This window comes from Sorghum bicolor, chromosome 6, assembly GCF_000003195.3.
Source record: "Sorghum bicolor cultivar BTx623 chromosome 6, Sorghum_bicolor_NCBIv3, whole genome shotgun sequence".
Taxonomy (NCBI): Eukaryota; Viridiplantae; Streptophyta; class Magnoliopsida; order Poales; family Poaceae; genus Sorghum; species Sorghum bicolor.
In genome coordinates this window covers 29326608-29398696 of record NC_012875.2, presented here as the reverse complement: position 1 = coordinate 29398696, position 72089 = coordinate 29326608, and the positions used below count along the sequence as shown (strand labels likewise).

At 45.5% G+C, this 72089-nt stretch overlaps 1 long non-coding RNA gene across 1 annotated transcript; it reads right to left on the bottom strand.

Annotated features, from left to right (window-relative positions):
* Positions 48852 to 50154, bottom strand: LOC110436226. The gene is made up of 3 exons (XR_002454031.1): positions 50096 to 50154; positions 49534 to 49679; positions 48852 to 49030 (listed from the first exon to the last, which is right to left on the bottom strand). It is a non-coding gene; the product is annotated as an uncharacterized LOC110436226 (long non-coding RNA).

The following is a 72089-nucleotide window of genomic DNA, read 5'->3' as shown; positions in this document are numbered from 1 at the left end:
TGGGTACAATCGCAGATAAATACGGTATAAGCACCACTCCTACACAATATCTATCATTTACCCATGGATCCGATGGATAAACGCTATACGATCCTAAGCATGTATATAGATCCAATCTAACTAAGCCAAGTACATAACTATGATAAACTAAGAATAATATAATCTTGAATATAAGCAAGTAGAGCAAAGTCATAAGCAATATATTGAAGTAGAACAAAGTCATATTCATAATATTGAAGAACAAAAATAATTAGAAGAACAATTAGAAGCACAATTAGAGAATTACCAAGAATCCTCTTGACAGATCCGGAAACCAAACGAAGATTGACTCATTCTAGTTCCAATCCTATGTAGCTATGCTAATCTAGATATCTAATTGATGTGGTGGCTCTAATCTTGATCAGAGGCTTCTTCTCCCTTGAGGAACAATGAATTAGGGTTGAGAGGCTCTCTCCTCCAGGGGCCAGGGGGTCTGGTTTTATAGTCCCTTCAAGTTAATATGGGCCGTTGGATCAAACCGACATAGATTGTATGGTTTAGATTCATCCTTTAGGTCAGTGGAGATCTCCCACGAAGCAGAGTCCTGATTGGACTCAGGGAGGGGGCGGGCGCCTAGGGGAGCAGGGCGGGCGCCCTGCCTCTGGCCCCGTTTTGTCTCCGCATCGGTCTCGTGGCTTCTGGAGTCTTCTAGATATAAGATAATTGCATGGCACGTTAATATCTCTGTGTAATCCCGACGTGTGGGCCTTTCTTCCGTATTTCCTGATAACCCCCTGCAGAAATAGACAAACACCAAAACTCGTGGAATTCTGTCAGATAAAACCCTAAGTCTAGATGTTGATTTCATTTGGATCCTTTTCTTTGTTTATTTGATAATTAAATTTGATACTTAAGGACCGTCAACAAACTCCCCCAAGCTTACCTCTTGCTCGTCCCTGAGCAAGGATAGACTCAGCGATGGATCATAAGTTGTTGCAATATCTTTTTAAAAATTTGGCAGTACACATGCTTTTTAAATAAGATCTCATCTCTGAGTTAGAGTAAACTGTCAAGACTTTAAAACTTACTTACTTTACCTTTCACCATGGGACTTGTAACCGTCACTTCTGTCTTGAGTAGTTAAAAGATAGAACAGTCTAGCCAAGTGCCATTTCTCTCATTCTTGATCAGCTATAGCTCTGGAGTTTTTGCAGATTTTCAAATAAAACTCAGAGATTCCTTGTATGATTCTCTCATATCTCTCTTTTGTGGTATTTTTGGATCCTTACCAAGGCAGTGATGGTATATGCCTTCTCTCAATAAGTATGTGGTATTTGTGGTATAAAGCATAGTGACATTGCCTTCTCTCTCACACTATTCTAATAAGGCTTTAATATCTGGAGCTCATAGGTGGGAGACAAAGTATACATACTTACAAGACATGTATTGCATAGTCAAACCATGGATCCAAAGAAACAAATCAATAAGTCAAATCAAGATGTGCATGTGTGGCGAATGAATGGTGTATGGTGATGATGGTGATACAATGGTGAAAGTCTAATTCTACTTTGCTCTTTTGAGGGGATACATACCTTCCTTGCTTTTTGAAACTTTATGAGGAGAATGAGATGCTCTTCTTTTTCTTTTCTCTCAGGTGGGTATCTTGTACCCCTAATTCTACTGTCGGACACTTGTCCATTTTTACCTCTCGTCTCACTTTTTTCTTTTCTTTCGAGGTTCCGGGCACTTGCCCCTTTTTATTTCCTCGTATTTTTTTCTCTTTTTTTAGAGCACTCATCTCTTGAGAAAATTTAGCAAGTGGTAGTAACAAGATAACTTGAGCATTTATTTCACAAGGGAAAAACAGAAATATTTTTGGTTATTCTCTCCCGGATTAGGAGTAGAATATTTTTAGGTGGTTCTGGAGATGGAATGGGTGGATATATGTGGATGGTACTTCCGGAGTAGAAGTAGCATATATGAGTGAACGTGCAAGTGAATCTTGATTTAACCACATGACAAGCTCCTAAGGGTCTACACAGCTTGACCACACTCAATGCTCATAAACAGTAAATAGTGAATGTGTGACTCAAAGTCTAGCAAGCATGTATATATGGCTATGGTAGGAATTTAAAACTCTCATCATAGAGGAACTCATCATGCAACATTTTAAAGATTTTTAAAGATAAAATTCTCCAGAATTCTAGCATCTCTAGGAACAGATAGACAGCAGCTCAACCTTCCCATATCATATCTGTTAACAACTTAGACTTCAGATCAAGTTTTCATCCCACAAGTTTAGGTCTAGAGCAAGCTTTAAATTATAACAGTTATGTCTAAACTTGAGAGAGAACTTCAAATTTTAAAATTAGGCAGAGCAACTATTCATCATATCCATGCTTGAGTTTTATTTAGATACAGATTAGCATAGCCACTTTATTTATTTATTAAACACACTAAGCAAAAGATATATACATATAAGCATAAAATCATTATTTGGTTTTCCATAGTTATATTTTAATATAGTATAAGTATAAAGATAGATAGATAGATAGAAATACTTATCGGGATAAATGGGGGTGCTCTCCCCCAAGCTGAATTTTGACGTAATTTCCCTTGATGTAGCTAGCAGGTGGCAGAGGTGTATTTGAAAGTCAGCAGCATTCTGACAGTGATTAGAATGTCCTCCGTCTGTGTTGACGGTCCTTAAGTACTAAATTTAATAATCAAATAAACATGAAAAAGGATCAATATGAAACAAACATCTAGAATAGGGGTTTTATCTGACAGAATTCCACGAGCTTTGGTGTTTATCTATTTCTGCAGGAGTTTATCAGAAAATAGGGAGAGAAGGCCCACATGTCATGTTTACAACGAGATAATTACGTGCCGCGCAATTTTCCTCAATCTAGAAGGATCCAGAAGCCACGGGAACGAACGGGACGTGAATCAGGCTCGGGAGCTGGGCGGCCGCCCACCCCCCTTGGGCGCCCGCCCTGGCCAGGAAGCCAAACAGGACTCTGCTTCGGGGCAAGACTCCACTGACCTAAAGGATCAATCTAAACCATACAATCTATGTCGGTTTGATCCAATGGCTCACGTTCACTTGAGGGGACTATAAAACCAGACCCCCTGGCCCCTGGAGGAGGAGAGGAGAAATCATTATTCAGAGGTAGCCATCAAAGTTAGGGTTTAGATCTCTCTCCCACAGAGAATTAGAATTAGCTACTCCCTAATCCTTCAAGTTTAGAGGTTGATTAGATAGCAATTAGAGAAGTAGAGCACTACGCTCTGGATTCGGATCTTCGGTAATAAAGATTGGTATTATTCATATCTTTCTCTAATTCTATTGTTCTAATTGCATTATGTCTTTAATTATTATGTTCTTAGTTTGGTCTAGTTCTATATTTGATATAGTTCTAATTGATAATGAGTTTATGTATAAGTTTGCAAAGCGCTTAGCTCTTGTCGCGAGGGAGTTAGGTGATAGATCACATGTGAGCGTGGTGCTTAGATGTTATTTATCTGCAAATTTATCCTATTGGCCGAGTCGTGTGGTAGTTTGCGATAGTGACAGCTTCGTTGATTCTTATATAGTCCACCCTCCGTTGATAGGACAGGCAGAACCGGTATTGTGGAGTAAGTCATGCGATGTTCTGATTTACTTTATCAATGTTCCTTATACATGAATGAAGAGTCTTTTATGCTATATATGATCTTGTAGATAACTAGAGTAGATTATGACTTAGTAGTTAGTAGATAACTTAGAATCCATTCTCTAGCTAATCCGACATCACCTACATGTATGAGGGGTAGTCTATTTTCTGATCGCTGTGCTATCTACCCATGAACTTATACTTTATTATCATTATCTTTATGGTTTACCCCCTGCTAAAGTATGTGACTGTGTGACGAGTTTCTTATTAGTAATCATGTTCTTGCAAGTTTATCTCTACTCTATGCCTTGATAGATTTTGCCCCTTGACTTAATTCCATCTTCTTGAGATCCCCTAAGCAAAATTATAAATAACGATACCTGGAATACTTATCCTGGTGAAATGCTACAATGAGGTGTTTTATCTGTGCGCTTGCGGATAGAATAGATTATTTTCTAGAGAGCCTTTACATTTATAAATACCTTTGTACACTCTGGCGCCATGCTAGGGATGACAACCTAGTATCTAAGTGGTGTTAGCTAGTGTCAACAAGCATTTCTGGCGCCGTTGCCGGGGAACTTATGGAACTTATAGGAATTATAGGAATTATACGAGTCTCAGGAATAAGTCATAAAAGGGAACAAAAGGGTAATATTAAGGAAAGCCAGAAAATCAATCAAGGTTATTCATATAAAATTTTAGACTAGACTATAGAGAAATAATTGCATAAAAACAGCTACTAAGTGAGAAATCATAACAAGGCACCTCTGCTTTGGCAGGTTCACCCTGTTGTTTTTCTATGTTTATATTTTTATACAGGGTATAACAGGATTGACTTTAGGTGCATTCAACTCTTCATCATCAGAACCAAAGCAATCAAGAGAAGAAGAAACTAGCTACCAATTGCTGAAGCTATGGCACAAAAGACCTTGCAAGAATTCTCTGCTCCAAGTCTTGACAACATTCCAACCAGTCCAAGATTTGCAGTAGAAGAAGGAATACCTGAGTTTGAGCTCAAGTCAAGCCTCATTAATTTGGTACAAGCTACACAATTCAGTGGAAAGGCACATGAAGATGCCAGTGCACACTTACAGAATTTCTTAGAGATTGGAAGCACAATCCACATCAACGGAGTTGACAAAGACGTCATACTGCTTCGCCTTTTTCCATTCTCACTAGAAGGAAAAGCGAGGAAGTGGTTCTACACTCATCAAAATAACATCAACAACTGGACGAACTTGTCAGATGCCTTTCTATCAAAGTTTTTCCCTATAGACAAAACAACTGCCTTAAGAGGAAATATTGTCAGTTTCCAACAGCAGAAGACAGAAGCCATTTCAGAAGCATGGGAGCGTTTTCAAGGAAACATATCAGATTGTCCTCACCATGGAATGGCCACATGGTTACTTATGCAGACCTTCTACCATGGATTAACCCAGAAGGCTCGTGAGTGCCTAGATGCATCTGCTAAAGGATCATTCTTGGAGCTTACAACTGGAAAAGCAGAGATACTTTTGGATAAGATAGCAGAAAACCAAAGTTGGTTCCAAGATAAAGCTCAACAATGTCATCAAGCTGAAGAAATACCAGAAGAAGTAAAAGCATTATCAACTAAGATGGAAAATTTGCTCCATTGGATTGACCAGAGGGCCAAGTTCAAAGAAGATCAAAGGGCCATTGAGACAGCATACAAATATCAACCAACTTCAAGTCAACCCAATAGCAAAGGTATGAATTCAGGTAATACTTGCAAGCAACTTTCATTAAATGAGATAATTGCTCAACAAACCAAAATTAATGATGAAGTTAAACAAAGGCTAGATACAAATGAATCATTTCTAAAAGATATACACAATAAAATGGATTTTCTACTAACTGCCTTTGATGAGCAAAACACTCTTAATAAAAGGGTAGAGCTTAAATTAATAAAGATAGCTGCTGCACTGCCTGTTGCTACTAACCTTGAGCAGGTAAAGAATATAACTACTAGAGGAGGCAAAGCTACCAGAGATCCACCATACCCAAAAGAGAAACAAAGATCATCAGCACCAGTGCAACCAGCAGTGATAGAAGAAGAAAGCCCAGTTGAAGCAGAAGATCTACTCCAACCACCAAGAACTGGAGAAATGAGGAAAGATTTTTACGACACCAACTATTTGCCATTTCCCAGAAGAAATAGAGGACTGCAGTCGGATGAGCAGTTTGGTAAGTTTGTAGAGGTCATTCAGAAATTATATGTCAACATACCTCTGCTCGATGCCATACAGGTACCTACATATGCAAAGTACATCAGAGATATTCTTAACAAGAAGAGACCACTGCCCACCACTGAGGTTATCAAGCTGACGGAAGAATGTAGTGCGGCCATCCTCAATAAGCCACCAAAGAAGAAGGAAGATCCCGAATGTCCCACTATTGACTGCTCGATCGGAAACCAACACTTCAACAATGCACTTTGTGATCTCGGAGCAAGTGTCAGTGTGATGCCAGCATCAGTCTACAAAAAGCTTGAGCATGCAACCTTAGAACCAACATCAATGTGCCTACAACTAGCGGATCAATCGGTTCGACACCCGTTGGGCATCGCCGAGAACATTCCAGTCAAGATCAGAGATTTCCTGGTGCCAGTAGATTTCATAGTACTGGACATGAGTCCTGACTCGAAAGTGTCCATCATCCTTGGAAGACCATTTCTAAGCACTGCTAATGCCCACATTGATGTCGGGAAAGGAGAAATCAAGTTCAACATAAATGGTCAAGAAGAACACTTCACATTCAAACCCAGACCAGAGAGAGACTCTACAGTGAAGGAAGTTCATGAAGAACCACTGGAGACACCATCTCCAGAGGAAGGTAACTCAGAAGATTAAAAGCTTTGGAGGTCTAGCTTGGGGGACCTAAAAATCCCAAACCCTCACCGGGAGGTAAATCGGTATTTATCCGCATTATCAATTTTCTCATTCTTGCATAATTAATTCTTGCATTAGTCATACATTCATAGCATAATTATAATAATCAAAAAGCCCCATATAAATAATATTCGTGGTGTGTAACAACCCATATTTATTAATTATTGTGGAGGCACAAAAATATTTCCCATTATCATTTTAATTAAGTTTCAATTCTCATAGATTTTTCCTGTATTATATTTAATTATATTAACCTTCTAGAAGCATGACCCACACTCCTTGGGTCCCACATGTCATACACTTCACCTCACATACATCCCATCACATAATTTCATCCACCAATATGTTTCCACTTACTTGACATCTTTCCACCGTCCAACCACTACCAACACAATATTATTCTGCGTGAGATCAAAGCAAGGAAGCAAGTGGAGGAGGCACACCCAGGATGGGCATCACAAGTGGGCGCCCGCCCACCTACCAAGGGCGCCCGCCCTGTCCCCTTTTCCTTCTATAAAAGGCCACCTCCAGCTCTCCTTCTCTTCACACAAACACTCCAGAAAACCACACAAATCTCAGTTTCCCGAGAAGGAGCTTTTGTAGTGAAGAGAAGAGAGTAGAGAGAAAGGGGAGAGTGGAAGGGAAGGTTGGAGTTCTTTCGAGAGAGTGATTATCACCTAGCAAGTAGTGATCCCGTTGTCTAAACAGAAGTAAAAGTTGTTTAGGGGGGAGGCTCTACCGAAATAGAAACTTGTCTTGAACGATTAATCCCTAGACTACTGATACTCCGGACAGCTGACCACTAACATTTTATCTCACATTTTCCACCAGTTGGGTTTTTGCCAACTTTTGTTTGCAGGATGTTTAAGAAGGTAAAGAATGCAGGGAAGGCTATCAAGAACATTGGTACGAGGAGTTCATCCCGACACTCCTCACAACCATCAGAGATGAGCGTCGACCCGACACCCACACAAGCTCCGTCATCTTCATCAGGTCAGCAAGTTAAGGTCCTTCTCAAGATAGGAGACCTAGGACTGAAGGCCTGAAGAGAGAAGGAAGTCTATCAGCAATTGAAGAACAAAGATTTCATTCACACCCCTACTATCGATCCAATCCTACTACGAGAAACAGGTATGGACACTGAATTTGACTTAATTTTTCAGATGATGGGTTGGACAAATTTTTGGAATATAACTGAGCTGGGTTCTCGTCTTCTCACCCTCGAATTTCTTTGCACCTTACAATACTATGAGGGGGGAATTGTTTTTCGGATGTTTAAACAGGAAATTATGTTATCCTGGAGAGAGCTAAGCGACCATCTTGGTTTCTCTTCAAGATGCATCCTGAACATTGACTCTGATTTACCCAATTTTGAGAGACACCAGTTTTGGAGAGAAATATCTAGAGATAATTTTTACAGTCAAGCCCGAACCAGTGACATGGAACACCCCACTCTTAGGATGTTTCACAAATTGCTTGGGTACAATCTTTTCTATCGTGATGATATTAGGAAAGTAAGAGTAGGAGATTTACATCTTTTATATGCTGCTATTAGTAAAGTACCTACTTCACCTGTTACATTATTAGTTTCACATTGGTTTAGTATACCTAGTCTTCAGGGACCAGTAGGATGTACTTCACTTATCACTCGTCTAGCCACTAATCTTCACTTACTAGAAAACTCGTCATTGGATTTCATAGAAGAATTAAGAATTTATCATAGCTGTGATACATTTAGACAAGCTCGGATGTTAAAGAAAGAGGGGAATATAATGTATATGCTATATGATAATAAAGGCAAGATTCGGTTACCTAACCCGAACCTTGGACTCTACTCTGTGCAAAACTTTTTGATTGAGATTCCGGCAACACCAGTGAACCAGAGAACTCCACAACAAGTGGAATCTGAAAGGATAACCACTCACCGAGAACGCACTTGGTATGGAGCTGACCCTGGACCAGAAGAAGCAGCGCACCTGCATTATTGTGATTACAATCCACGAGTCCTTCGAGACCCATGGGCTCGTCATGCGCAACCACAAGAGCCAACAGAGGAGACATGGCCGGAGAGCCAAGATCACCAGTGGACAAACCCGCCTTTTCATACGGGCAGGTACTCCACTGATCCATATGGAGCTTCAGGATCTAGACCTCCGCCTCAATTTGATGCAGGACGAGACTCCGACGCCTCCTACGCCTTCACGAATGACTACTATCAAGAGGCCGGTGCTTTCTTCTCTCGTACCGACAACACCCTCCTCGACATCCAGAACACGCAAGCAGAACATGGAAGACTCCTGGAAGAACAACAAAAATGGAACCAGGACCATGCCGCTGCAGTACAAGAATTGAGACAAGATACAACAACAATGAACGACAATATCACAACCATGATTCGGTTCTGGAACATCGGGTAAGACCGACGTCAACATCCAGCTTGGGGGAGTTTCTCCCAAAATTATCAAGTAAGTTTTTATTTGCTCTTCTTATTTATTTTATTCTGTCTTAGTATTTTATTTATCTTAAAAGAAAGAAAAAAACTTAGAAAACCAAATAAATAATTTCTTGCTTTAATTTACTGCACTTTATAAACATGAAAACAAAATAAAAAGAATGTGTAGATAAGTGTGCTTTATTTTTCTGCTAAGTTTAATCTCTAGAAAAAAATAAAAAGACCAAAAATATGCATGATGGAAATGATGAACAGTTGCTCTGTTTGCTTACTTACAAGTACCTAGCTTTTATATTAGAGTTCTTCCAGAAATTACTAAAACTAAAATTACTATCTTTGAGAAGCATAACACTAAAGTCTAGGTAAGAGAAAGGCATGATATAAAGTTGAGCTACTGTTTATCTTGTTCCTACTACACTAAGTTCTGGAGATTTACTTTGAAAACTTACAAATCACATGATGAGTTCCTAGCGTAACAAACTACCTACCACAGCCATACTTGCTATAACATCTTTTACTATATTTACATTGAGTTTGATCGAGCTGTGTTGACCCTTAGGAGCTTTTCATGTGGTTAAATTAAGATATTCACTTGCACACATCTACCACAGCATTCATCACCAATCATTAAAATTGCTAAAAATATTATCACTCACTGTCCCAAGTATTGTTATTCTCTCTCTCTAAAAAGATTCAATGCAGAAGAGGCATGGGTTATGCAAAAATATACGAGGAAATAAAAAGGGGCAAGTGCCCGGGAACCTCGGAAAAGAAAGAAAAAGAGTGAGACGAGAGGTAAAAATGGACAAGTGTCCGAAGTAGAATTAGGGGTACAAAGATACCCACTTGAGCGGAAAAAATAGACAAGTGTCCGACAGTAGAATTAGGGGTATCTACTACCCACCTGAAAAAAAAGCCCATGTTCTCCCAAGGCAAAGATCAAAGAGGAGGAGAGATAGCAATATGAAGAGCAATGAGAACTAAGATTTATTAACACTATCGCATTTTCATCATCACTATCATTTACTCCACCACACATGCACATCTTAATTTAATTATATGCTGAGTTCCTTTGGATCCATGGCTCGATTAGACAACATATGTATGAGCTGTTTTCCACTCCTATGAGCTCCACTTAAATATTCCATTAGCTATAGGTAAGTGACATTATGGTAAGCATCCACAAATACCACATATAGAGAGACCTGAGAGAATCATTGCTGGGAAATTTGAGTTTTATTTTGAAAACTTATGAAAAACTCTAGAACAATGGTGAAGTATAGGCAGGAGGGATAGTTCTTGACTTAACTATTTTGTCTTTCGATTACTTAAGATTTAAGTACAGGTACTAAACTCCATAACACTTCACTCTAATCTAGAAGAATTTTTTATGTAAAAGCATGTGTGTCTGTCAGGAAAGAAAACATCGAAGCAACTCCTGATCCGTCTGAGTTTAGCTATTTGCTTAGGGACAAGCAAAGGGTAAGCTTGGGGGAGTTTGTTGACGGTCCTTAAGTACTAAAATTAATAATCAAATAAACATGAAAAAGGATCAATATGAAACAAACATCTAGAATAGGGGTTTTATCTGACAGAATTCCATGAGCTTTGGTGTTTATCTATTTCTACAGGGGTTTATCAGAAAATAGGGAGAGAAGGCCCACATGTCATGTTTACAACGAGATAATTACGTGCCGCACAATTTTCCTCAATCTAGAAGGATCCAGAAGCCACGGGAACGAACGGGACGCGAATCGGGCTCGGGAGCTGGGCGGCCGCCCACCCCCTTGGGCGCCCGCCCTGGCCAGGAAGCCAAACAGGACTCTGCTTCGGGGCAAGACTCCACCGACCTAAAGGATCAATCTAAACCATACAATCTATGTCGGTTTGATCCAATGGCTCACGTTCACTTGAGGGGACTATAAAACCAGACCCCCTGGCCCCTGGAGGAGGAGAGGAGAAATCATTATTCAGAGGTAGCCATCAAATTTAGGGTTTAGATCTCTCTCCCACAGAGAATTAGAATTAGCTACTCCCTAATCCTTCAAGTTTAGAGGTTGATTAGATAGCAATTAGAGAAGTAGAGCACTACGCTCTGGATTCGGATCTTCGGTAATAAAGATTGGTATTATTCATATCTTTCTCTAATTCTATTGTTCTAATTGCATTATGTCTTTAATTATTATGTTCTTAGTTTGCTCTAGTTCTATATTTGATATAGTTCTAATTGATAATGAGTTTATGTATAAGTTTGCAAAGCGCTTAGCTCTTGTCACGAGGGAGTTAGGTGATAGATCACATGTGAGCGTGGTGCTTAGATGTTATTTATCTGCAAATGTATCCTATTGGCCGAGTCGTGTGGTAGTTCGCGATAGTGACAGCTTCGTTGATTCTTATATAGTCCACCCTCCATTGATAGGACAGGCAGAACCGGTATTGTGGAGTAAGTCATGCGATGTTCTGATTTACTTTATCAATGTTCCTTATACATGAATGAAGAGTCTTTTATGCTATATATGATCTTGTAGATAACTAGAGTAGATTATGACTTAGTAGTTAGTAGATAACTTAGAATCCATTCTCTAGCTAATCCGACATCACCTACATATATGAGGAGTAGTCTATTTTCTAATCGCTGTGCTATCTACCCATGAACTTATACTTTATTATCATTATCTTTATGGTTTACCCCCTGCTAAAGTATGTGACTGTGTGACGAGTTTCTTATTAGTAATCATGTTCTTGCAAATTTATCTCTAGTCTATGCCTTGATAGATTTTGCCCCTTGATTTAATTCCATCTTCTTGAGATCCCCTAAGCAAAATTATAAATAACGATACCTGGAATACTTATCCTGGTGAAATGCTACAATGAGGTGTTTTATCTGTGCGCTTGCGGATAGAATAGATTATTTTCTAGAGAGCCTTTACATTTATAAATACCTTTGTACACTCTGGCGCCATGCTAGGGATGACAACCTAGTATCTAAGTGGTGTTAGCTAGTGTCAACAGTCTGCTAGTCTTCTTGATTCTTAAATTCTGTGGAGCTCAAATAGACAACAAAGCTTGTGGAACTGATTAAGTGTTAGCATAAATATCTAGCCTTTATCATGTTGAGACTCCTTAATAAATGTTACTCCCTGTTTTTATATTTTCATTTTTATAAAGCAGAAAAGAAATATTTTTATTTTATTTTTATGCCACCACGGTGAATGTACTTATGGGTTTTATGCCACTCGTATACTCACATGGGGCTTTACTGTTTTTCACATTTTTATTTTCTTTTTAAGATAGTATGAACATGATTAACTAAGCAAACTATTTTAAATAATTGAAAGGAAAAGGATAACTACCAAGTTTATCTCTTGGCAAGGCGTTCGGTGTTTTTAAGTCCTCCGAACAGGACTCTCCATTTCTCAATTGTTCTGGGATTCGTTGGGTGGCGGAGTCGGTACTTCCGGCGGCGCCTCCTCTTCATGTATAGTTATCTTCTCTTTCCATACCTGACTCGGTGCTACGGTCTCCTCTGGATAATTCTGTTTAAACTCTACGTCTTCTGACCTTACAACTTCTCCTTCATAGTCTGCCCATCCGTCCTTGATGATTTGCCTCCTCAGGTTGCGGTTGCGGCGTTTTCTTACCTGCTTAGATTCTTCAACGATATAGTCAGGGTAAGTAAAATAACGGCGTACCTTCTCTGAGGGGAAGTGCATATGGACTTCTTGGGTTTCAATGTAGATAATTGCTTTAACGGTGCTGAGGAACGGTCTTCCAAGGATGATGGGTGGATCGTATTCATCTTCTCCCATGTCAATAACTTGAAAGTCTGTGTAGACAAAATGATCGTCTATTTTGACTGGGACATCAGTTACTATTCTTTTAACTTCTCGAAATGTCTGATCTACCATCTGGAGCTGAATCTATGTTGGTCTTAGGGGCATGGTTCCGAATAAGAGCTGATAGGTGACTGCGGCCATTATGTTGACGCCCGATCCGGTGTCGCAAAACGTCTTGTAGAAGCTGTATCCATTTATGGAGCAGTAGATGCTTGGCATTCCTGGGTCGTCCTTCTTGGTCAAAAACGGTGACTTAAGTTGATGATCTTGGCCTCCATGAACTACAGTGACCATCCTAGCTGACTCGGTCCACACTTGCTTGTTCCTGTTCCTCCTGTTGGTCCTCTTCCTTTATTCACGTCTGGGTTGATCTGGAATTTGTGTAGTCTTGTTCTTGAAGAAAAACGTCTCCTACCTTCCTTTGATGTAGAAACTGATCTTGGCAGCACTAGCATAGATGATAGCTCCTGTGGTGTTTAAGAATGGCCTCCCTAAGATGATGGGTGCCCTCTCATCATTTCCGGTCACTACCACTACGAAGTCTGCTGGGGCATATAAGGTACCAACTCGGACACAAAGGTTCTTTACTATTCCCTTAGGAAAAGTTATCGTCTGATCTGCAAACTGCAAACACATGGTTGTTTCTAATAAAGGATATGTAAAGAATTTTTCATAGAGTACACTGGGTATAATGTTGACACTGGAGCCAAAGTCACAGAGTGCTTCTGGGACGTCCACCATGCCGATGGAGATCGGGATGACGGGGCGTCCTGGATCACCTCTCTTGACCGGCAGAAGGTCAGTAGTGAATTCAGTGACGGGGTTACTCCAATTATTACCTGCATCAAACATGTCTACAAGATTTGCAGATTCTAATCCTTCCGGTTATGATGGTATACCGGGGTTAGTAGTAGGAACAGCAGCAGCTATTTGATTTAACTGAGATTCAATCATTTTATTAAAGCTAATTTGATTCTTGATGGCAGTAGAGAAATTATCCATTGTATTATTTATATTTTCTAGTATTTTATCATTAGATGCCAATTTCTTAGATAGGTTATACATTAGCTTTCCTTGATTAGACACTAACTCTCTCAGAGGTGGAAAATTGCTAGTATTGTTGTAAGAATTATTACCTTGATAATTACCTGAGTAGTTAGGCCTCTGTTGATTCCAACCTTGATTTTGTTGAGGACGGTTGTAGTAGTAGTAGTTGTTGTTGTTGTTGTTGATGTAGTTCACATCCTCAAGTATCTCAGGGTAGTGGTTGCCTGAGTGTCCAGTGTCTCCACACTCCTCACAAGTCATGTGAGAGTCGTAGATGTGCATAACTTCCTTCTTATCTCCAGCTCTATCATCGAGCTTCTTCATGAGCAGGTCTAGCTTTGCAGATAGCATGTCTACCTCCTTCAGCTGATGCATACCTCCACCTCTCTTGCGTGTCTGGGTCCTCTCTTCATTCCAGCCTTGATTGGACGCCATCTTCTCCACAAGAGCTGTGGCTTGTGGTATGGTAAGTGATAAGAATGCTCCTCCAGCTGCAGCATCCATGGTCTCTCGGGCACTGTTGCCGAGCCCGTGATAAAACGTCTGCATCAATAGCCAACTCTCCATTCCATGATGGGGACATTCTAGGATGTAGTCTTGAAAGCGCTCCCACGCTTCTGGAACAGATTCATCATTTTGTTGCTGAAAACTTGTAATCTTCCCACGGAGAGCATTGGTCTTGCCCATGGGAAAGAACTTAGCGAGGAAGTTTGTTGAGCAGAGTGCCCACGTAGTATTCTTTTCCTTTGTAGCGTAGAACCACTGCTTCACTTTCCCTAACAGTGAGAATGGGAAGAGGCGAAGTAGTATAGCATCTTTGGAAACTCCTGATATGGTAAATGTGTTGCAAATCTCCAGGAAGTGCTGTAGATGAGCACTAGCATCTTCGTGTGCCTTCCCACAGAACTGGTTGGATTGCACCATGTTGATAAGTCCAGGCTTGAGCTCAAAGTTGCCATCGATCTCCGCAGCAGGTCCAGTGTGGATGATGTCCGTAGTGGGAGCTGAGAACTCGCGGATTGATTTGTTCGCCATGGCTTCGAACTCTGAAGACAAATTCCGGTGATCTTCTTGATTGGATGAAGCTTCTTGCTGAAGTGTTGATGATCTCTTCTTGAGCTTGGCTCTTGTCTTCTTGAATAACGCTTCGGGATTGTCAACAAAATTTCCTGGAAGATGTCTTCTATTCATACATTCCCCTGCATAAGATAAAATAGAAAAATATCGGGGTAAAACTATATGAGAGAATAAATAAGCTCAATCATATTAGTGATGCGAATGATAACTCAAAATCCTTTCTTCCATTCCTGATTATTAGTCAACCTTCCCCGGCAACGGCGCCAAAAATGCTTGTTGGGTATTCTTAACATCATTACCAAAAGTAGACTAAGTTCTCTAAATCTAGTAACGGTGCCAAAAATGCCAAACCTATCCCTCACACCACTTAAGCCAAGTTGTCATCCCCAGCATGATATGAGAGACGCGGTATTGAAATATGCAATTGCTCTTCTAAATAAATAATGAATGGGATCTGCAAGCGCACAGATTAATACCGATGTAGCATTTTAACCGGGAAGTATTCCAGGTATCGTTATTTATATTTTTACCACTGGGAAGGGATTAGCAATCATCAATATTGATTACAGAATAGAATATGAGATTGAGTATCTATCATTGCATGTATAATTGAGAACATATATCAAACTCTTTCATACAGGGATAAATGACACATAAAAGATATATGAAATAATGAATAGTGACAAAGATAATTAATCTGATCAGCCATATATAAATATGATAAGCACCTCAATTAGATACTCTAGAAAGTCATTAGCATGGTATTACAACAAACTACAAGAATATTCCCTAAGTTATTCTCAACTATATAGTCTAGCATTATCATAGTTAGTGCAAGCATACTTAGCAATCATTGTGAGACAAGACTACGCCCATATGAGTGATATTAGCAAGGTAAATGAGAAACATAGCAATCACTCCCCTGTAATAATATTGCTCTGCCAGCCCAATACACGAGAGGGAGACTATATAAGAATCAATGAAGCTGTCACTATCACGAACTACCCCACGATCTGGCATATTGGGTATAATCGCAGATAAATACGGTATAAGCACCACGCCTACACAATATCTATCATTTACCCATGGATCCGATGGATAAACGCTATACGATCCTAAGCATGTATATAGATCCAATCTAACTAAGCCAAGTACATAACTATGATAAACTAAGAACAATATAATCTTGAATATAAGCAAATAGAGCAAAGTCATAAGCAATATACTGAAGTAGAACAAAGTCATATTCATAATATTGAAGAACAAAGATAATTAGAAGAACAATTAGAAGCACAATTAGAGAATTACCAAGAATCCTCTTGACAGATCCGGAAACCAATCGAAGATTGACTCCTTCTAGTTCTAATCCTATGTAGCTATGCTAATCTAGATATCTAATTGATGTGGTGGCTCTAATCTTGATCGGAGGCTTCTTCTCCCTTGAGGAACAATGAATTAGGGTTGAGAGGCTCTCTCCTCCAGGGGCCAGGGGGTCTGGTTTTATAGTCCCTTCAAGTGAATATGGGCCGTTGGATCAAATCGACATAGATTGTATGGTTTAGACATCCTTTAGGTCGGTGGAGATCTCCCACGAAGCAGAGTCCTGATTGGACTCAGGGAGGGGGCGGGCGCCCTACCTCTGGCCCCGTTTCGTCTCCACTTCGGTCTCGTGGCTTTTGGAGTCTTCTAGATGTAAGATAATTGCGTGGCACGTTAATATCTCTATGTAATCCCGATGTGTGGGCCTTTCTTCCGTATTTCCTGATAACCCCCTGCAGAAATAGACAAACACCAAAACTCGTGGAATTCTGTCAGATAAAACCCTAACTCTAGATGTTGATTTCATTTGGATCCTTTTCTTTGTTTATTTGATAATTAAATTTGATACTTAAGGACCGTCAACACCGATTATGAAATTCCACCGATCCAAGCAGTCGGTTCTGACGAAGGTTTTTGATGGATAGGTTCGCCGATGATGGACAATTAGGCCAGGGATTCACAGCGGCCGATGATCAAGTAGAGGTAGACATAGGTAGTGGTGATAAACCTAGACCTACTTTTATTAGTGCTAAATTAAGTTCTGAGTGTAAGCAACAGTTAACTGATTTGTTAAAGGAATATAAAGATTGCTTTGCTTGGGATTATACTGAGATGCCTGGTTTGGACCGATCAATTGTTGAACATCAGTTGCCTATCAAGTCTGGATTTCTGCCACATCAACAGCCAGCTCACTGATGTAATCCTAATATTCTTCCTGATATTAAGGCTGAAATAACTAAACTTATTGAAGCTAAGTTTATTCGGCAGTGTCGGTAAGCCGAGTGGATTTCCAATGTTGTTCCGGTCTATAAGAAAAATGGGAAGCTTCGGGTTTGCATTGATTTCAGGAATCTTAACAAGGCTACACTGATGGATGGTTACCCAATGCCAGTTGCCGATCTGCTAGTTGATGCTACGGCTGGGCATCGGATTATCAGCTTTATGGATGGCAATGCAGGATACAATCAAATATTCATGGCTGAAGAAGATATTCCAAAGACTGCATTTAGATGTCCTGGTCATGTTGGGATGTTTGAATGGATAGTCATGACCTTTGGCTTGAAGAATGCTGGTGCTACTTATTAGAGAGCCATGAATTTTATATTTCATGAGTTCATTGGCAAGCTGGTGGAAATTTATATTGATGATGTGGTGGTTAAGTCTGGAGACTTCACAAAGCATCTTGCCGATTTGCGAAAGGTGTTGGAATGCACAAGGAAGCATGGTTTGAAAATGAATCCCAATAAGTATGCATTTGGTGTATCGGCGGGACAATTTCTTGGTTTCATGGTGCATCAAAGGGGGATTGAAATTAGTCGAAGTTCCATTGATGCTATCAACAAAATAGTTGCTCCTACCAACAAGACTGAGCTCCAATCCTTGATCGGCAAGGTAAATTTTATCAGGTGGTTTATATCTAATCTGTCTGGTAAAATTCGTGCTTTCAGTCCTTTACTTAAGTTGAAAGCCGATCAAGAATTCGTTTGGGGGAAAGAACAACAGTTGGCCTTGGACGAAATCAAGAATTATTTGGTGAATCCTCCAATTCTGATTCCACCTCAGCAAGGGAAGCCCTTCAAATTGTATTTGTCTACCGATGGGATGGTCATCGGTTCGGCATTGATTCAAGAATTTGAAGGGAAGGAACGTGTGATTTATTATTTAAGTAGGAGGTTGATTGATGCTGAGACCAGGTATTCAGCTATTGAGAAACTGTGCTTGTGCTTGTACTTCTCCTGTATTAAGCTAAGGCATTATTTGCTATCGGCCGAATGCACGGTTATTTGCAAAGATGATGTGGTCCGATACATGCAATCTATGCCGATCATGAGTGGCAGGATCGGTAAGTGGATTTTGGCACTGTCAGAATTCGATCTGTGTTATGAATCGGCTAAAGCGGTTAAAGGACAGGTTATGGCCGATTTTGTGACTCAACATTGTGGTATAGTGGAGACCTTGGAGATTGTACCTTGGACGCTTTTCTTTGACGGATCCACGTGTGACCGGGGAGCAGGATCGGCATAGTGTTAATTTCCCCTCGGGGAAGGAAATATGAATTCTCCTTGCCGATTGTTGCCACGTCAACAAATAATCAGGCTGAGTATCAAGCTTTGATAAATGGGTTGGAGTTACTAAGAGAAGTTCGTGCTGATGCTGTTGAGATTCTATGCTAGCTATAAATCAATTGGCTGGAAGCTATGAATGCCGAAGTGAGGTCCTCATAACTTATCATGATAGGAGTATGCGACTGTTAAAGGAATTCAAGAATTTCCGATTGGAGCATGTTCCTCGATTGCATAATGAAGAGGCCAATCGGTTGGCTCAGCATGCCTTGGGATATCAGCCCATGATTAATGCAATATCGGCAATCAGTGCCGATGATTGGAGAAAAGAGATCGTTGATTATTTAAAGGATCCATCTAAGAAAGTGGAGATACGTGTTCGGTTTCAAGCCACCAAGTATGTGCTCCTCGAGGATGAGTTATATTACCGAACCATTGATGGGATTCTTCTTAGATGTTTAGGTGATGATGAGGCAAAAAATTTGATGGGAGAAATCCAGGAAGGAGTATGTGGAGCACATCAGTCGGCCTTTAAGATGAAGTGGATGATTAGAAGAAATGGGTATTATTGGCCGACTATACTTGAGGATTGCTTTAAGTACTTCAAAGGGTGTCAAGGATGTCAGAAGTTTGGCAATGTTCAAAGGGCGCCTACATCGGCCATGAATCCTATCATCAAGCCTTGGCCGTTCCGAGGGTGGGCTATTGATTTAATCGGTCAGATTTATCCACCATCTGGCAAAGGACATAAGTTTATCTTGGTTGCCACCAATTATTTCACAAAATGGGTTGAAGCTATTCCTTTAAACAAAGTTACATCGGCTAATATGATTGATTTTGTGAAGGAGCATATCGTCTACAGATTTGGAATTCCTCAAACAATTACTACCGATCAGGGTACTATGTTCACATCGGGGGAGTTTGATGAATTTGCAATCGGTATGGGAATTAAAGTATTAAATTCTTCTCCTTAGTATGCTCAAGCCAATGGGCAGGCTGAGGCATCTAACAAAGGAATTATCAAGCTTATTAAACGGAAGATTGAAGAAAATCCTAGGAGGTGGCATACATTGTTAAATGAAGCTTTATGGTCGTACCGGATGGCTTGTCATGGATCGACCAAGGTTTCACCTTATCAGTTGGTGTATGGGCATGATGTAGTGTTACCTTGGGAAATTAAGACTGGGTCTAGGCGATTATCTTTTCAAGATCAATTGGCTGCCGATGATTATGCTACTTTGATGATTGATGAGTTGGATGATCTAGCAGGACATCGGCTAAGGGCCCTGATGAGTATAGAAGAGAATAAGAAGAGAGTTGCTAGATGGTATGATAAGAAGGTAAAGGCTAAGGAATTTGCCGATGGAGAATTAGTATGAAAATTAATCTTACCGATCGGGACTAAAAGTTCAAAATTCGGGAAGTGGTCTCCCAATTGGGAGGGTCCCTATCGGATAAGTCGATCGGTTCCTGGTAACGCCTATATTTTAGAAACTCTTGAAGGAGTTGAATTTCCCAGAGCATTAAATGGCAAGTATCTAAAGAAGTATTACCCAAGCATATGGGTCGATGCATGAAAGTTTGAATGCCGATAACATCCCTATCGGCTGGGTCAAAATGTATCTGGGACCGGACTTAGTGTTTTAAAAGGTGCTGATAACAGTCCTATTGGCTAGACCAAATATCAGGAAGGTCGGAAAGCAGAAAGGGGCAAGTGTGTTGCCGATGAAGAGCTCACATGTTCAACAGCGCTTGGATCGTTGATATAGCGCGCAGGCGAATTTGGTTGGCTGCTTCTATCTCCTTGGTATCTTCATCGGCAGAGCCTTCCACCGGCTTCAGTTTCTTCTTCATCTGCAGCGCCGTGCGGGCTTGGACATTTCTTTCTTGCTCAAGACGCTTGATCACCTCAGGCAACTCGTTCTCCTCTTGTTGAGCCTGGGACAAGGCTTCTTCCACTTGCTTGAGCTCTGCCAACAGGACTTCTCTTTTTGCTGACAGATCAGAGATCTTACACTTCAGTGCATCTCCTGAGGACTTCAAGGTGCCAATGTTCCTATGCTTCTCGTCGGCAAGAAGCTTCACTTTCATCATTTCCTCAGAAAGCTGAGTTTGAGCAGCTCTGTTGGCAAGACGTTGGGCAGCCCTCTGGTACTGCAACTGACGGCTTTCTAGATGTGCAGCGTGAAAGAGGATTTCTTCAGCATCGGCTGGAATCTGGCCTCTGAGGGTCTTGAACAAAGCCTTGGCCAGGAGAGAGTCATTGACCAGTTGGGCTGTGTCTTGATGAAGGAGGGCTGATAATTCTTCCAACTTCGCCCTGATTTCTGCCGATGTGATTCCAACTGCCTGAGAAGAACTTGCCTCCTCACCTTCATCTTCAGAGATGTCGATGGCGAAGGAGAACAAGCTGTAAGGAGAATTCTGTTCCTGAAAAGGAAATAAAGTGAGTCATTCCATGGTCAAGTATTGACAAATAATATCGATAGAGGTTGGGTAACTTACTTGTTTCAGAGCAATCTCTTGTCTCTGACTGGAAGACGCCGATGGAACTACAGGTTGATCGGCTGGGGTTGCCGATGGGACTATGTCAACTAAAAGAATAACAGAAGCAGTTATGAGACAGGGAAAATAAGTTCATCGGCAATAATTTCATAAAAGGTATGTTACCTTGAGGGGGAGCAGTACTTGTCTGGATGGAGGGGGCTACCGATGCTATGATCGAACTTGTTGGATCGGCAGTCTGCTCATGCACGTCAGCCGATGTGTCTTCTGGCTGAGGTGCTTCTGACTGGGGCTCTTCTGGTTGGGGTTCTTCCACTTGGGGTGTTTCTTGTGGCTGAGAAGGAGATGGTACGTGCTATGACTGTGTTTCTGGAGAAGACGGGGAAGATTCTACCGAGATTGGAGATACTAGGGGAGGAGGCGTTGCTACTCTTTGGCGCTTTGCTTGTGCTCTGGTACTCTTGGCACCCTTTCTCTTCGGCTGACTGGACTGGGGGGCATCTGTACTTGTGCTTCTGGTCCTTGTCGATGCACCGGTGTGCTGGTACAACAATAAGAAGTTGTGAGTGCAGGTGTAATCGGTATAAGAATGGAATCGGTAAAAGAATTTGAGAGTTACCCTGAAGGCTTGTGCCAAAACAGAGGCATCTACCGATGGGGATATCTTTGTCCGCTTGGTGGTGACTTTCTTGAGGCGTACACCTCGGTGCATTATGGCGGCCAGGGAGGGGGCATTGTTGCCGATTGAGGAGATTGGACCTGATGGAAAAAGATCAATCGGTTTGCCACTCCTACTGACTGATGGTGGTATATCGTCGACCTGTAATATAACACAGAAACTAAGTTGCTGATGAGAGTAAGAGGATTGGAACATCGGTTTGGAAATACTTACAGTGTTATCAGGGATTTTCTACTGGGGATCGATCATGCCGCGGTACGTAAGAGCCGATTTGCAGAACAAATGCTCCTTCCGTTCTTCCCACCACTGCTTGTAGGCCTGAGTAATGAAGAGGGCCGGAACCCACTCTGACAAGTCTGCATCGGTATCAGCATTCGGGGGCAGTTGAGCTACCCTGGTCCACTCGAGGAGGCTGGTGATGGTTTCCCTGGGTTTTATCACATCGGCATAACAGAGTGCAATCGGCAGCTGACCGAAAGCTAGTTGACGGGCTAGTGCCGATGGGTTGTAAAACTCATAGGTTTGGTTGGAGGCTTTCCCACTGCCAAAGAAGTTTACTGGTATAGCTCTTGGAGTGATCAGTGCCATCATCACCTCGTGATCCTTGTTGAGAGCATCGTTAAACGGATGAAAGACCAAAGGAAACATGGTGTCTGGGTCTTCATAAGGCATCCAGGCTCGCTGTTCTCTTGACAGACCTTCATACAGGGTTTGGGAGAATCGGCTGACCTGGTCTGTGTTGCCACCTGTACCAGGCAGAACTATGATAGCCTCGCCAAAGTTCAGAGGAGGGCGAGTTGCCGATTTTTCTTCATCCAATTCATAGTCCTCGGCTATGTTTCTAGGGAAGCGCTGTGTGAAGATATCAAACTCAAGGCGCTTGTGCATGTGGAGGCTGAGCCACATGTTGATAAACCACCAGGGACCCCCCAAGTTGCCGATGGACTAGCCGAGCAGGAGTTTCCTGGTTACTTGATGAAGGATGTGGTAAGCCACGCCAAGCAGGTATCGGCCGAGGGGAAATCGACCACCATTGGCTAATCTTTCTGCTGCTGCTAGGTAGACGGAAGTTGGTCCTGCTGATCGACCACAAAATACAAATTTGTCCAACCACATGTTTAGGAAGCTGGTCTGTTCCTTTATGTTAACAGGGCCTGTTCGTTTGTATTTTTGGATGTATCCTGACCAACCGCCGATGGAGCGAGTTTCTACCTTAGCACTGGGTTTGGTATCAAAAAAGTGGGTGCTATCTGCAGAAGATACATCTAGGCCGGTGAGCATAACCACATCGGCGAGTGTAGGGGAAGCAGGGCCGTGGCCAAAGACAAAGGCATTGAGTGTGTCTGACCAGAAATATGATGCAGCTATCAACAATGACTCATTCCTATGCATATCTGCAATGGATAACCTGATGCATTGGTCCAGTTTTCTCTCGCCCCACTGGACTTCATTTGAGTGGCTGACTCTTAAAAACCAATCCTTCCATCCCACGGTAGGACTGGGCTAGGAATGGAAGGTGTCCTTCCACAGATCCAGAGAGAAATTCTTGGCTCTAAAGGGGATTCTGTTTGTTTCTGCATTAATAAGATCGGTGGGATCTAGATACCCTAGCGGACCAAGACATTGAATATGTGGTTGATTGGTAGGGATAGCAATTTTGTTGGACAGATCCTAATGGTTTTGAGGGTAAAAAGAAGAACAAAAATAGGGAGAAGAAGAATGCTCAGTAAAATAAATTGCGGATAAACAGAGATGTGGCCAAAAAGTGCAGGAAGTAGGGTGATGAACTGACCTCAGGGACGGCGAAGTTGATTGCCATCTCTTCGTGAAAAGGATGATTGAAGACTTTGAGGTTGATGAAGAAAGGGTTTTGTTGGAGTTCTTGGAGCTCTCGAACAGCGCCGCCGCTGGGAAAGTGGAGTTGGGGCTGTAGAATGATGTGATGGGGAAGGAGTACCCGAGAAGGAACTATTTATAGGACAAAACGGGCAGGGGCAAATCTGACTTATCTCTTCGCCATAACTGTTCGCACGGTAATCAAGGGATTGTGCAGGTGATTTGACAGGAAGCGGTCATTTCACTGTGCGGGGTCTCCTGGTCGGTCCATCGGCAGCGCCTTGTAACGGTAATATTGCCGATGGGCGAGTAAAGTGGAGATGACCGTTTGGGAAGTTGAGATATTTTGCTGTGCGGGACGTCCTGAATGGTCCATCGGTAGCTCCTTGTAATGATAATGTTGCCGATGGGCGATTAAAATGGAGATGTCCGTTTGGAAAGTTGAGGAATTCGAGGAATCTGCGGAAGAATCGGACCAAGGTTGTTCAAATTTAGGCTGTCGGTTACCAAATTGGGAGAGTTAATTGTGGAAAGGCATCATCACTGCAGAGAATTTCAGAGCATTAATAATTTCATACTCCGAAATTGGGGGGCATGTGTTGATACCGTTTTTGGACACGTATCCAGGATCGGTAGAGTGTGGATCGGCAAGAAAGAGCAACAGTAACTGGTATGCAGGGGAGTTGCCGATGAGGGTAGTTACCGATGAGAAGACAGCTGAATGTGGCTAAGTCCGTGGGTGGTGGTGTGTTTATGTCGATGGTCGGTTTTAACCATTGCCGATGGGGAGTCTGCCGACGACACGGAAGGGAGACTTGAAGGTTGCCGGTTGGTCCGTGGAGGTGTCCCAGTTTGTCACGGAAGGATAGCTTTATGTTTCCTTAGTTATTTAAATCATTTTGTACACGGGTTCTATTTAAATTTGGAATTCGAGTTCTAGCCGTGTCTGGTTGTAGCTCTTTGAGCAGGGTATAAATATAGACCCTAGGGCCTTGGCATCAATCAATCAATCAAACACAAGTTTTTACTCATATTCCAGCATCTACTTTTTTTCGATGACTTCATCATATTTTCATTTTTCATTACGAGTTCTTAGGAATTTGTCGACTTAAGCTCGGCGTATTCTCAAGTTCCGCGTGAATACCTCTTGGCCGTGGCATCCGGGCGCATCGCTGTTGTCGGGACCAAAGTATTCGAGTTATCACCTTTGCCGATAGTAAGGTCAAATCGGCTGATACGCCTTAACGTTTGAGATCGGGTATTAGCCGTTTGTGTTTGCAGATCTAGCTTTTGCATCAACATGCCCATATACCAACTGATAGGGTGAAACTTTGGTTGATCCATGACAAGCCATCCGATATGACCATAAAGCTTCATTTAACAATGTATGCCACCTCCTAGGATTTTCTTCAATCTTCCGTTTAATAAGCTTGATAATTCCTTTGTTAGATGCCTCGGCCTGCCCATTAGCTTGAGCGTAATAAGGATAAGAATTTAATACTTTAATCCCCATACCGATTGCAAATTCATCAAACTCTCCCGATGTGAACATAGTACCCTGATCGGTGGTGATTGTTTGAGGAATTCCAAATCGGTAAATAATATGTTCCTTCACGAAATCGATCATATTGGCCGATGTAACTTTCTTTAAAGGAATAGCTTCAACCCACATAGTAAAATAATTGGTGGCAACCAAGATGAATTTATGTCCTTTGCTAGATGGTGGGTACATCTGGCCGATCAAGTCAATAGCCCATCCTCGGAACGGCCAAGGTTTGAATATAGGATTCATGGCCGATGCGGGTGCCCTTTGAATATTGCCAAACTTCTGACATCATTGACACCCTTTGAAATACCTAAAGAAATCCTCAAGTATAGTCGGCCAATAATACCCATTCATTCTGATCATCCACTTCATCTTGAATGCCGATTGATGCGCTCCACACACTCCCTCATGGATCTCTCCCATCAAAATCTTAGCCACATCATCACCTAAGCACTTGAGAAGAATCCCATCAATAGTTTGGTAATACAACTCATCTTCAAGGAGCACATACTTGGTAGCTTGAAACCGAACACGTCTCTCAACTTTCTTGTACGGATCCTTTAAATAATCAATGATTTCTTTCCTCCAATCATCGGCACCGATTGCCGATATCGCATTAATCATGGGCTGATATCCTGAGGCATGCTGAGCCAACTGATTGGCCTCTTCATTATGCAATCTAGGAACATGCTCTAATCTGAAATCCTTGAATTCCTTTAACAGTTGCATACTCCTTTCATGATAAGTTACGAGGACTTCACTTCGGCATTCATAGCTTCCAGCCAATTGGTTTATAACTATCATAGAATCCCCGAAGATTTCAACAGCATCAGCATGAATTTCCCTTAGTAATTCTAACCCCTTTATCAGAGCTTGATACTCAGCTTGATTATTTGTCGACGTGGCAACAATCGGCAAGTAGAATTCATACTTCTTTCCCCGAGGGGAAATTAACACGATGCCGATTCCGGCCCCCCGGTCACACGTGGATCCATCAAAGAAGAGCTTCCAAGGTACAATTTCCAAAGTCTCCTGAGTTACAAAATCGGCCATAATTTGTCCCTTAACCGCCTTAGTCGATTCATAACGCAGATCGAACTCCGACAGTGCCAAAATCCATTTGCCGATTCTACCACTCATGATTGGCATAGATAGCATGTATCAGACCACATCATCTTTGTAGATAACAGTGCATTCGGCCGATAGCAAACAATGCCTCAACTTAATACAGGAGAAGTACAAGGATAAGCACAATTTCTCAATAGCCAAATACCTGGTCTCAGCATCAATCAACCTTCTGCTTGAATAATAAATTACACGTTCCTTTCCTTCAAATTCTTGAATTAAAGCCGAACCGATGACCATCCCATCGGTAGACAAATACAATCTGAAGGGCTTTCCTTGCTGAGGTGGAATCAGTACTGGAGGATTTACTAAATAATTCTTGATTTCATCTAAGGCCAACTGTTGTTCCTTCCCCCAAACAAATTCTTGATCGGCTTTCAACTTGAGTAAAGGACTGAAAGCACGAATTTTACCAGACAAATTAGATATAAACCTCTTGATAAAATTTACCTTGCCGATCAAGGATTGGAGCTCAGTCTTGTTGGTAGGAGCAACTATTTTGTTGATAGCATCAATAGATCTCCGACTAATTTCAATCCCCCTTTGATGCACCATGAAACCAAGAAATTGTCCTGCCGATCCACCAAACGCACACTTATTGGGATTCATCTTTAATCCATGCTTCCTCGTGCACTCTAATACCTTTCGCAGATCGGCAAGATGCTTTGTGAAGTCTCCAGACTTAACCACCACATCGTCAATGTAAATCTCCACCAGTTTGCCGATGAACTCATGAAATATAAAATTCATAGCCCTCTGATAAGTAGCATAAGCATATTTCAAGCCAAAGGTCATGACTATCCATTCAAATAACCCAACATGACCAGGACATCTAAATGCAGTCTTGGGAATATCTTCTTCAGACATAAATATTTGATTATATCCTGCATTACCATCCATAAAGCTGATGATCCGATGCCCAGCCACAGCATCAACTAGCAGATCGGCAACCGGCATTGGGTATCCATCCGTCGGCGTAGCTTTATTGAGATTCCTGAAATCAATGCAAACTTGAAGCTTCCCATTTTTCTTGTAGACTGGAACCTCATTAGAGATCCACTCGGCATACCGACACTGCCGAATAAATTTAGCTTCAATAAGTTTGGTTATTTCGGCCTTAATATCAGGAAGAATATTAGGGTTACATCGGCGAGCTGGCTGTTGATGTGGCCAAAATCCAGACTTGATGGGTAACCGATGTTCAACAATTGATCGGTCCAAACCAGGCATCTCAGTATAATCCCAAGCAAAGCAATCTTTATATTCCTTTAACAAATCAGTTAACTGTTGCTTACACTCAGAACTTAACTTAGCACTAATAAAAGTAGGTCTAGGCTTTGCACCACTACCTATATCTACTTCTACCAAATCATCGGCTGATGTGAATCCCTGGCCTAATTTTCCATCATCGGCGAACCTATCCATTAAAAACCTTCATCAGAACCGACTGCTTGGATCGATGGAATTTCATAATCGGCAACTTTGAGAAAATCCTTTTCCCAAACTTCTCCTGAAATGCACCTAGTCCTTTCATAGGTGTCTGCTTTTGCCGATGCAATAACATAGGAAGAATCTCCCGGGACAATTTCAATCTTGTCGCCTACCCACTGGACCAAGCATTGGTGCATTGTTGATGGTATGCAGCAATTGGCATGAATCCAATCTCTCCCTAGCAATAGGTTATAAGCACCTTTTCCACTGATCACGAAGAACGTTGTCGGCAAGGTTTTGCTGCCGATGGTCAACTCAACGCATATCGCTCCCTTAACCGGAGATACATTGCCCTCGAAGTCTTTGAGCATCATATCGGTCTTGGTCAAATCCTGATCCCCTTTTCCAAGCTTCCGATACACTGCATATGGCATGATATTGATAGCAGCCCCACCATCAATTAGAATCTTAGTCATCGGCTGACCATCCACTCTTCCTTTGACAAACAAAGCCTTAAGATGTTGCCTTTCATCATCCGCAAGCTTTTCGAAGATGGCTGTCATCGGATCCAAAGCCAACTGAGCTATTTGGTCGGAAAACTCCAACTCGTCATCACTGGACGGCGCAAGGAACTCCATCGGCAACATAAATACCATATTGACATCTGCCGATGGACCTTTCCCCTTAGGATCTGATTGTTGCCGATCCCCAGACTGTCCAGAGTTCTCGCCCTTGTTCAACTCTTCTCGTCTTTCGCGCTGCAACCTCCTTTTCAGCGTCCTAGTCAACCCCTCTTGACACCATGGAGGAAGTTGTTGCTGCCTCACCGACGGACGATGATGTTCCCTTGACTCCATCCGATAAGTATTAGCATCCCTGCAAAATATGAACTCATTGGGAACTCGTGCATTAGCCATCTCTTCAAGTTCTTCCCGGTTCCTAGGAAAATATTCAACACGATCACCAAGTCTGTTGTGCACACTGAGCCTGCCCCCTAGTCGATCATGGACGGACGTTCTCCCTCTAATCGGTCCATCAAACCGGCGGTTATTGTTCTGATACTGCTGATTTGATCTGTCATACCGATCATAACCATTACACTCTGGGCAGTCTCTGACAGTAGGATGCTTGATGTTTTCCTCCCAACAATGAATGAAGAACGGACAATTCCAGTGATCCCTATGCCGATTCCACTATTGTCGGCGTCTTTCTTCCTCCCGATGATAGTCTTCTTGCTGGCGCCGATACCGATCCTCGCGCTGCTGCCAAGTCTCCCGAGGCCTTCTGTGAGTTCTCACAATACTAGATCGGGGAGGCCTTCCTGAGTCAGTTCCCTACAGGATTAAGCCTTCTCCTTTTGCATCGGCAGTAGTGATTTGATGTTGAGGATCTACCGACGCACTTCTTTCAGCTGCTTCTGATGTTAAGACCTTGGCCTTTCCCTTAGCATCCAGCATGTTTGTTGGGAAAGGATGTTGATCAATTTTCATCGGCTTCTGAGCTTTGGAGCTATCAAATTTGATCCTCCCAGATTCTATAGCCGATTGCAGCTGTTGTCTAAAAACTTTGCACACATTGGTGCTGTGAGAAGTTGCATTATGCCACTTGCAGTATTTCACCTTCTTAAACTCTTCAGCCGATGGGATCACATGATTGGGTGACAGCTTGATCTGACCTTCCTGAAGTAGAAAGTCAAATATCCTATCGGCTTTGGTAATGTCAAATGTGAACTTCTCTGGTTCTTTATACCCAAAAGGGCAAGACATCGGCTTCTTATTTTTCATCCATTCTGCCAAGCCGATGACTGGTTCCTCATCAGAGTCTGAGCTTGCTGCTTCATCGACAAATGACACCTTTTTATTCCATGCTCTCTTGGGTTCAAAAGGCTTGATGTCTTGATCAGAGATTCTCTGCACCAAATGACTTAAGCTCTCAAACTCCTGAGAGGCGTACTTGTCCCTGATGTGCGGCAACAATCCTTGGAAAGCCAAATCGGCTAGCTGCCGATCATCCAAAACCAGACTATAGCATTTGTTCTTGACTTCCCGTATTCTCTGCACAAAACTTTCAACTGACTCATCATTGCGTTGCCTCAATTTAACCAAATCGGTAATCTTCTTTTCATGAACTCCAGAAAAGAAGTATTTGTAGAATTGCTTCTCTAGATCAGCCCAAGTAATCACTGAGTTGGGAGGTAATGATATAAACCAAGTGAAAGCCGATCCAGATAATGATGATGAGAACAAGCGAACCCTTAACTCGTCCCTATTAGTAGCTTCTCCACACTGAATGATGAACCTGTTGACGTCCTCCATGGTTGACGTATCATCCTGCCCAGAAAACTTAGTAAAATCCGGCACTTTGTACCGATTTGGAAGCGGGATTAAATCATATGCAGGAGGATACGGTGTCCGATAATAGTAAGTATTGACTTTGGGTTTTATCCCAAATTGGTCTCTCATTACTTCAGCAATTTTATCAGCCCAATAAGCATCGACATCTTGCCGATAAGGCAGTTGTGGATCTGGCATCTGCTGGTAAGCTTCCACGTGTCTGTGCGGTGCACGATCTGCATGGAATATTGGGTTAATCATTTGCCCACCAACCTGCTGATGATTCTACTGAGACATTTGTGGAAAGACTTGCTGCCCATACCATCCACTATTAGCATTCATTGGCATAGGTCCTGCCGATGACTGGAAATTGGGCATCATCACTGAGTTGACATACCCTGGCTGAGTCATAAACCTCTGTTGCGTCGGCATTGAATCTGCCGATGCAGGCCGTAGCAGCCGATGGAGCTGTAACCACTGGCGATCCTGGCTGATGATAGATAGGGCCCACATAATTCAGTGGCAATTATCCTTCTTTGAAAGTTCTAGCCACAGCATTGAAAACCGTATTGGATAGCACACCAGCTTGGTTGATCAAGGCACGGTTAATAGCACTATCGACCATGTCTTGGAGTTTCCCAGGATTGGCGTCAAAGGTAACCTACCGAGGGGCCGGCAGTGCTTCTTTCTGGATCACCTCGCCACTCCTGTTTATGTGGAAGGCCTTGAGACATTGTTGCTTGTAATCCTCCATAACCTTCGCAATAGCTTGCTTCTGCTCATCTTTGAGGCTAGCTTCTGTCACGGGGATGACGTTCTCCAAGTCGAATTCGGTAGTTGACATGTTGATCTTGATCTTGAATCAGTCCCACTGGGCGTGCCAAAAGATGCGTTGATGCAAAAGCTGGATCTGCAAACACAAAGGGCTAATACCCGATTTCAAACGTTAAGGCGTGCCAGCCGATTTGACCTTTCTATCGGCAAAGATGATAACTCGAATACTTTGGTCCGGACAACAGCGATGTGCCCAGATGCCATGGCCAAGAGGTATTCACGCGGAACTTGAGAACACGCCGAGCTTAAGTCGACGAATTCCTAAGATCTTGTAATAAAATAAAAGGAAAATATGACGAAGTCGTCGAAAAAGTAGATACTAGAATATGAGTAAAAACTTGTGTTTGATTGATTGATAGATGGATTACAAAGCCCTAGGGTCTACTTTTATACCCTGCTCAAAGAGCTACAATTAGACACGACTAGAACTCGAATTCCAAATTAAACAGAATCCGTATACAAAACAATGTTAACAACTAAGGAAAACATAAACTATCCTCTCGTGACAAACTGGGACACCACCATAGACCAATCGGCAACCTTCAAGTCTTCCTTCCGCATCATCGGCAGACTCTCCATCGTAGCCATCGGCAAAGGTTAATGCTGACTATCGGCATAAACACATCATCACCCATGGACTTATCCACATTTAGCTGTCTTCTCATCGGCAACCACCCTCATTGGTAATTCTCCTGCAGACCAGTTACTGTTGCCCTACCTTGCCGATCTATACTCTACCGATCCTGGGCACGTGTCTAAAAACGATGTCAACAATAACCTCTCGGGTGAAGTGCTCACCGATATCCGTGCGCTTGCGGATCAATTCCTGATGGCGTTACCAAATATCAACAAGCATTTCTGGTGCCGTTGCCGGGGAGAAAGACGGTTTGCGGAGATGACTTTAAGTCTTGCTATTATCTTGTATTATACTTTTATATTTTTATTCTTTTATCTTTTTATTTTTTCCATCTTTATGGATAACTCAAATTCCACACCTATTATTGAATTTTTTGCACCTTCGGAGACTAGCCATAGACCATGGGAGTCAACAAGTCTTTTCTTTGCCCCTAATTATGATCTGTGTCCGGAGTTGATTGCAATAGGTCAAAACCAACCCTTTTCTATAGCTGAGGTCCTATCTTTTAATCAAAAAGATAATGAACTTTTAGCTACACCTAGGGAATCTGTTACTCTTTCTATAAATTCAAGTTTAAACCTAGCCCTACAAAACCATGTTTTTTCTCGATATTTTCACATTGGTCTTAATCATATAACCTTTGGTAGAGTTTTTCTTTCTTTATCTGTTAGTAAAGCAAGGTATGTCGTCATTCTTGGACATCCTTCTTGCACTAGTTTTCATAGAAAAATCCTAGAGATAGAGAAGGAATCATCTCCCAGACGAGGAAAGGAAGTTTCAATAGCCGATTTCCAAACGTTTCAATCCCATGATTCGGCTATCCCACCCAAACTTATAGTGCTCCAAAATCATCTAAGGGAAGAAGAAATTCTACCTTTGGGAATTCATTTTGGAATGAGCTTAAACTTCCTGCTTCATAATAAGATACCTTTGAGTGCATATAGTCTGAACCTTCCTAAGAAGGGATCTCTTAGAAAGCATCTAAAATCCAATCCCTTTAATGGACATCTAGAAAGACTCAAGGATGGCATCTTAAGTGATGCAATAGAAGGAGAGCGAAGCCATTTAGAAGACAATCTCATCTTCTCCCCTTCTACGCCCACTTTTGATGACTCATTCAAACCTATCTTTAAACCCATCGTTGAGCTTAATAATTTCTACTCTGCTATTTCTCTTGAACCTCCCGATGATCCTATGAATCTCTCTAGACATCCCATGCATAAGAGTCACCAAGACCACAAGGAGGGTCAAGAAGAGCAACATCAATGGCTAGAGGGCACTAAAAATCCATGTGCTATCACCATTGAATGGATGGACAAGGAATAAGCCTTAATGTATTCTGACTTTGGCTAAATTTCAAATGGTGTGTTCTTAACTCCCTTTGAAGATGAGATTCATCCAACTACAGAAGAGGACATAGGCGAGACCAATCTAGGAGAAACTCTGAACATTCAGATTGGAGACGAAGATAACATAAATGAGCATGGAATTTATTTCATAGCCACTTCGTTTACTCCATGCTCATTGTCGAGGGTATCAATAAGGGGTACCCTCACCGATGCACGTAACGGGACTATCCGTACACAGGACGAGGCCCTCGACTCGACGCTCTGGCCGTACATATACGCAGCTATCGACGGCCGCAGCCTCGAAGACGGAAATAGCGTCGAGCGAATCGATCAGGGGTCGAGCGCTAGTTACCGTCGAATACGGAAACGGGCTCGAGCAAATCGGGAAGCGTCGAGCGCAAGGACACTGTCCGCCGCCTGACTCGCGCACGAGAGCCAGAGCATTTAATGCACCTGCCGTTTTCCCACCTAACATACTGGTCACGGGAAGCGTGATAGGAAACAGGCACCCGTCCCATCATTCTTTTTGCAGCCTTCCCCACCAAACGACCCAGGGCGTGTCAGGACGTGGGAAATAAGGATGGAATGTCTAATCGGGACCCCCTCGAGACATCCAAGGTCAGCGCTCCGGATATCGGCACATTACACGGCGTCCGACCCTCGACCGGACAGGGTTCCTTCCTGGGGACGAATTGGGCGTCGACTGACTACATCCCAACCACTCCGTCGGATCTGTCGCCGTACCGTACAGGCGTGCGACCGGTAAACCAGTCCAAGACGGGGCGCAGAGCGGAACGCAGGGGCACGCGTAATCATCACCAGGCTACTAAGACGGGACGTCTCGAGGCCACGCTGGTACGGAGACCTCAAGTAGGTCAGCACTCCATGCTTATATCGACCCCTACTCTGACACCTATACATGTACCCTGGGTCTCTCCTTGGAGCTATAAAAGGGGAGACTCGGGAATCGAGAAGACAACACTACGCCCATACGCAGTAGAACTCCCATACTTCATACCACACTTGTATTCGCCCCTGTACAAGCACTTAGGTGCAAGATAATACAGATTTCCCTCCCCTGCTGGACGTAGGGCTTTCTCTTGCCCGAACCAGGATAAATCTTTGTGTCTTCTTGCATCACCATATGGGAAAGGGAGCACGCATACAAATTTACTCGTTGGTGAGACCCCCCGTGGGGAAAACACCGACAGTTGGCGCGCCAGGTAGGGGTCCTGCGTGTTTTTCATCGATTTCCCACTCCTTTCCAGATGGCAGCTCTCGCCTTGCCGATTCCACGCTCCACGGTGATTTGGTTTGGGAGTCTCGAGTTCATGTCTACGGGCTCCCGCTACGACATGATCTTGCTCTCGGTCAAAGGACCAGGCGGAGCCCGCGTTGCACCAGCACGGTTGAGGGCCCCGAGACGCCCTCGCCACCACGCCTCCCCGCCCAAGAAGAGGCGCGGACAGCACCATAGCCGCCCCTCTGCCTCATCACGACCGGCAACTCGTGCGAGGCAGGAGGTGGGCCACGAGCCGGCAGCACCATGTGCCGGAACCGCGGGCATGACGGCTCAGCGCCGCACGATGACGGGAAGAGACGTGTCTCGCGCACCCTCCCCCACCGCTGCTAAGTTACTTCCACACGGGTTGTTCACTCCAGGAAGGGCACTGCCATTCGGATTGGACAATGCCGCGGCGTCGCTCGCCAGAGCAATATGCCCAAACGCCCAGACATACGTGGAGAGACCAATGGTCCTCCCACGTGACTCTGAAGCACTGCAGCCAACGTCCGAACTGCCGGATTTCTCCCAGGTGCGAGGCCTCCGCCGCCTAGGCCCTGGGCGATACATGATCACCTCACTCAGGCAACGGCTGCTGGAGGAAGGACGTGGATGTTTCTACGCCGCCGAGCCAGACTCCGACTCCGAGACTGATAGCTACGACCCTACAAGGGAATGCTATCATGTCGACGGGGCGGTAGAAACCACCGACGAAACGCAGGATGCTGCTGCGGGCGGTCGAGCCCCTGCAGCACGGGAAGACCCCAGGACACCTGGGAACGACGGACAGGTCGACCCCCCTCCGCAAGAAGATAGGGCTGCGCAGCTTGCGCAGCTACGGGAGCTCAAGATAAAGCTCAACGAAGACCGTGAGCGCCTCGTCCTGCTCGAGCAAATCCTTGAGCAAGACCTGCCCTACCCACCAGGCGGAAGTGTCCGCAGACGCGCTCGAGAAGTACATCGACAGATCGTCGGAGACGCAGAGCCAGAGCAGCCTGTCAGCCGTTTCCCTCGAGCAGGCCAGAATGTAGTGGCGGCGACGATGCTACTGCGCAACATGCCAGAACCATCGAACTCCCAGGCACGGCGCATTCGAGACAGGGTACAGACTCTGCTCCAGGTGGCGGCAGTTCAACAAGCAGAAAGCTCGGCTTCTCGACGACGAGGAGCTGCCACGGAAAAGCACGACGAGCCGCTTCAAAATGAAAAGGAGGTATCAGTCTATCAACAGCCGCCCGCTCGAGGAAGAAAAACCACTCTCGTCCTCCCCGTCGACAATCAGCGTCGACACGACGCGCGGCATGACATCGAAGAGAATCGACGCCGCCGGCATGGAGATGCGGAAGAACGCTGTAATAGAACCGTCCAATTTATAAGAATTCAAGTGAATTAGCGACCACGGAGGCAGTCAAGCCAATGGACTTGAACCCATATAAACCCGGTAGTCCGACGAAATCTCAAAGATCTCGATTCAATCAACATACAACCAAGATCGTACATGATAAAGCATCACCATCACAGATTACAACATTCATCACAGAACATAGTTTTACATCACATTAGAGTTTAACGTGGTTATTACAAACCATAGCGGTAGTGGAAACAAAGTAGTTTTGAAGCAACACCAACTCAGTTTATAATACATGCCAGTTCCATGGTCAAGTCCCAACAAAAGCACAACTGAAGATAAAGGAGGTGATCACGCCCATGATCTATTCATCATCCGCAGCCGGGTGATGACACTTAGCACAGTAGCCGTGGTAAACGACATCATCTGCAACAGGGGTAAATAAAACCCTGAGTACGAGAATGTACTCAGCTAGACTTACCCATCATAAACTAGAAATAAAGTGACACCAAGGAGTATGCAAGGTTGATCTTTGTGGACTGGTTTGACTCACCTTTTGCGTAAAAGCCTTTGTTGTAAGTAACTCATTTATCAAATTTCAGCAGCGAGTTTATTACTTAGCAACTATCCACTAGATTAGAACCTATTCTAAGCATGCACTTGAGTTTTAAGCATTACAATAATAACCATATCCAGATTATCACATAGCCATCATCATTCTCATCATAACCATTAAGTTTATTTAGTGAATTCTACGTTGCCGCTGCCCAAGTCAAGTTCTCACTATCCGGGAGAGACGGCGATTCGAATCGATTCCTATCCAGCTGGAGGGTTATTCCTAACACTCACCCAAGCATACTTCATGACGGCAGCTCGGATCACCTTTAGCACAACTCTGGAACAATTCGCGGGTCCGTCCAGCACCGCACCCCCAGGGACCGCCAATCTGCCAGGGTCAGGACTCTAACCTGACACCTCGGTCTTACGCCATTGACTCCCCGCACATCCTTGCTACCAACCGGGGTGCGCACTCATACAGAACGGGGTATCCGGCCTGAGTTGCACTCGTAGGCTTCGCGGTCGGAATGACTTATCCGGCCAACTAAGTGATAGGCATGCGTTCAACATGACACGGGGACGTACAGCGATTCGGTCCTTAAACGACACAGACGGGGATAGATTCACACCCAAGACCTCCATGCCTTGTTGCTGCACTATCGTCATCCCGCCCGGTCTCAAATTCATTATTAACACATGGTTATTTCCACGATAGCAAATATAGCCAACCGTGATCATCATCCACCTAACTCTCGCAGGTGACAGGAAATCACCCGGCTTCTACCGAGCTAAGCATGGCTAAGCATTACTTCGATCCTGGACCTACTTTGGTAATGTTTAAGGTGGACAAGGTAGTCATTATGCAGCAAGGGTGTCATATCAACACCTACCACTTAATGCAACAATATATAACCATAGTCACTTGATAGCTGAACATGATAATAAAATAGTAGGAGGCTTATAATGCTCCGGGGCTTGCCTTCAACGTAAGTGGATGGACGATGGTCGGGACACTCCGGCAAGTCCTCCTCCTCCTCAGCTCCTTGAGGTAGCTCCCCTTGCTGTCGTTCCGGCTCCGGCAGCTCGAACTCCAGCACCGTTACTCCCTTGGGTACACCTATGGATGCATAACAAGGAGATGAATAAAGAGAATGCACATATGATGTATGATGCCAAGATGAGGAGCCAAAGGGACATAAACAAGGTATAACATGGGCATAAACTTCTAAGATTAAGTAAATCATGGAATAACAAGTAAGTGCATACTTCTTCTCTGGTAGAGAGACTAAATAGACAAGTTAAACAAGTCCTAGCTACTCTTACCCAGTCACTGGTTTAGTAGACAAACCAACCGGTCACAAGTTTCAGCCATAACTTAAGCATCATTTAACCAAATTAAGCAAGTAAGCACTTTCTGGAAAGCTTAGCAAATTATCTACAGTTCACTTTTAGACATCCCAGACTGATTCCCAACTTAAATATGCCAAAATCTACAAAGTTGGCTGGCTGCTCTGGAAAATCCAGAGAGCAAGCACTTTGCAGCAGCCACTTGAAATATGCACAGCTTTCAAACTACTCAACCAAAGGCCATGAAATTTGGACACGAAGTAGATCAGTAAGTTAGTTACAAGTTTGTTGTAGACAAGTTTTCCCAGAAAATAAATCTTTAAATAGTTCTCAATCATTTTCTATCAATGGTACAGAAATGCTCTAGGAAAGGCAATAATAGCGAAAATAATATTTTGCACATATTGAGAATGTATCACAGGGATAAACCAATTGCACCAACAGATATAACATATCTAAGGAACACCAGAAAACATCATGGCAAGGTCTAAAACTATTTCTATCATCACCTTTTCCATTTATTTAATTATTAGGGTAATTTAATGAACATATACTCCAAGTCTTCCAAAAATCCTAAGAAAATTACAGCAAGCTACTTGGGCTAACATAAGATCACTGTAAAATTTTCAGAACATTTGCACATACACATTGTGAAGTATAAAAATAACAAGTTATTATAGGCATGCAAGGCATAAGTGTGAAACCCTATCAAAAAGTGTCAAACAACAGATTTCAGATTTTTCCTTGCTTTGTCTACTGATAAGTACAACCCTCAGCAAGTTTCATCTCAAAAGGGGCTATAATCGATTTATTAAAAATATCACACGAAACTCCTATTTAAGCAAGAATTATTTTTAACTTCTTAACCAGGCTTCCAAAAATCATGAACAATTTATCAGAGCCTATTAACAACATGAGTAACAACTCCCTAAATTTGCATGGCCAGCAGATCAATAGATCTCAAGATATAATTACCCACTGAAAATCCAAGATTAATTTATATCTATTTATTTCTGCAAAAACATGGCATGTTTCATATTTTTATTAAAAACTAGACTTTTGCTGGAACCTAGCAAAATTGGAATCACCACATTTGGATCTCTAAAACTCCAGGTGAAACCGAGAGACTGACATCCGGGACCCACGCGTCAGTGAGACGGGGACAGGGGAGATGCTCGTCGCCGGCGAAGCTCGACGACGACGAGGTCTCGGCCGGATCTAAGGGCACCTACGTGTTCCTCTCATCAAGGCGACTCTGTTGACCTACTTTACGCGCGCTCTACTGGACTCTAGGGTGCTCGCCGTCGGGAATGGCGGAGCGGCGGCACTGCGCGGCGGTACGCCGGCAGATCCAGGCAATGGCGACGCGGTAGAGGTTCACGCCGAGCATCAGTGAACCAAGGGGAAGCGATAGGAACAAGAATGGAGGGAAATGGTGGAGCAGAGAGGCCTGGCCACGTTGCCGGAGAGCTCGGGCGGAACTCCGGCGAGGAAGAACTGCTCGGAGCTCGGCAATGCCGCCTTACCCGTGCTCGACAGTGGCCAAGGAGGTGACGCCGAGGTAGAGGAGGCTCTGGCGAAGCTTTTGGCGGGCTGGCTTGGCCGGAGACGGCGAGAAGAGCTCGGGCGATGCGGCCGTTCCACGGCGGAGCTCGCCGAGGCGAAAAGGAGAAGAGAGAGGGCGCTGGAGAGGCGAAATGAGGACGGCCGAGGCTCGGGGTGGCGTCGTGGCATCCAAGTGAAGGCGCCGGGGCTGACAGGCGGGGTCGCCATCGACGTACAGCCGCCACGGGTCATCCACGCGTCGGCCGGCCGGCGACTGACGAAACTGAATCGCACGATTCAGTCGTCGTCAACTGTGTCTGATACCCAAAGTTCACCGACGTTTTACTCTCAGCTCACTCGATGGTTTGGCTCAAACTTGTTCCTTTGGACAGAGCTACACGAGTTCTACAACTTTGATTACAAGATCAAAGCCTAACTCGGTCTGGATTTCAAACTACAAGGCTCCAAACAACCCTTGGTCGAAACTGCGTGATCCAACACTTAGCCAAATTCGGCTAAGTATGAAATCAGCCCTAATTTTTGGCTTGTGAGCAATTTTTGGAGGTGTTCTAAGCTTTTTCATAAAAAGTCATCAACATAACTTTTGTAGCTTATGAAATTATCTACAACTTTGTTTCAGGTGCCAAAGACATGCTAGGTCTCTAATACCAGTTTCATAAAACATCTTTGAAACGAGGTCTAGGGGGGTCAAAAAGGTCATTCTAGGGTTAACCATGACTTAGGGGTGTTTTTGGACAAAACCTTCAACATGGACTTTGCTCCAAATGATATTCCAAACATGATTGAAGTAATTTGGAAGACAATGTACACTTGTTTGCATTGGTTACCCCTTATAGCCACTCAATTCAAGTCACACAAGCAATTCAATCATACATGGTATACATAAGATGACATGTGAACATGATAGATGCTTATGAATGAGCATGATGATGCTTATGTTAATGCAATGCTCATGGTTAATATGCAAGCTAACACTTCCTACAGCCCTCCCCCCATACAAAAATCTCGTCCCGAGATTTGAAAGACATACCATTTTTCGTAGAATGAGGGATAGGTTACTTGTAAATAGTCTTCCCTTTCCCAAGTGGCATCTCTCTCATTTTGACGGTTCCACAAAACTCTAAAAAGTTTGATCACTCTCCCACGAGTAATTCATTCTTTGACATCAAGAACTTGTACAGGCTTTTCTTCATAGGATAGGTCGGACTGCAACTTGATATCTCTTGTTTCAACTCTCTCTTCGGGCACACGAAGACACTTCTTAAGTTGAGACACGTGGAATACGGGGAAAATAGCTCTTATTTTGGGAGGTAGTTGTACTTTGTAAGCTACCTTGCCACTCTTCTCAATGATTTGGTAGGGACCCACATACCTAGGGGCAAGCTTTCTTTTAACACCAAAGCGATTTACTCCCTTCATAGGTGATACCTTTAGGTACACAAAGTCACCTACTTCAAACTCGATTGGCTTCCTTCTTCGGTCAGCATAACTTTTCTGTCTAGCCTGGGCAGCTCTCATGTGTTGTTGCATTAGGAGAACTTGCTTTTCGGCTTCCTTGACAAAGTCAATTCCGTAGTACCTCCTTTCGCCGGGTTCGACCCAGTTTAGAGGGGTTCTACATTTGCGGCCATATAAAGCTTCGAAAGGAGCCATCTGGATGCTTTCTTGATAACTATTATTGTAAGAGAATTCAGCTAACGGTAGCCATTTCTCCCATGCACCCTTGGAAGATATAACACATGCCCTCAGCATATCCTCTAAAATTTGATTCACACGCTCAGTCTGACCGGAGGTTTGAGGATGATAGGCTGAACTGCGAACCAATTTTGTACCCAGGAGTGAATGCAGATGCTCCCAAAAGCGAGCAGTGAACTGAGGACATCTATCAGAAATAATAGTGCGAGGCACTCCGTGCAATTTAACTATCTGAGAGAAGTACAACTCAGCATAGTTGGATGGTCGGTATGTAGAGTGTACGGGGATAAAATGAGCTGACTTGGTCAAACGGTCAACAACCACCCATATAGAATTGTGTCCTTTTTGAGTAAGGGGAAGTCCAACAATGAAATCCATGCCGATCTCTTCCCACTTCCAACCTGGAACCGACAAGGGTTGCAATAAACCTGCAGGTTTTAGGTGAACTGCTTTTACCCTGCAGCAAGTATCACACCTTGTGACATAAGCTGCTATCTCTTTCTTCATTTTGGTCCACCAGAAACGAGGTCTCAAGTCTTGGTACATTTTGCTACTACCCGGATGAATGGACAACTTGGAAGAATGAGCTTCCTCTAAAATTTTGTTGCGTAGGTCACGGTCTTTAGGTACAACTAGACGATTGTCAAACCACAGTACACCCTTCTCATCTACCCGGAAATGCTTGGTGTCTTGCTCTTGCATTTTTCTCTTGATATGAAAAAAACCAGGATCAGATTTTTGGAGCTCTATGATTTGACTTTCTAATGAGCAACTGACTATGATGTTGTGCAGGACCACAGGATGCAATAAATTAAAGCCTTCCTCTAGGAGAGGTCTAACATGTTGTTTCCGACTCACAGCATCAGCTACAACATTGGCTTTGCCTGGATGATAGTGCACTTCTAGATTGTAGTCTTTTATCAACTCCAACCATCTTCTTTGTCTCATATTCAATTCGGGCTGAGTGAATATATATTTGAGGCTCTTATGGTCAGTGTAAATGTGACATAGATTACCCAACAGATAATGTCTCCAGAGTTTCAGTGCATGTACAACAGCCGCTAACTCTAGATCATGAGTAGGGTAGTTGGCTTCATGTTTCCTCAGCTGCGAGAAGCATAGGCAATAACTCGGCCTTCTTGCATAAGTACACAACCTAGACCAGTGCCAGATGCATCACAAAACACATCAAATGGCTTTTCAATGTCAGGCTGTGCCAGAACAGGAGCGGTGGTCAGCAAATGGCGTAAAGTGGTGAAAGCAACTTCACACTCCTCGGACCACACAAACTTCATGTCTTTTTGTAGTAGCTTGGTCATAGGTTTAGCTATTTTGGAAAAGTCTGGAATGAAGCGCCAATAATAACCAGCTAGACCGAGAAAACTTCGGATTTCGTGCACTGAAGTCGGGGCCTTCCAGTCTAGAACTTCCTGCACCTTTGACGGGTCAACCGAAATACCCTCTTCGGATAAAATATGGCCTAGGAAAGGCACTTTCTTCAGCCAAAACTCACACTTGCTGAACTTGGCATAAAGCTGATGTTCTCGCAATCTAGTGAGTACAATCCGAAGGTGCTCCTCATGTTCTTGTGCATTTTCAGAGTATACCAATATATCATCGATGAACACCACCACAAACTTATCTAGTTCGGGCATGAACACCGAATTCATCAGGTACATGAAATGAGCAGGGGCATTAGTCAGACCAAAGGACATAACTAAATACTCATATAACCCATACCTGGTAGGGAAAGCCGTTTTAGGAATGTCTTCAGGTCGGATCTTGATTTGATGATACCCAGATCGCAGATCAATTTTGGAGAATACTTTGGCCTTGGCTAATTGATCAAACACGATATCAATGCGAGGCAGTGGATACTTGTTTTTGATAGTCACGGCATTCAATGGACGATAGTCTACACACATACATAGAGACTTGTCCTTCTTCTTGACAAAGAGAGCCGGACAACCCCATGGAGAAGAACTAGGCCGAATAAGACCATTCTCAAGCAGTTCTTGCAATTGCTTTTTCAACTCTGCCAACTCGTTGGGTGGCATTCGGTCTGGCCTTCTAGAGATAGGTGCGGTACCCGGAATTAGATCAATTTTAAACTCGATGTCCCTGTCCGGTGGCACCCCGGGCAGATCCTCTGGAAAAACATCCGGAAATTCACACACTACCGGAATTTCTGCTATAGTGAGTGGTCGAATAGAATTGGCCGTGGGACGGGTGTCATTGCTTCTAGGGAGTTGAACTAAGAAAGCTTCCTTACTATCAGGCTCCCTCAACATAATGACCCTAGTTGAAGTGTCTATTAACACTCCATGATCACTCATCCATTTCATTCCTAGGATATCATCTATTCCCAAGCCCGGTAAGATCACAAGATTTGCTGAATAATTACGCCCTTCTATGGCAATTTGTACATCTCTCACTACTTGATTTGTAGCAATTTGGTTACCAGCAGCACTAATGCAAAATTTTCCGCTATCAAGATCGATGACATGTTGCCCATGCTTAGATGCGAATGTTTGACACATAAATGAATGCGAGGCTCCAGAATCAAATAAGACAACGGCAGGGTGTTGATTTACAAGGAACATACCAGCCGTGACCACTTCACCTTTAGGAATTTCTTCCATGGTGGTGTAGTGCACTCGGCCCATACGATTATTGCCTCTAGCCGCAGCATTTCTCTTAGGATAAGGGCAATCTCTCGCCCAGTGACCAACTTGCTTCTAATTGAAGCAGGGACGGTTATCAGGAGGAGTCTTGGGACCTCCTTGACCCGTGGCACCTCTTGGGAGAGCAACTGTGAAGGACTTGAGAACTCCCGTCTTCACATTAGACTTTTTCTACGGCGGCCTATACCTTGTCACAGCATTGGGTGGGCGATAAGCCGGCTTGCTTGCCACTGGAGCCTTGGACTGTGAAGCACCTGCCTCATAGGCCCTCTTGCGGTTCTTGGACGCGGCATACACAGCATTCGAGTTCTCTTGAGTCAATGCATCACTCACAAACTCATTAAAGGTGGTACTCTTGTTACCAGCCATGTTCTTGGACAACTTGGGTCCCAACCCTCTCTTGAAACTAGCGAGCTTCTTGACTTCGGTGTCAACCATCTCAGGAGCATAGCGAGACAAATTATTAAAAGCATGAAGATACTCAGTTAAGCTTTTAGTGCCTTGCATCAGGTTCATGAACTCGGTATGCTTGATAGTCATTAAGCCTTGTGGAATATAAGTGTTCCTGAAAGTAGTTTGAAACTGGTCCCAGGTTACAACAGCATTGGCGGGCAAGCTAGTCCTGTAATGACTCCACCAAACACCTGCATTGCCCTCCAACTGGTGGGCTGCATATTCCGCCTTTAGCTCTTTGGTTAACCTTAGCAAACGGAATTTCTGTTCAAGGGTGTTGATCCACTCATCAGCTTCTAGAGGTTCAACAGCCTCCTTGAAAAGCGGCGGCTTGGTGTCCTGGAAATCCTTGAAACTGCTGTACTGATTTGCCTCTCCGTCTTGGCGGGCATGGCGACCACCCCGGTTCTGCTGCGCTATAGTTTGCATTGCCTCATTGAGCATTCGCTGGCCCTCAACAAGAGCTGCCAATAGCTCAGTAGGTGTAGGCGGGGGAGGAGGTGGTGGTGGCGGCACCTCGTTGTGACCGGAGCGAGTATTGCGAGCCATCTGCACAAGGCATACCAAGCGATTGTTTCAGGGAACAGATATAATTGTCATGAACTTCAATTGCTGCCATACGGAATTTAATGAAGTAAATTCACATAAATTAAGCCGCAATAATCCATGCACAACAAGAGAATATCATCCACAACACTTGGTTATTCTCGCGATCATTCACAGCCACACTCCACAAAATTAACGTCACTGCAGGAATTTATTTAAGCTCAACATAAACATGGAGCATCACAATTGAGTGCATAGGGTTACATAGAGTCACTGCCACAACTTAAGTTTTACAGGAGGGGCACCATGGCCAAATACATATAGTCTCAACTAAAATTCAGATTACATGTCCATTACACAAAGAGATGGAAACTGATACATGATCATGGAATTATTGCTAGGTTACATATCTTCCTCAGATTCTCCATTAGAGATGATGCCATCACCCTGATCCTCCTCACTAAGAGCTTCTTCATGATTAAAAGGGGCTGGTTGTGGGATAGGATTTATGATATTATTTAAGCGATGGACATCCAACTGCAACTCAACAATCCTAGTAATCAGCTCTTCCTCTCTCATTTCAGCATAGAACAAGGCTCTAACTCTAGCAGCTTCTCTATTTTCAGCCAAGCGCATAGCCTCATCTCTCTCTCTAGTCATTTGCATCATGCGGGCTTGTGCTTCATTGCGCTCTCTAACTGCGTTCGCAACTTGATTGCGGCGGGCTTGCAAAGCGGTGTGATAGTTTTGGATTTCAGCTTGTGCATCCATAAAAGCCTTGCGATGTTTGCGCACTCGCTTGCGCAATTTGCGCTGCCCAACTTAAGCTCGTTGGAGCGCTAGCATGGCCTCTATGTAGGTGTTCTGGCGTACATACTGCAGCTTAAGTACCGCTAACATGGCACTCATGGCAGGGCTAGAGCTATATCCTAGCAAGATTTCTCTCATTTCTAAAGACTCATTCCCTATCTGGGACACAAATGTGTCAGCCACACTCACTCTGGGGATGGATTCCGCTGGGCCATTCACTAACTCATCACCAAACTCTTGACATATTTCTAGCAAAACCTCTAGGGCTGCTACTTGGGCACCCTCCCACGGAGTTTGGATCACACTCAACTATCGAACCTAGCCACTGTGGATTATTTGGACAAGGGGGAACTGCAATTTGGACATCTACCCAAGGTAAGGCCCCTGCATGCTCAGACTCGGTCCAAGTGTACTTAGGTGGTTCTTCATATCCAACTGAACTCAGCACCCTCCACAACAAAGTAGGAGTGCCAAACATGTCCAGGAAAGTCTCACTTGCGTGCGGGGCTGCCATCTGTAGAAAGACCACATTTGAGTAACGGAGATTAATTACAAGGAGAGATAAAGAATCATATTTTCAGAATTTAATACCCAAGTATTGCATAAAGAATGTATGAATGATTCATGATGCATGCACGTTCCATACGTCCTTTCCAATCCTAGAAGAAAGTTCTAACGGTATAGTCGGTGGCATACATACGTCCACTCTTGTACGCAACTACACGGTCTACCCGTTTGTTGTTAGTGTACCTGCAGAAAACTTCATTTCAGCCCAACCCCACAATAGTATATGTGCAGGAATGTAAATCCAAACATTAGCAATCAAGCCAGGTACTCCGATATATATATTCCCGAACATATATCGCAGCACACTACCCATTTGGGATACACCCACACATACATCAATTATGTATACATGGCTGCACCTACTACCCACAATTAAGTACCTTCATATATATATGTGTGAAACATGTAAATATTCCAGTAACCACAGCTAACATTCCCGTAGACCGACGGTTGGACGGTCAAGCTCTCACAGCTTACACTTACCGTAGCGTAGACGCATATAGATCCATACATTACCACTCAAGCAAGTGGCATCCATACAATTTCACGCCGTATGGACAACGAAAGAAAACAAACAAGCTTACCATGGCGTAGAGGTGTGTGAACCATTCATTACCACTTAAGTAAGCGGTATCCATATAATTACACGCCATATGGACGACGAAAGGAAAAACCCCCATGTTAGAAATATTAAGCCACCTAGAAGTCCTTATGTGGGCATATTGGGTATGACCACTGGCATGGTATAAGTGATCAAAACATTTTTAAAACAGCCCTACATATAGCCTAATTTTGCCAAATTTAGCTTAGGAAAACCAAATTCATTTGTTTTTAAATACATCTATGATGGTTAAATGCTTAATCTTGCTCTGATACCAGCTGTAACAGAACCGTCCAATTTATAAGAATTCAAGTGAATTAGCGACCACGGAGGCAGTCAAGCCAATGGACTTGAACCCATATAAACCCGGTAGTCTGACAAAATCTCAAAGATCTCGATTCAACCAACATACAACCAAGATCATACATGATCAAGCATCACCATCACAGATTACAACATTCATCACAGAACATAGTTTTACATCACATCAGAGTTTAACGTGGTTATTACAAACCATAGCGGTAGCGGAAACAAAGTAGTTTTGAAGCAACACCAACTCAGTTTATAATACATGCCAGTTCCATGGTCAAGTCCCAACAAAAGCACAACTGAAGATAAAGGAGGTGATCACGCCCATGATCTATTCATCATCCGCAGCTGGGTGATGACACTTAGCACAGTAGCCGTGGTAAATGACATCATCTGCAACAGGGGTAAATAAAACCCTGAGTACGAGAATGTACTCAGCTAGACTTACCCGTCATAAACCAGAAATAAAGTGACACCAAGGAGTATACAAGGTTGATCTTTGTGGACTGGTTTGACTCACCTTTTGCGTAAAAGCCTTTGTTGTAAGTAACTCATTTATCAAATTTCAACAGCAAGTTTATTACTTAGCAACTATCCACTAGATTAGCACCTGTTCTAAGCATGCACTTGAGTTTTAAGCATTACAACTAGGTAGCGTGCCCGTGCGTTGCTACGGGATAACTAAATTTTTATACTATAAAAATACACGGATCACACGATAAGATAACAATATTGTAAAAATAAAATACCAACGTTAAATAATATTTAATCCAAAAACCAAAGTTTGTGAGCGTCGTGCTTTGCAATAGAAACAAAAAATACCCTAATATTTTGAGCATGAACGTGTATTCTACTGTTACAAAAAAAACCACTACTGTGAGCATGATATCCAGCACATCAATATTACATAAGTCTTTGTGAAGGATAGACAATAATTAGAGTATTATAACTCAAGTTTGTTGTGAAACTGTGAAACAATCAAGTTCAACTATAAGAACCTAATTCAATATAAGTATCTTGTTGCATGGTTTTTCTACGATCACAATATCAGAAGAGCTCTTGGGTTTAACAACACCATCCCGCATCCATAGACAATTTAGCGCTGACAACAGCCAATTTCGGCCTAAAATTTATCATATGAACCTGCATGATGATGACATTGTTACTATGTGTAATATATATACCATTAGACATAACCAATTTGTTAGGATAATAAGATGCAATAGAACCTATTTATTAGGATAATAAGGTGGGATCTGTGACAGTTGCAATGGGAACAAAATAATGTCATGATAATTTAACTTTGGTTGCTAATTATGCTTGTATGTTACGATGGGAATAAAAAATAGCACCAAGATAATTGTAGCCGCTAGACCATAGGTTCAAGCAATTGTCATTGCCATTGAACTTAAAATATATCTCATAAAAAATCAACAGGCTCTAATTAACATCTACAAGTTTCACAACATAGAGAACAATTTTAAAAATTAGCAAATCATATTGGCAACCTATCATGTCACAGATCACCGATTCCATTTGCAAATTTATGTACAAATATAATAAAATACGGTCATCACTTACTATTATTACCACTAACTTGTTACTGATGCAATCCATTTGTTAAGAGGATAAAAAGCTTGAAAGTCAAACACAACTGATCTGCCTTCACACGATTCTTAATGAATTCACAATTTCTCATCTATACCAGCCTTCTGATTAGTGTCTCATTGCGCAACAGCATGAGAACGCCTGGTAATTGCAACTATGAATAGGTCCCTCCGATATGATCGAATTAATGAGAAGGTGAACGAGAGCTTAAGCATTCATTCACGCCTATGTATTTGAAGGACAGAACATAAAAAAACATTATATTTAAGTAGCTTGACATAAAATATTTCAGAAATCCTTACCTTTGTTTTCATTATTTTGTCATGTATAACTCTTGTGGTGAATATGTTACCTATTCAACACCATAACCGAATTTCGCAAAGATCAGAAGAATAATCAAATTATGCTTTGAAAATTTCAGATCAACTTTATGATCCTTTGCTTAATCCATCCCAATTAGCATAAATTTATCTTACAAGTTTCAGGCCTCACCATTTTCCTGGCAGCGTTTCTTTCATGCTAGCATCTGTACAACGTTTCTTTCATGCTGGCAGTACAGATAAGAAATATAATATTGCAAACAATGAGACACACACAAACACACACAATTCAAAAGTCATAGTCACTCAAATTCTTCCATTCGCTTTATTTCAACTTCAATCAAAATTTGCCATTCTTATGCTTGCCTGCCTACATCATATTGTTTAAAGAATAAACAGAGATACAAACATTTTATATGCAAAGACCATATTAAGTCTTTCATGCCTCTCTATCGTATAGCCATACATGTTGCTCCTTGCTGTCTCACATTAAATATCATGAGCTGAAAGGAAACATAAAAGCAAATATTTAGTAAGCTAAATGATTATCACAAGGATACTGCTGATGGTTGAGCTTTTCGTATGACTGATCAATATATCAATACTTTGAGACATGCTTATATCATAGTGTGAAGTTTAAATCCACACATGCACAAGCTTTTTCAGAGATTTGTATTTTTGTAGAGTGGTCTGCATAGATTAAAAATTAAATAATAGATTAACTGATATTATCAAGGACTTGTCTTTGCTATACTTGACCATTGCTTTTGTAAAATTAACTACAAAAATAAAAAAAATGGACTGTCCAGACAGGCCGGTTGGTGTGATGGATGTGTTCCTAATGTCAAGATGCTACTATTTCGCAAGCTCATGATAAAAATTCACAGTTAGAAGTACAATGATATTACTTAGCTCTTCTATATATGTAATATATAATGGTAGCTAACTGATCATGGCAATGAACTTAAAGGCCAAGAGTTTTTTATGACATAGGCAGAAATCATACCTATAGAAAGTCACGTCTTTATGAATTCTGACCATCGAAACTGGAGCTCATAAGAAAGAAAAGTTTCTGCATGTGTTTCATGTGCTCAGTCCAATAATTGCAGCAAGCAAATCAACTCTGGTGGATGGTAGCACCCCAAAGCTAAACTACAAACAGAGCAATAAAAAGAGCATAGTTCATGATTAAATAGAAACTTTAGAGGCCTTTATTCAACAAAGATACTATGGAAAGTTAGATTGGATTAAAATAATACGGGCAGAATGAAACTCTTGAAATCTCAGTTTAGAATTGCAGATAGATAACAATCAGATACTGATCATTGAATCAGTCACCATTGCTGACAGTATTGTTGAAGATATTCATGGTTTTGATTGGAAAGTTCAGATTACTTTATTCAGTATCTGCACATAGACACCGGACTATAGGAATAGCAAACCTACGACAAGAGAGGAGCAGCATAGCAGATATATATCAGAACCTCTTTAAAACTGAAAGATGTATGGTTAAAAGTGAACAGTTTAAAACCGGTAGCAAATCCATAGGAGCAGCATTTGACCCTAACCTTTTTTGCAGCATGCCACAAATAAACGAGCAGGTGATCCTTGAGTTGCTCTTCAGGCTGCAAAATGCATCATATGCAAGGTGATAAGATGAGTCTACTGTATGGGGGATTCAGAGGTAAAGCAAAACCAGTAGCAGGTCTTCACATAGGCACGACATGTTGTTAGATACCATGTTCAGTTGACAGAGCTGCAAATTCAAATTTGGCAAATTCTAAACAATTTTGGGAACAAAACCATATAAAATTAATGACTGCAAAATACTTAATGACTGCAAAGTCCTGTACAAACCATATAAGATTAATGATTGCAAAATAGTTTAAAACCAGATCATCTTACGATTATAAAGTGAAGTTGATAATCTTAAACTAAGGCTAAAGATACAGGACATAGGTACACATTTAATCCGTGTTGACAAAAAATGAATCCGAGAAAACCACATATCCTGATCCCAAACCAAGAAAACCACATATCCTGATCCCAAGCCAGAAAACCACATATCCTGATCCCATTTGCATTATCTATCCAAATGCCATCAAGATGGGGAGAATCAAGAGCAGAAGGGCTAGGAACATTCAATGCAAAGCACAGAGAACTGCAGGCGCAGATCCAACAAAAGGACATGTGTATGCACACAGAACTGCAGACGCCGATCAAAGTTAGCAGCATGTACACACAACAGAAACGTGCCAGCGGGCGATCCTAGGTGGTGTCGTCCGGCGGCGTCAGAGAATTAGGGTACTTTTGCGTTCCTGGAAGGGATGAGAAGGGATTGGCACACCTAGCGATCCGGGCAGCGGCGGGCGACCATGGAGGCGGCGGTGTCCAGCAGCGTCTGGTCGGCGGAGCAACTCTAGTGCGATCAAGAGGCGGCGGTGCTAGCGACGACGGAGCGAGGGAGAGGGCAAGGTCTCGCAATCGTGGGGGCTTCAGGCTTGTGCTTGTGTACGGTTCGATGGGAGTCGCGAGGCGGAGCGAGGGAGAGGCGGCGATCGTTGGTCCCACCTGCCCGTGACCTTCCAACTGAAGTCGCGGCGGTATCACACGGAAGGCAGAGCGACAGGACGAACGATTGTCGCACCAAAACGATGTCCCCTCTTTAGTCTTTTTAGTTGTAGGAGATAATAACCATATCCGGATTATCACATAGCCATCATCATTCTCATCATAACCATTAAGTTTATTTAGTGAATTCTATGTTGCCGCTGCCCAAGTCAAGTTCTCACTATCCGGGAGAGACGGCGATTCGAATCGATTCCTATCCAGCTGGAGGGTTATTCCTAACACTCACCCAAGCATACTTCATGACGGCAGCTCGGATCACCTTTAGCACAACTCCGGACCAATTCGCGGGTCCGTCCAGCACCGCACCCCCAGGGACCGCCAATCTGCCAGGGTCAGGACTCTAACCTAACACCTTGGTCTTACGCCATTGACTCCCCGCACATCCTTACTACCAACCGGGGTGCGCACTCATACAGAACGGGGTATCCGGCCTGAGTTGCACTCGTAGGCTTCGCGGTCGGAACGACTTATCCGTCCAACTAAGTGATAGGCATGCGTTCAACATGACACGGGGACGTACAGCGATTCGGTCCTTAAACGACAAAGTACAGCGATTCGGTCCTTAAACGACACAGACGGGGATAGATTCACACCCAAGACCTCCATGCCTTGTTGCTGCACTATCGTCATCCCGCCCGGTCTCAAATTCATTATTAACACATGGTTATTTCCACGATAGCAAATATAGCCAACCGTGATCATCATCCACCTAACTCTCGCAGGTGATAGGAAATCACCCGGCTTCTACCGAGCTAAGCATGGCTAAGCATTACTTCGATCCTGGACCTACTTTGGTAATGTTTAAGGTGGACAAGGTAGTCATTATGCAGCAAGGGTGTCATATCAACGCCTACCACTTAATGCAACAATATATAACCATAGTCACTTGATAGCTGAACATGATAATAAAATAGTAGGAGGCTTATAATGCTCCGGGGCTTGCCTTCAACGTAAGTGGATGGACGATGGTCGGGACACTCCGGCAAGTCGTCCTCCTCCTCAGCTCCTTGAGGTAGCTCCTCTTGCTGTCCTTCCGGCTCCGGCAGCTCGAACTCCAGCACCGTTACTCCCTTGGGTACACCTATGGATGCATGACAAGGAGATGAATAAAGAGAATGCACATATGATGTATGATGCCAAGATGAGGAGCCAAAGGGACGTAAACAAGGTATAACATGGGCATAAACTTCTAAGATTAAGTAAATCATGGAATAACAAGTAAGTGCATACTTCTTCTCTGGTAGAGAGACTAAATAGACAAGTTAAACAAGTCCTAGCTACTCTTACCCAATCACTGGTTTAGTAGACAAACCAACCGGTCACAAGTTTCAGCCATAACTTAAGCATCATTTAACCAAATTAAGCAAGTAAGCACTTTCTGGAAAGCTTAGCAAATTATCTACAGTCCACGTTTAGACATCCCAGACTGATTCCCAACTTAAATATGCCAAAATCTACAAAGTTGGCTGGCTGCTCTGGAAAATCCAGAGAGCAAGCACTTTGCAGCAGCCACTTGAAATATGCACAGCTTTCAAACTACTCAACCAAAGGCCATGAAATTTGGACACGAAGTAGATCAGTAAGTTAGTTACAAGTTTGTTGTAGACAAGTTTTCCCAGAAAATACATCTTTAAATAGTTCTCAATCATTTGCTATCAATGGTACAGAAATGCTCTAGGAAAGGCAATAATAGCGAAAATAATATTTTGCACATATTGAGAATGTATCACAGGGATAAACCAATTGCACCAACAGATATAACATATCTAAGGAACACCAGAAAACATCATGGCAAGGTCTAAAACTATTTCTATCATCACCTTTTCCATTTATTTAATTATTAGGGTAATTTAATGAACATATACTCCAAGTCTTCCAAAAATCCTAAAAAAATTACAGCAAGCTACTTAGGCTAACATAAGATCACTGTAAAATTTTCAGAACATTTGCACATACACATTGTGAAGTATAAAAATAACAAGTTATTATAGGCATGCAAGGCATAAGTGTGAAACCCTATCAAAAAGTGTCAAACAACAGATTTCAGATTTTTCCTTGCTTTGTCTACTCATAAGTACAACCCTCAGCAAGTTTCATCTCAAAAGGGGCTATAATCGATTTATTAAAAATGTCACATGAAACTCCTATTTAAGCAAGAATTATTTTTAACTTCTTAACCAGGCTTCCAAAAATCATGAAAAATTTATCAGAGCCTATTAACAACATGAGTAACAACTCCCTAAATTTGCATGGCCAGCAGATCAATAGATCTCAAGATATAATTACCCACTGAAAATCCAAGATTAATTTATATCTATTTATTTCTGCAAAAACATGGCATGTTTCATATTTTTATTAAAAACTAGACTTATGCTGGAACCTAGCAAAATTGGAATCACCACATTTGGATCTCTAAACCTCCAGATATGAATTTTACAAAAACAGCACAGGATCTGTAACAACAGTGACCCAGGGGGGTGAAACCGAGAGACTGACATCCGGGACCCACACGTCAGTGAGACGGGGACAGGGGAGATGCTCGTCGCCGGCGAAGCTCGACGACGACGAGGTCTCGGCCGGATCTAAGGGCACCTACGTGTTCCTCTCATCAAGGCGACTCTGTTGACCTACTTTACGCGCGCTCTACTGGACTCTAGGGTGCTCGCCGTCGGGAATGGCGGAGAGGCGGCGCTGCGCGGCGGTACGCCAGCGGATCCAGGCAATGGCGACGCGGTAGAGGTTCACGCCGAGCATCAGTGAACCAAGGGGAAGCGATAGGTACAAGAATGGAGGGAAATGGTGGAGCAGAGAGGCCTGGCCACGTTGCCGGAGAGCTCGGGCGGAACTCAGGCGAGGAAGAACTGCTCGGAGCTCGGCAATGCCGCCTTACCCGTGCTCGACAGTGGCCAAGGAGGTGACCGCCGAGGTAGAGGAGGCTCTGGCGAAGCTTTTGGCGGGCTGGCTTGGCCAGAGACGGCGAGAAGAGCTCGGGCGACGCGGCCGTTCCACGGCGGAGCTCGCCGAGGCGAAAAGGAGAAGGGAGAGGGCGCTGGAGAGGCGAAATGAGGACGACCGAGGCTCGAGGTGGCGTCGTGGCGTCCAAGTGAAGGCGCCGAGGCTGACAGGCGGGGTCGCCGTCGACGTACGGCCGCTACGGGTCATCCACGCGTCGGCCGGCCGGCGACTGACGAAACTGAATCGCACGATTCAGTCGTCGTCGACCGTGTCTGAAACCCAAAGTTCACCAACATTTTACTCTCAGCTCACTCGATGGTTTTGGCTCAAACTTGTTCCTTTGGACAGAGCTACACGAGTTCTACAACTATGATTACAAGATCAAAGCCTAACTCGGTCTGGATTTCAAACTACTAGGCTCCAAACAACCCTTGGTCGAAACTGCGTGATCCAACACTTAGCCAAATTCGGCTAAGTATGAAATCAGCCCTAATTTTTGTCTTGTGAGCAATTTTTGGAGGTGTTCTATGCTTTTTCATAAAAAGTCATCAACATAACTTTTGTAGCTTATGAAATTATCTACAACTTTGTTTCAGGTGCCGAAGACATGCAAGGTCTCTAATACCAGTTTCATAAAACATCTTTGAAAAGAGGTCTAGGGGGGTCAAAAAGGTCATTCTAGGGTTAACCATGACTTAGGGGTGTTTTTGGACAAAACCTTCAACATGGACTTTGCTCCAAATGATATTCCAAACATGATTGAAGTAATTTGGAAGACAATGTACACTTGTTTGCATTGGTTACCCCTTATAGCCACTCAATTCAAGTCACACAAGCAATTCAATCATACATGGTATACATAAGATGACATGTGAACATGATAGATGCTTATGAATGAGCATGATGATGCTTATGTTAATGCAATGCTCATGGTTAATATGCAAGCTAACACTAGGAGTGTTACAAACGCGGTTACAGCGCACATCGCGGTGGGAGGTACGACAGCGATGAGGACCGAATGGTCCCCGAGCCACCAGGCCCACGGGTGTTCAGCAAGGCAATCCGCAGCACGCCCCTGCCCAGTCCGTTCCGACCCCCGACCAGCATCGCGAAATACAATGGCGAGACCAAACCAGAGTTGTGGCTGGCCGATTTCAGGCTGGCCTGTCAGCTAGGAGGCGCTCGAGGGGATGATCGAGCCATCATCAGACAGCTACCCCTCTTCCTCTCTGACACCGCCCGTCGATGGCTCGAGGAACTTTCGGCAAATCAGATCCACGACTGGGTCGATTTGGTTAGGGTCTTCGAGGGTAATTTCAAAGGGACTTACATACGGCCCAGGAACTCATGTGACCTCAACAATTGCAAATAGAAGTCAGGAGAAACTCTTCGAGAGTATGCTCGACGCTTCTCGAAGCAGCGCACCGAGCTGCCACACATCCCCGACCACGACGTCATCCTGGCCTTTGTCTCTGGTACCACCAGTCGAGACTTGGTGCGGGAATTGGGTCGGAATCGACCTCAGACCGTCGATGAGCTCATGGACGTAGTGGCAAACTACGTGGCAGGGGAAGAAGCGGTCGGAGCCTTCTTCAGTGGTGAAGGAGGTAAAGGCAAGCGGCCTGCTGATGAAGAAGGGACCCCCAGTCGAGGACTCAAGAAGAACAAGAAGAAGCAGAAAGTGCGGCAGTTCAAGCAGGAGAACTTCGACGACGATCTCGTCGCCGCCATGGAGCGGAAGAAGGCTCGAGGCCCCCAGATGGGGGCATTTTCGACAAGATGCTCGAAGAGCCATGCCCTTACCATAAGGGAGGTGCCAACCACAAGCTCAAGGACTGTCGTATGCTGAAAAGGCATTTCGATGGTCTAGGATTCAAAAGGGATGGGAGTGACGACTCAAAGAAGGAGAAGGGAGGCGACAAAGAGGGCAACAAGGACGACGACGGCTTCCCCGCCGTCCACGACTGCTACATGATCTATGGTGGGCCTTCGACACAGTTGACCACGAGGCAGCGCAAAAGGGAACGTCGTGAGGTCTTCGCGGCAAGATTGGCGGTGCCCCAGTACCTCAGCTGGTCAAGCACCCCCATCACCTTCGATCGAGAGGACCACCCCGACAAGGTGGTTGCCCTAGGTGTCTACCCGCTTGTCGTCAACCCCATCATCGTCAACACCCGGCTCTCGAAGGTGCTGATGGACGGAGGCAGCAGCCTCAACATCATCTACCTCGAGACCCTCGACCTCCTTGGCATCGATAGGGGACGGCTCCAGCCAAGTGCCGGCAGTTTCCACGGCGTCGTACCAGGAAAAAAGGCACTATCGGTAGGTCGAATCGACTTACCGGTCTGCTTCGGCACGGCGGCCAACTTCAGGAAGGAGACCCTCACCTTTGAGGTGGTCGGATTCTGGGGCCCGTACCACGCCATCATCGGGCGCCCGGGCTACGCAAAATTCATGGCTATACCCAACTATACCTACTTGAAGCTGAAGATGCCCGGCCCCAAAGGCGTCATCACCGTCAGCTCCTCTTTCGAGCACGCTTACGAGTGCGACGTCGAGTGCGTCGCGTATGGGGAAGCGGTCGAGAACTCCACCGAGCTCGTCACGAAGCTCGAGGCCCTGGCCGCTGAGGCTCCAGAGCCCAAGCGCCACGCGGGCAGCTTCGAGCCAGCAGAGGGAACCAAGAAGATCCCGCTCGATCCCAACAACTCCGACGGCAAGGTGCTGATGATCAGCGCCGACCTCGACCCCAAATAGGAAGCTGTGCTCGTCGACTTTCTCCGTGTGAACGCCGACATGTTTGCATGGAGTCCCTCGGACATGCCAGGCATACCGAGGGAAGTCGCCGAGCACTCCTTGGAGATTCGGGCCGGTTCCAAGCCAGTGAAGCAGCGGTTGCGCCGATTCGACGAGGAGAAGCGCAAGATCATTGGCGAGGAAATCCGCAAGCTTTTGACGGCTGGATTCATCAAGGAGGTTCATCATCCCGACTGGTTAGCAAACTCTGTATTAGTTAAGAAAAAGAACGGGAAAATGATGATGTGTGTCGATTATACAAGTCTGAATAAAGCATGTCCGAAAGTTCCTTTTCCATTACCACGCATTGATCAGATTGTCGATTCTACTGCGGGATGTGAAACCCTTTCTTTCCTTGATGCATATTCTGGTTACCATCAAATAAAAATGAAAGATTCCGACGAGCTCGCGACCTCTTTCATCACACCATTCGGGATGTATTGCTATGTAACCATGCCGTTTGGGCTTTGAAACGCGGGAGCCACATACCAACGCTGCATGCTCCACGTTTTTGGCAAACATATAGGGTCGACGGTCGAGGCCTATGTCGACGACATTGTCGTCAAATCAAAGCGGCAAGGGGACCTAACCCAGGACCTCGAGATCGCTTTTAGCTGCTTACGCACCAACCAGATCAAGCTCAATCCCGAGAAATGCGTCTTCGGCGTGCCTCGAGGCATGCTCTTGGGTTACATTGTTTCCCAGTGCGGCATCGAGGCCAACCCCAAGAAGGTCTCGGCCATCACAAGAATGGGGCCGATCCGAGACATCAAGGGTGTGCAAAGAGTCACGAGGTGCCTGGCGGCTCTAAGCCGTTTCATCTCGAGACTAGGAGAAAGGGCGTTACCGTTGTATCGACTTTTGAAGAAGGTCGAATGTTTTTCTTGGACCCCCGAGGCCGAGGAAGCTCTCAAAAAGCTAAAGAGAACGCTGACCTCAGCACCAGTCCTGGTCCCACCTCAACCTGCAGAACCACTGCTACTTTACGTTGCATCGACGACCCAGGTCGTTAGCGCCGCGGTGGTGGTCGAATGGCAGGAGGAGGGGCATGCACTGCCAGTTCAGAGGCCAGTTTATTTCGTCAGCGAGGTGCTTTCGGAGACCAAGGCACGTTACCCCCAATCCAGAAGCTGATCTACGCCGTAATCCTCGCCCGCCGCAAGCTGCAGCACTACTTTCTCGGCCACCCCATCACGGTGGTCTCATCTTTCCCCTTGGGCGAGATAATCCAGAGCAAGGAGGCCACGGGAAGAATAGCTAAATGGTCAGTCGAGCTCATGAGTGAGACTCTCACTTACGCGCCTCGCAAGGCCATCAAACCGCAAGCCCTGGTGGACTTCGTCGCTGAATGGACAGACTCCCAGCTTCCCCCGACTTAGGTCCAGGCGGAGCTGTGGACGATGTATTTTGACGGATCACTCATGAAAACGGGGGCCGGGGCCGGCCTGCTGTTCATCTCGCCCTTGGGTGTCCACATGAGGTACGTCATCAGGATTCACTTTTCCGCTTCTAACAACGTCGCAGAATATGAGGCCCTCGTCAACGGTCTCAAGATTGCCATCGAGCTAGGAGTCCGACGCCTCGACATCTGAGGCGACTCCCAACTCGTCATCGACCAAGTAATGAAGACTTCGAGCTGCCACGACCCGAAAATGGAGGCGTACTGCAAAGAAGTCCGTCGACTCGAGGACAAATTCCATGGCCTCGAGCTCGTCCATATCGCCCGACGCTACAACGAGGCAGCCGACGAACTCGCCAAGATCGCATCGACCCGAGGCACGGTAACACCTGACGCATTCTCAAGAGACCTTCACGAGCCATCCGTCGACTTGGGCTTGGGGGCTGGCATCGACGCCGCTCCTGCCCAGATAACCGACACCGTCGACACACTCTTGATGACGATCGAAGTAATGGAGGTAGAACGACGGCCTAGTCGACCGTTCGATTGGCGCACGCCATTCCTCGACTGCCTAATCCGCAGCGAATTGCCAGAAGATCGATCTGAAGCCCGCCACATCGCTCGACGGGCCAAATCATATGTGATCTATGGCGAAGGCAATGAGCTATATCGGCGGAGCCCGACGGGGGTCTTACAGCGTTGCATCACCGTGGAGGAAGGCCGAAAACTCCTCGAAGACCTACACTCGGGAGCTTGCAGTCACCATGCTGCTCCACGAACCCTTGTAGGAAACGCATTCCGACAAGGCTTCTACTGGCCCACGGCCGTAGCGGATGCCATCGAGCTCGTACGCTCATGTCACGGGTGCCAGTTCTACGCAAAACAGACGCATCTTCCCGCCCACGCTCTTCAGATGATCCCCATCACCTGGCCGTTTGTGATGTGGGGGCTCGATTTAGTAGGGCCTCTACAAAAGGCGAAAGGGGGTTACACCCACTTGCTGGTGGCCATCGACAAATTCTCCAAATGGATCGAGGCTCGACCCATCACCAACATCCGCTCCGAACAAGCCGTTCTTTTCTTCACCGACATCATACACCGGTTCGGAATCCCTAACGTGGTCATCACCGACAACGGCACCCAGTTCACCGGCAAAAAGTTCTTGGACTGGTCCGCGGTGGCTCACCCTCGAACTAACGGCCAGGTCGAGCGTGCCAACGGCATGATCTTGCAGGGGCTCAAACCAAGGATCTACAATCGCCTGAAGAAATTCGGCAAGAAGTGGGTCGAGGAGCTTTCCTCGGTCTTATGGAGCTTGAGGACGACGCCAAGTCGGGCCACCAAATACACCCAGTTTTTCCTGGTCTATGGCTCTGAGGCCGTGCTCCCAACGGACCTCGAGTACGGATCTCCTCGACTCAAGGCATACAACGAGCAGTCGAATAAGGAAGCTCAAGAGAATGCAGTCGACCAGCTTGAGGAGGCTCGAGACATGGCCCTCCTCAACTCTGCCAGATACCAGCTGAAGCTTCGACGCTACCACGACAAACATGTACGAAAGAGGGACTTGAACGTAGGCGACCTCGTCCTGCGACGACGGCAAAGCAATCAAGGACGCCACAAGCTGACTCCGCCTTGGGAAGGCCCGTATGTGGTGGCCGAGGTCTTGAAGCCAGGAACGTACAAGTTAGCGGACGAGAAGGGGGCGGTCTTCACCAACGCATGGAACATCGAACAGCTACGTCGATTCTACCCCTAGAAGTTCAAAACTTATGTTCCTACGTACATTTTGTACCGAGACTTTGTAAACAAATGCATGAATAAATGAGGTCTTCCCCTCGAGCAACTTCTTTTTGTACCAAGGATTTACAAGTCATAATCTCGACGTTAGAAGGGGGCGCCGACTATGACCCATCATAGTCAACACCCCCTCGGGGGAAACCAGGGGGACGACCCCCCCCCCCAAGCGTCGAAAAAGCCAAGAAATTTTCTCTTCTTACTTAGTAAACCTTGCACGATTCGAGTAGCTAAGACGCCTCGAGCCCCTCAAAGGCCGAGGGATAACGAGCCTGAGAACTCCTACGCCCCTGGGCTACGGAAACTCTACTCACTTCCTTACCCTTGAGGTGATCGAGGTTGTTTTTAACGAAAGATCGAACAAGGAATACAAACGTAGGCGCAAAGAGAAACAAAAAGCCTCAAGCGGAAAGACAGATAAACATTTAACAAATATTTAAAGACACTGCATCACTTAAAAAGCATGTTAACGAAGTATTATACAAGGGGCCCTAGGCACCCTGAGCAGGCTCGCAGGCCTCAGTCCATGGCACGACCCTCACCACCCTCGCCTGCGCTTGAGCCAGTCTCAGGAGGAAGCACCTCAGGCTCAAAAAGCTTAGCCAGCCTTTCCCCAGGAGCCTCCGTGTCGTCGATCAAGGCGTGGAGCCTCTCTTCGTTCTCCGCGTCGGTCTTGGAGATGTCGGTGACGAAGCCGTGGGACACCACCTCCATGTCGTAGGAGAAGCCCGAGTAGACAACTGCCATCGCCCGCTTCACCCCGATGTGGAGGACGTCCCGCACTCGGTCTCTCAGCGTTGCGCCTAAGTAGCACAGCTGGTCGACCAGTGCGTCGCCTCGAGCTCCCTCCCTCGACTCGTCCATAGGCTCGACCTCCCAAGAGGTCGAGAGGTCGCTTATCACCGTCCGCATGCGACGGTTCAAAGCAACCTCCGCCTCGAGCTGGGCCTTAGCATTACGGGCCTCGACTTGGGCGGCTAGGAGTTCGTCCTTAAGCCCTGTAAACGCCAATACAAGAAACTTTAGGAAAAACCAAGCACACCTCAAAAAAGAAATCCGACAAAGGAAACGTACCACGGACGCTCTCTTCCAGGGCCGTGTTCTCGCCGACTAGTCTGGTGTTGGCCCTCTCGATCTCTCTGTTGGAGCGTGCCAGCTCAGTGTTGGCAACGCGGAGATCCTCGATCGCCTTGCCAGCCTGAGCAATGGCCCCACTCTTCTCCAACAGCTCTCCCTTCAGACGTTCGACGTCGTCAGAGAGCCTGCGGGATTGAGCCCACTCCGCCTCGAGATCTTCGAGGGCCTTCCTCTTGGCTTCCTCCGCGGCGCTCCTGGCGATCTCGCCGTTCACGTGTTCCACCTTCATCTTTTGGAAGGACTCTCGGAGAGAGTCCAAGTCGGTCTTGAGAAGGCTCTTCTCCTTGTCCAGGTCTGCAATGACACTCTTGTGGGACAGGGCCTCCTCCCGGGCTTTGGACGCGGCCTCCTCGACTGTCAGGGCCCGCTCCCGCAGCAGCATCGTCTCCTCCTCCGCCTTCCTTGAGGCCTCTCGAGCCTCGACCAAGGCAGCCTCCCTCGCCTTCTTCTCCTCCTCAAGCGCTATGAGGTCTTTATAAGCCTGGAGGAGTTTCTCCTGCGACTCGAGGAGTTGGTCCTTAAGGACGGGGAGCTGCTCCCAGCCGCCTCTTGTGGCATGGATGAAGCTCGACTTGATGCGCGAGGTCTCTTTCATATCCTGCGAGCCAGCGGTCGAATAGTTAGAATACAAAACAAAAAGGCTCTATGAGGATCAAAGATCGAAAAACACTTACAAAATAAGCCGGCCTGAGCCCGTTGTTGATGATGTCCGACAGGAGCCCCACCACGTGCTTCATCCAAAGGCGGTGCTCCTCGACATGTTCCCACTTCTCGGCCTCCTTCTTATCGTCGAGGAAGATGTTGGGCTCGGACGGATCGGTGGAAGCCCGGATACGAATCCGATTGGGCACCAGTTCTCCATCTCTCGATCAGCCCGCGCCTTGACGCCGTGGATGAGGTTCTCGACGGTCTCAAGGGAGCCCCCGTGGCGCAAGAACAGGTCGACGAGGCATGGGAACCGCCCGTCGTCATCCACCGTCTTCCAGGTACCGTCCTTACTCCCCGACGACCCGATCTCATCCTCCTCAGAGCGAAAGCGATCCTCCCACGCCCGACGCTCCCGGAGGAACCCTGGGGCGATCCCGTCCATGCCGTAGATCGGCCTCTTGATCTCGGACTCGGGGTCGGTGGGGGTGCGCATCATACAGGCGAGTGCCACCACTCTGTCCGCTCGCCCCGACTCTGCCCGGATCGCGGCAGGCGCCCCTGGGAGGAGCCACGCTAGGGTTGGAGGGCCGTACACCGGCAAATCTCCCCCCTGCTCGCCGGGATCTTGCGGCGCCGGTGGTACCGGTTGGGCCAGACCTTGAGGCAGGGACTCGAGCGGCCTTTCCTCTTGGGCCCCCTGCTGCTGCTGCTGTTGCTGCCCCTCGAGCGTTTGCTGCTCCTGCTGCTGATGTTCCTCCTGCTGATGTTGCTGTTGCTGCTGCTGCTCCTGTGGCTGCCGCGTTGCCTCGCGCTCCCGCTCCTCCTCCTCCTCTTTCTCCTTCTGCTCCTCGAAGGCTCGAAGGCCAGCGGGCCAGGGAGTCCGTCCCGAGATGAGAGAGGTCGACGCCTCCTCCTCCATAGGGTGGGCGTCCCCAGACGCCTCGTTACCACCAGACGTGTCGCTGATGGTGATGGGTTCTGCCTCGACCCCCAATCGGGGAGGCTCGGGGGCTCCTTCTTGCCCCTGAGTTTGGGGCGCCTCGTCACGCGTCAACGGCATCGGAGTAGGCTCGGGATGAGACCGAGCGATTTTAGCGTCGGTCGGAGGTTGAGAGTCGGAGGAGCCTGCGAAATAAAGAATAAAGGTCGGTCACTGTAATAACCAACATAAGAACGCCACAAGGCCCAGAAACAAACTACAAACCTGGACCCTTGGAGGCTGCTCCGGCCTTGAGCTTCTTCGCCATTGAGGGCTGGGCCTGCTCGAGCGTCCGCTTTAGCCTAAAAGAGGGGAACGAGCATGAAAAGACCAGAATACAAGGAAACATGAGGGAATGGGAAAACAAAAGTCACAATTTCAAAAAGCTTACCCTACGGGAAGAACAGCTCGCCTACCTGTACCCCGACCGGTGGGCCTCGAGCCACCCCGCGTCGAGGTCCCAGACCCCTCGAAGACAGGCGCCGGCCTTGGCCCGGCAACCTCCGCTTGACGGACACCGGGACTGGCGCTCCTGCGGACGGTCTCGCCTTTCTCGGAGGCCGCGGCGCGACCGCGGGTCAATGGACCCGTCGCCTGGGACCTAGCGTTCCCACCCGTCTTGGGCACGGGAGGAGGGCGCGGGGCGACCTGACCAGCCGCGGGCGTGGGAGGGGTGTCGGCGCGAGGGCGGTGGGATCCGCCTGGAGCCTCCTTCGGAGCCTCCGTCCGGGGAACGTCGACATCACCTCGAGGTGGACCCTCGAGGATCCGGTCAAGATGAGACGCCATCCCCTCGGAATCGTCGCTGTCCTCGTCGTCATCATCGTCTTCGCTGGGGGATTCTTCCTCAGGCTCCCCCCTCTGCCTGGATTTAGCTCGACGCGCATCTAATGCTTGGCGGTCGAGATTCTTCTTTTTCTCCCCCTTCTTTGCAGAGTCCTTGGCGGACTTCAGCTTTTTGGCGGACTGGCGCCGCCTGTCACGATCGACCTCATCGTCCTTTACAGGGGGCTTCGAGGACCGGACATCAATACGTCCCTGCCAGAACAAAGGAAGGTTTAAAAAAGGGTCGAGGAAAATCCAGAATCAGAGCTATGTGCGAGAAAAGAACATACCAGGTCGACCGAGCCCTCGTCGGGCCTCATAGGGAAGCCGTTGACGTGCTTCGACTTAAAGTCACCGGCGATGGCCGCCCTAACCCGGGCAGCGATCTCATCGTCCGCCAGAGCCACGTTGGACATCCGGCAAGCCTCGAGATCCCGGGACGAGACGCCCGGCCCCATCTCGTCCATCCTCAACGGCCGAGACATTAGAGGGAGGACCCTTCGACGATGGACGGCCGGGAGGACGAGAGCGGCGGACAGGCCCTCCAGGCGCAGCTTCTTCATGGCGTCGAGGAGGGGGTCAAGCCGCGACTGGTGCTCTTGGACGACGCCGTATGTCCAGTTGTCCGGGCGCTCTATAATCAGACGGCCCATGTAAGCGGGGAAGAGACCGTCGTCGTTCCTCAAGTAGAACCACTAGGAGTCCCACCCAGCGTGGTTCGACGATAGCCCCACCGGGATATACTCGTGCGGCCTCTCCGTCTTCTTCGTCTTTAGCACCAGGTTGAGGCACCCGGCCCGCACGTGCTTCCTCACGCCAGTGGTTCCGGTGGGGGCGTTGGAAAGCTCGCCCCTGTAGACGTGGAGCCACAGATCCTAGTGGGGCATCATCCCCAGATAGCCCTCACACACCGCGGCGAAGACCGCCGCGACGGTGATGGCGTTCGGGGAAAAATGCTGGAGCTCCACCCCATAGTGGAAGCAGAGGGCCTGCATGAAGCGGCTCGGGGGAGCGCCTAGGCCGTGGCGGTGGAATTTGGCGAACGACACCACATAGCCCTCGGGCGGCTGGGGCTCCCTGTGACTCGTCGGCGGCGCGATCCACTCTGGCGACGACAGCGAGGTGCGGCGGCGCAAGAGTCCCTCACTCTCAAGCTCTAGCAACCGGCGCTCCGTCATCGACGACGGGCGCCAGTCGTCGGCGGCGACGAGTGTCACAAGCATCTTGGATGGAAGGATGGTGGATTCGCTACCGCTCGAGGGGGTGTACGCGCGTGTAAGGCAGCAAGAGAGCAAAGGCAACAAAAGGATGAAGGCAAGAAGGCGGAAGGAAGAAGAAAGAGCGGCGGCGGCGCCACGGCGTATTTATATGCAGCAGTCCGCCAACGGACAGATCCGAGAAATGAGGTAACTCCCCCCATAAATGCGCCACCTAACAGCCTCTTTCCCCTCAAAGGCGGGGTGCTCCGAATTCCACGCCGACGCAGTGTCGTAATGTCGCCCATCTGAAAAGGCGCGCCCAACGGGCAAAAAGGCGAACCGCCACGGCCACTTCCTTTCCTTGTAAGCCAAGGGGCGTATCTGCGAGAGTCTCGAGAGGTCGATGGCTGGCCCGCCGAAAGGGTTCGACAGCCGATCTCGAGCACCAGAGTCAGGGATCCCCAGCGAGCGGTCGAAGATCGAGGCCCACCTCGAAGACTCGCTGGCGATGTCCAAGGTAGGGTCGAGACAGTCGAGAGGAATCCCCCCGACGGGAGGCATCTGTAACACCCTAGGTGTTAAGCATGCATTTAGCCCTATCACCACATGCATAAGCATTTTCATCAAGCATAGCATCATGAGCATGTCATTCATCCCAAAACCTGATTTTATGTGCTTTATTTCATATGTTTTAATTATGATAAAATATGATGCTTGCTTCTAAAAATGTGAAATAGTCAAACTAGGTTGATTTATGTGTAAGAAGGATTTAGAGTATTTTTGTGCAATTTTTGGAGCCATGGAATTTGAGAATTTGAATTTATACAAGATTTCCAAATTGAATTTATTTAAAAACCTAGAACTAAGTTTTAATTTGTAATTCAAATTCTATTTAGAATTTGGTCTTGCTTATTAAAGCAAAGTTGTAGAGTTTTTGTTTTGGAACAACTTTGTTTTTGGGAGCAAGAGGTAAAAATGATTTTAAACTGGTCCAAATGAATTTAGAAAGAATTTGGAGAAAAGAAATTCAAAAAAAAAGGAAAGGGGCAGGCGCTGCTGGGCCAACCCCGCTTCCCTTTCGGCCCAGCGAGCGGCCCGGCATGCCTCCCCTTTCCCCTCTCTCCCGCGCGCACGGCGCCCGCCTCGCTCCACCCGGCGCCGGCCACGTGGCGGCCGTACGCTGGCGTTGGACGCGCCGCGGCCGGCCTCCAACCCCCTCTGGTCTGGACGCCGGCTCGGGCTCCCAGGCCATTTCCTCCGTTCTGTCCCCCGCGCCCTCCTTCTCCTTCCTCCCTCCGCTCGCACCGCGTAGCAGCAGCAGCTCCTCCGCGCGCCATTGCCGGAGAAAGCCCCGCCGCTCGCCGCCGACCGCACCAGAGCCTCAAGCTCACCGCCGAGAGCACCAGCGCCTTCGCCATCGTTAGGGTAAGCTTGTGCGCGCGTTCTACCGAGGTGAGAGTCCGTCGAGCGCCGTGAATAGCTCGCCGGAGTTACCCCGAGCTCGCCGGAGTACTCCGCCGTGACGGATCTTGTGTTTCTCTGCCTCTTTTCGCTGGTTCTTGGGTGCGCTGGGTCGGTAGGGTGGTGAGGAAGCTCGGAGAGCCGGTTGCGCACGCTCTACCGCACCGGAGCGGCCTGGCCACGGCGAGCAGCGCCGCCGTGCCGCCATGCATGCTCGTCGGAGGTGTTCCGGTCATCCTCCGGCCAATCCAAGGGTACCGTTGGGTGCGCCTCGCTGCGGGAAGCACGTTGGTGCTTACCCCGTGCCGGAGACCTCACCGCCGGCGAGATCTGCTCGTCGGAGGTGAGCTCCCTCTCGGTCTCGCTGACCGGTGGGGTCGGGGACCCACTGTCAGTCGCAGGGGGATCCCGGTGGGTGTAGATCTGGGTGTGCGTAGCCTTTTTCGTCGGTTTTCTTGAATAAATGATTTCTAGGAATTGATTCAAAACTTGTAAAATTCATATCTTGAGTTCTACATCTCCAAATTGGATGAAATAAACTTTGGTGTGCTCTATATTTCAAGATCTAAAGCCTGATGTAATTGCATGTCATGTTTGAGTACCTTTTCTGTATGAATGTATTTAATCTATGTTTTTGCTAAATTTGGAAAATGCATAGTAAATAAAATATGGTTCAGAAAAATGTGAAACTTGATTTGTTGGCTCTGCACGTATGTTTACTCACTGGGAAAATATTGCTACATATTATTTGGTATACAAATGAATTTATGGTAATTTAAATACTTGCATGGCAGTGATTTATGAATTTTAATAATTAATTGGATCATGCAATAAATCTGGAAAATTTTGTGGGTGTTTATTATGATATTAGACAAATGGTAAAAATATGAAATCTGTTGTTTGACACTTATATCACAGTGGAGTAATTATACTTACCTTATTAATTAATCTTCTGATTTTTGTAGCTCAAAATAAGTATCCAAAAATTATGAAAAATTTACAGTAGAATCTATGCTTGACTGGTAGTCTCCTGTAATTTTTATGAAATTTATTGATGAACAGAACTGCATGTAAATTTTAATGGGCCTAGAAATGAATAGAGAAAATTATGGATTGTTGTATGTATAGGTTGAATAGAATAAGTAGGGTTTGGTGTATCTTTAAAGCAAATTGTGGGTTACTGGTCACTTTTGAAAAATAATTGTAGAAGAGAATGCAATAGATGTTTGATTCAATTATTTGTTCTTGGACGATGTTGACTACCTTGTAATGAGCATGACCAAGTACATTACATATGCATCATGTCATGACTCCTTTGGTACTTTCTCATATAAGCATTCACTCGGGCATCTCGCACTCCACTCATAAGCACACATGCATCATACAGGCTCGCAGGAGAACGAGGTGGGACCCGAGGAACCCGAGGAGATTCAGGAGCAGGAACCTCCGGAAGCACAGGAGTCCGGAGAGGAACTACAAGAGTGCCCGGATCACCGACCAAGCACGTTTGAGAAAGGCAAGCCCCGGAGCATTCTTAGTCTCCCTATTCTCGCTAACTTATATGAAGTACTATACTTGTTCTACTATATTGCATCTAAGTGATAGGAATTGCTTGATACCGTTGATGCATATGTACTCCTTGTTATCCCTACTCGCTCACCTACCTTGTCCTATGTAGATAGGCACGGAGTCTATGCTTAGCTTGCTTAGTCCGGTAGAAGTCGGGTGATTTCCTGTCACCTACAAGATGTAGGTGGATACCTGCTTGATTAAGCATTGGTTGCTCGGGGAAAAGAATAACCAAGTGTGGAATGAATTTGGGGACCAGGCAGGGTCTTATGGTGGGTTGACCATAGTGCCCCTGCCTGTGTTGATTAAGGACCGATCATTGACGGTCCTCTTGTCATGTTGAACGCATGCCCCACATTTAGCTGGAAGGATAAGTCGTTCCGACCGTGAAGCCTGAGCACTATCCGGGCCGGGAATCGGCCCGATGTACGCGCTGTATTGGTGATGATTGAGGAGAACGACGAGGGCGCGGCGCGGAACCTTGGTATACCTTGGATACCTCGGTCGCCGGAACGGTCCTCGGGTACGGGCGGTGCCTGTCGAACCCGCGAATTGGTCCTGGATAGTGCAACACGATGACCTGTAGCTCACTTGATCAGTGAGTGTGGTTTGTGTGGAGAATAAACTCGCCAGCTGGTTAGAAATCGATTCGAATCGCCATCGCTCCTGGATAGTGAGCACTTGACATGAGCTTCGTCCTCGTAGTAAGGACTATGGAACACTTGGGTTATAATGAAAGGGTTTATGAATGCTATGATGAAGTACTATCATATCCCTATACTTGCTTGTAATAGTGCAGGTGCAAACCTAGATAATAGGTAATGATACTTTCAACTTGAGCAAATTAAAAGAAGAAAGATTTATGTAGAGGTTATGATAGTAAAATCCTACGATTTGGCAAAATGGTTGTCAGCTACCCCACTATATAGCCTTCATGATCCGTGATGACTCTTTATTTTAAGTTTATGACGGGTAAGTCTAGCTGAGTACCTTCTCGTACTCAGGGTTCTACTCCCATGATGTTTTGCAGATGGTCAAATGTACTATGGTTATTGTATCCTCTGTCTGTACCCAGCCATGGGTGATGACTAGACCAAGGGCGATGGTCACTCCGTCTCTTCTTTTGCTTTTGTGGGAATGACCGAACTATGGCACTGTATCAGACTAAACGTGTGTGTTGTATTTTATGAATGTTGTAATCTGGATGTATTTGTGAATGGTGACCGCTAAACTTATTACGATCTTGGCTATTGTGCGATGTGTGGTTTGAAATCCTTCGAGATTTCACGGACTACCGGGATTATATGGGCTTAAGCGTGACGGTTTGACTATGCAAATGGTCACGTTAGGCTTAATCTCTTATAATTTGGTCGGTTCTGTTACAGCTGGCATCGGAGCAAGGTTTAACGAGTTACTGTTCGTACGTTCTAAACAAAATCTAAACCGGTCTAATAAAGGATTTTATTAATTAATAATGATCAAGGTGTTAAACTAAGTTTTGGGAAAACTATCTAGTGTGCCATGGTCATATCCTTTATGCCCAATTAAGGACTCTAAGGTGGCTAGTTAAGTACTGACAAGGGGGTTAATGCATCATATTTTTATTTTGTCGCTCATACGGCGTGCAATAGTATGAGTACCATTCATTTGAGTGGTAATGTATGGATCCATTTTTCCTCTACGCCACGGTAAGTGGGAGCTGTGAGAGCATGATCGGATACACTGCCGGTCTAGGGGAGTGTTGTTAGGTACTGTGTCATGCACACATGTTTGGTGTGTCTTGGGAACAGTACCGCCTGTTGGGAATTCCGTCCTGAGAGGCGATGCCGTCATTAGGACGATGATGTGGGTAGTGACACGTCATATGCATGGACGGGTGTCTGTGTATGTGAAGTGCATAGTTTTAAATTCTTGTTCGGCACGATCATACTGTGGGTGGGCTGAAATGAGTTTTCTACAGGTACACTAACCACGTTCTTGCTTAGAACGCTAGTTACGTTATGAGAGAACGTTGTGTGCCACCGCATGTACCGCTTAAGTGTTAACCTTTGTTTCTAAGTTTGTGAGGTCGTAAGTTCGTGCATGCATCATGTTCATTTCATACCATTGCTTACTTTCCCCCTTAATTTAATCTGTCCCAATTCTAAATAAAATAATTAAAGGTAATCCTCGCTCTTACCCACGGTATTCCATTTGCAGCAGATGGCACGCACTAGGCTCACCGCTCGCAAGTCCACTGGTGGGCGGGCCCCTCGCCATCCGTTGGCAGCTAGGAGCTCGCGACATAAGAGCAAGTTCCTGGAGGAGTTTGGGATGCCCACTTTGCTTTGAAGGGTGCTCAGTTCGATGGGGTATCCCGAAGGAAGGGAGCCTCGCTACTATTAGGATAAGGAGCCGCTTGGTGACGAGACCCTGGTGGGGATCGAGGCAGTTGTCCCTACCAGTGGAGGAGACCCTGCTTGGGGCGGCTGGGTGTACGAGTCCCGAGGTGTCACGCCTTTCCACAGTGCCAGCAGGGCAGCTTTCGCAGTTCTGAGGAACCTCATGGAGAGGTTTCCACAGGAGCTGGCCCACGCCTTCGCTGGGGTGTTTCCCCGGGGTGACCCCTACACTTCGGTGTGGGATCAGTCCGAGGTGAACGCTCTAGAGAGGAGTGCGGATGAGGACCAGCACAGTGACAGTGTAGCTATGAGTGCCATGTACGCGTTGATGAAGACCTATGGAGGCCTAGAGCGTTTTTTGGGTCGCTTGTCCGCGTCTCTTCTCACCGTCCAGGATGAGAAGCGTCAGTTGCAGCGTGAGTTCGACTCTGAGGTTGAGAGGCTACAGGCAGAGTTGGCCCGTGTGACCAGAGAAAGAGATCAGGCAGTCCAGAAGAACAGTGAGCTGAGTCGGGACCAGCTTGCAGTGCGAGAGCAGAGGGATAGGGTGACCACTGCTCACAGGAACTGCGAGCGCATGCTAGTCCATGTGCTTGGACAGAGGAATGAAGCCTGGAACGAGGAGGACACTTTGAGGGCCCGACAGCTGGAGCTAGAGCAGCAGCTAGCTAATGCGGAGGAGTACAATGAGAACTTGCATGAGGAGATCCATCAGCTGCATAACCAGCTCCACCCTCACCACCTGCCTGGAGCAGCTGAGCTAGACTCTGAGGACGAGATGGACGCGGATCCCGAGATAGGAGCAGCTGCTAGTGGAGATGAGGATGAGGATGGCTCCGGCATGGACAGTGATCATAGCGACTAGATGCTAGGGCTCTAGAGCTAGTCCTTCTTCTTTTGTGTTGTATGTTGCATGGCATGTCGTGTACTTTTGGATCTGGGCTGTGTAAGACTTATGAGTTAATGTTGAAAGTCCAGTGTATGTATGCTGGCAAGTTGGATATACGCGAACTTTGTTGCGTGAACGTTAAGCAATCTGTTAGTGATGTTGTGCGTAGATGATGAATTGTTGAGCCTCTGTTTATTGTGTGAATTTATTCCCTCAGTAAATTCAGTACGGCACGATTCTACACATTTCTACCGTTGATGGCAACTCCTAACGATTGCTTATCATTGACGTATGCAGATGGTGCAAACACGTGGCGGGTGTTGGGTATTCTTAACATCATTACCAAAAGTAGACTAAGTTCTCTAAATCTAGTAACGGTGCCAAAAATGCCAAACCTATCCCTCACACCACTTAAGCTAAGTTGTCATCCCCAGCATGATATAAGAGACGCGGTATTGAAATATGCAATTGCTCTTCTAAATAAATAATGAATGGGATCTGCAAGCGCACAGATTAATACCGATGCAGCATTTTAACCGGGAAGTATTCCAGGTATCGTTATTTATATTTTTACCACTGGGAAGGGATTAGAAATCATCAATATTGATTACAGAATAGAATATGAGATTGAGCATCTATCATTGCATGTATAATTGAGAACATTATATCTAACTCTTCATACAGGGATAAGTGTCACATAAAAGATATATGAAATAATAATAGTGACAAGGATAACTAATCTGATCCAGCCACATAATAAATATGATAAGCACCTCAATTAGATACTCTAGAAAGTCATTAGCATGGTATTAGAACGAACTACAAGAATATTCCCTAAGTTATTCTTAACTATATAGTCTAGCATTATCATAATTAGTGCAAGCATACATAGCAAT